The sequence below is a fragment of the Quercus suber genome, unplaced genomic scaffold (assembly GCF_002906115.3).
Source record: "Quercus suber isolate HL8 unplaced genomic scaffold, Cork oak 2.0 scaffold_675, whole genome shotgun sequence".
NCBI lineage: Eukaryota > Viridiplantae > Streptophyta > Magnoliopsida > Fagales > Fagaceae > Quercus > Quercus suber.
Window position 1 is genome coordinate 260753 of NW_027070116.1, and position 72089 is coordinate 332841.

General features: G+C 35.1%; 2 long non-coding RNA genes and 1 pseudogene across 2 annotated transcripts in view; 1 reads left to right on the forward strand and 2 right to left on the reverse strand.

The window, feature by feature from the left end:
* The first annotated feature begins 6451 nt into the window (after window positions 1-6451).
* LOC112030074 (protein BONZAI 3-like) lies at window positions 6452-35492 on the forward strand (annotated as a pseudogene).
* A 2645-nt stretch (window positions 35493-38137) lies between these two features.
* LOC136064370 (uncharacterized) lies at window positions 38138-42011 on the reverse strand. The gene is made up of 3 exons (XR_010625996.1): window positions 41261-42011; window positions 39131-39219; window positions 38138-39028 (listed from the first exon to the last, which is right to left on the reverse strand). It is a non-coding gene; the product is annotated as an uncharacterized LOC136064370 (long non-coding RNA).
* A 29881-nt stretch (window positions 42012-71892) lies between these two features.
* Window positions 71893-72089, reverse strand: part of LOC112032238 (uncharacterized) — a 2501-nt gene continuing 2304 nt past the window's right edge. The window contains exon 3 of the long non-coding RNA XR_002885070.2: window positions 71893-72089. This exon is cut by the window's right edge and continues 521 nt beyond it. This is a non-coding gene — a long non-coding RNA (uncharacterized LOC112032238).

Below are 72089 nucleotides of genomic sequence, written 5' to 3' on the forward strand. Positions count from 1 at the left end.
TTAAGAGCATGACAAATCTTTGGGAGAGAACTACACTGCATTCTTTTTGAAGAACTCGGTCTTCGATTTCATCATGAGAATTATTTTATAAATGAATTATATACATGTTACATGATTGTTAACGAGAATAATTTGATTCACGAATTAGATACGTGTTACCTGATTATTAAAGGATACATGTATCCTTTCCCCATTTCCTCTTTCTCTCTACCGTTGTTTTCATGGTTTCCTTCTTGAGTCTTGATTGATAAGCATTTTTACCCCCTTTTCCCATTGTTCTACCAAAATTGCACTTCATGAGGTTCTATTGTTTTCAATTTTTGGAAAATTCATTGTTTTAAATTTCTTTTAATTCTCCATTTCAACTAGGAAGAATGCTAGCACCAATCAACTATTCCCAGAAAAGCAACACACTCTCCCCCTCTCTCTTTGGTGCGAACATGGAACATGGAGATATTATCTTTTTCTTTTTTTGTTTATTTTATATTTATAAAAATATTAAGTTTGACCATAAACAGTAATATTAATTCTATATTCTTTTTACAGTTATTGATAATAGAATGTTGAGCAAGATTTAGAAATTACTAAAAAATAAAAAAAGAAGGAAAGCAAGATGTTTGTTTTTAGACCCCTTAAAACATAACTGAATTAACCTAGTTAATTAGCCAATTTATTACTTAGTCCAAATTTCAGATCTAGGTTAACACAATTATATAATCATATCAATGTAAAGTGCGGAATATAAAGAACACAAAGATATGATGACCTAGGAAAACCAAACCGGTAAAACACCTAGGGAGGATTTAACCTAGCTATCCTCAAAGTAAACTTGAATCCACTATAGAAAGAATCGAAGTTTTACAATAGAATTTAGACCACTAACATTCTATTGCTACCCACCAATAGAAACTTACTGACACAACCACGTGCAAGCTCCGAGACCACGGACTCCTTCTTTCTTGGATTCTCCAGCAAGTAAAAGCACACCCGCTTGCATATCTTTAAGCTCTTATGGCAGCAACTGAATGATCATCAAGTTCTTGAAGAAATCTCCTCCTTGATAATCCTAAGCTTGTGTGAAGGAAAGCTCCTCACAGATCTCACAAGAGATTCACACAAACAACAATATGAGCAACCTCTAAAATGTGGCTAAGGTTTGCCTTATATACCTAGGGCAAAAACATAAAACCCTAAATGTTTTAGGAGTTAAGGCTAAGTTGGAATTATGCAACAAAAACGCATTCTGCCCGAGATTCGATTGATCAAGCCTAAGCTTCGATCAATCAAGCCAGGCCGAAATGCACAATAACTTCTGTATCAGCTCGATTCCAACTTTACATACAAGAACCAACTTTGAGCAAGTCTAAACAAGACTAAACAACCTGTTTTGATCATGGTTTGCCAACAATACATATTAGAGTTCTAAATACATGAAATCCTAAGTCTTTAAAACCTAACAAACTCCCCATTTGGCAATCTGTGACAAAACACAAACTAAAAGCTCAAAGTTTACAAAATAAAGCCCTTTTCAAAACAAATCCATTCCTAACTACTATTCATCAGTTGCAAGTGTAGACAGCAATTCAATTGAATTAACCTGTATTTCCTGAAATACTTAACAAATGCATAAACGTATATGTGACAGAAAAACAGTAAATCAACAAATATGCAAACTAACTCTCCCTTTAAGTTAGATACATCAAAAACAATGTTAACTCCCCCTAAATAGAACATTCTTGTATTTTCCACACATATTCCCACATTTCATCCAAATCTCCCCCTTTTTGTCATGTATTGACAAAGATAACTCAAACAAAGAGTAACAACGCAACAAAGAATAAGAGGAAATAGAGAATTAAGAGAACACAAAACAATTTAAGTCTATAGAAAATAGAGACAACTCCTTCTATGAACATCAAAGTTTAAAAACAAGCTTCTCCCCCTATACAAATAGGAAAAACAAAATAAGTTTTGGGAAAAACAGTTTTGAGGAAACTTTAGGAGGCGGGGAAAAAAAACACACAAACCAAACTTAAAAACTAAGTTGATAAGGTGAGGATACACAAAATAATAATAATAATAATAAAAATCTCTCTTCCAATAAATGCAAACTTGACATTATGTGACCCATAAATAGTTGCATGAGTTGAGAAAATATTAGCACATTGATTTTTGAAAAACAGAGCAATTTTATGCAAAAACTCCTCAAAGCACAATATTTCATGAATAAAATGCATGAGTATGAGTTTAAAAGTTTTTCAAAAACATATGAATTCACCACAGATCTTTCAAAAACAAGTTTTTCAATCAATTTGTCCTTAAATCTCAAAGTTTAGACACATTTTGCATTAAAATCAAGGAATTCTTCAACCTTGGTTGGCCAAACCAAAATCACACACAATAACATGTACAAAGTTTAGCAAAAAGTAACTTGTATAGTGTGTGCAATTAGCAAAAGCTTAAGATACATATGAGGTGATATGTGAATAGAAATCAAATACAAAGTCTACAAAATCCATCACATAAATTCGAAAGAGACTATCACCTAAAGAGTTACATCATATAACTCTCACATCTCCTAGAATAAAAGATTGCAATCATGTAAGTTTCTTGATTTGCCTCATATTGTACACACCAATTTTAATTGAGCAGAAACTTATTAAAAAATAGCCGGGATAATATACACACCAATTTTATTTGATTGATTTAATTATAGTCCAATAATGTACACACCAATTTTAATTGAGCAGAAACTTATTAAAAAATAGCTGGGATAATATACACACCAATTTTATTTGTTTGATTTAATTATAGTCCAATAATGTACACACCAATTTTAACATTTAAACCGAGGCTACACCTTATGTTCTTTTTGTGCATGTGCTACACTTTCACGAGCACAAAATCTTACGATATGCACTAAGGTGTTCATGATTGGCTAGTAAACAATGGTGAGATGGTTATTTATGCATTTCTCAAAAAGATCAAGTCCGAAAATCAAAGACATGTAACTTCAAGATCAAGACAAAGTGATCAAAAACTATAAACATCTTTCCTACATAACATGCACTACAAAGCTCAAACTAATAAAGTGCAATAAAGAAGCTCATCAAAGTTAAACAAGGTACATAAACATGTTTTGTAAAGATAATATGGCCAACCTTGATTTCAAATCCAAGATCTATAATACAAAACACAAAAATCTTTTTGGTTTAAAAAAAATTTATGACCAAGAACAAAAAGCACACATTATGTTAAATGAACAATGCAAATGCAATGCATGACAATGCTTAACTAAGCTATAGAGGGTACACAAATAAGAAATATCAATTTTTTAATTAACCCTTGAGTATATGTACAAATTAGTACATATTCACACAAAATCAGAAATAGCTTAGCATACTATTCAAGTTTCTCCATAATGTCAAGCATATTCTAAAACAAGAGAGATATCATAATTCATGTAATACTCAAGAAAAATAAAACTAGACACAAAATAAAATATTTTTGTCTTTTTGAAAATTTTCAATGTTTTTGGATTTTTTTTTTAATAAAAAACAACCTAAAAAACAAAACAACCAAAAAAAAAAAATGTCCACAAACAATAGAAAGAATTAAATCAGGGACAAGTTAGCAACACTCACCTTAGAGAATCTTTTCTCACCCATATAGCACGAGTCTTCGACTTTGTAGGTGAAAATCCATGAGAAGCAGAGTGTATTTGAGGGATTACACCAATCTTCTGAAAAATACTAAAATCCTGCAATTTCCTTTCACAAACCAACAAGCTTAAATTTTTCAAAAGTATATGAAACAATTTATTTGGACTTATGGTAGGAGAAATATCATCACATATCCTAGATTGAAATACAGAATGCTTAAATTTCAATTTATGACAATTAGGACGAATGTGACCGGAGACACCACAAAAGTGACAAACAGGAACAAATTTAGGAATATCAGTATTCCTAACAACAATTCTAGTCTCAGATTTTGGTTTTTGCCTCAACAAAGAACAATTTGGTCTAATATGACCAACAACACCACAAAGGTGACAAGTGGGCACAAAAACAGATTTATTATGCTCTCTAACAGTAGGTTTAGACATAGGTTTAGAAACTTCAGTGTCTACATCAGAACTTTTACCTTTGTCTAACTTAGCAAAATAAGCATTTTCTTTATTATTCCTCTTGAAAGGAGGGATATAAACTTTCTCAATTTTAGGCTTAAGAGAAACACAAACACTTCTTTTATCAACAGCAGGCTTGGTACTAGTCAAATTTTTAATTTTAGCTTTAGATTCAACTAACTCTTGTTCCAAGCTTTTTATCTTCTCATCTTGAGAGGAAATTTGATTTCTCAAAAATTCATTCGTTTTATTAGATTCATCTAATTTAACAACCAATTCCTCTTTTTCAAGATTAGCCAATTTTAACTCTTCCTTGAATTTCTTAGAAAATTTCATAGATTTCAATAATTCCTTACGAAGAGTTTTACAAGCATTAATAAGATCAACAGACACAAGAGCATCTTCTTTAGTCAAATTATCATAAACATGAGTAGAAAAATACTTCAAATTATCCATGACAATAGGGGTCAAAGATTAGCTCTTAGATCAAAAGATCTAGAACAAGAGAGCAACCTACTCTGATACCACTTGTTTGTTTTTAGACCCCTTAAAACACAACTGAATTAACCTAATTAATTAGCCAAGTTATTACTTAATCCAAATTTCAGATCTAGGTTAACACAATCATATAATCACATCAATGTAAAGTGTGGAATATAAAGAACACAAAGATATGATGACCTAGGAAAACCAAACCGGTAAAAAACCTGGGGAGGATTTAACCTAACTATTCTCAAGGTAAACTTGAATCCACTATAGAAAGAATTGAAGTTTTACAATAGAATTTAGACCACTAACATTCTATTACTACCCACTAGTAGAAACTTACTGACACGATCACATGCAAGCTCCAAGATCACAGACTCCTTCTTTCTTGGATTCTTCAACAAGTATAAGCTCACTCACTTGTGTATCTTTAAGCTCTTATGGGAGCAACTGAATGATCATCAAGTTCTTGAAGAAATCTCCTCCTTGATAATCCTAAGCTTGTGTGAAGGAAAGCTTATTACAGATCTCACAAGAGATTCACACAAACAGCAATATGAGCAAACTCTAAAATATGGCTAGGGTTTGCCTTATATACCTAGGGCAAAAACATAAAACCCTAAACGTTTTAGGAGTTAGGGCTGAGTTGGAATTATGCAGCAAAAATGCATTTCGATCGAGATTCGATTGATCGAGCCTAAGCTTTGATCAATCGAGCCAGGCCAAAATGCACAATAGCTTCTGCATCGGCTCGATTCCAACTTTACATAGAAGAGCCAACTTTGAGCAAGTCTAAACAAGACTAAATAACCTGTTTTGATTAAGGTTTGCCAACAATACATATTAGAGTTCTAAATACATGAAATCCTAAGTCTTTAGAACCTAACACAAGATTCACAAAAAGTGTAAATATATAATTCATTTTAAAAAGGGTACTTTAGGAAAATTTTCTAATATGATGCCATTCCACATTTCTATTCCTATGTTATCACCAAACTGATGAATATATAATCATTACATTTCATCTACTTTTATTCCTTGTTATGGTTATTCCTATTACAATGTAATCACTGTTATAGTATACCAAACTTGCGTTCTTGTCAAGCTTGGATTTTATGTACTGCACTATGGCTAGGGCATGCAGGCCAAGGAAATGTTATTAACATGGTGTCCATTATGTACTAAACTTTGGCATATCATCTATGAGCAGTTTCTTAGAATTTGAGAATAGATAGTGTAGTTAGGTTTCCACTGTGTTCTGTTGCTTCACAGCAACAGATTTTTTCATACATGTTAATTTTTTTGAAGATGTTGGTGTTTGCATGTTCTTTATATGGTTGAGTTACTGTGTTTATACCTTAGGTCCACATCAATGAGCCCACCTAAACTCTTTTTAAAGTTGCACTACAAAATGCTCCCCCAAGGGGAACATTAGCAAGATTCCCATTTTGTGGTGCCAATTCAAAGATGGAGCATTAGAAAAAAGAATTGATTCCAAAATTTTGTTTGTTGTGTGTGTAATATTGAATATCTATATTCATTTGCTTGTATTGAAGTACCTTTATTCTATCTCCAACTAATGGACATCATAGAGTGTGTTGGTTCACCCCTTTAGCATATATATGAGTGACATTTTATAAAGCTCCTAAGCAATCATGCATCTTGATATAATTTAACTCAAAGATAGGATCATTAGTATTATGTATTTTGACATTGGAATTGTTATTCAATTTACGTCAATGGCTTTTCTATTTTGTCCTTTCTTTCATATTATTCTATACATTAGCCCTTTGTGGTTTCTCATTATGTATTTATGCATTTTTGTGTTTTAATTCTATGCTGCAGTTATCTCTATTAGCATCTAACTTGCTTGATCGTGATATCACTTCAAAGGTATTCATCTCTATAGATAACTGTAAGGTTGAAATTTATCAACCATCTTATTGGCTTTATTCCGTGCCAATTTGCTAGTAATTTAGCACTTAGTAACCCTGTATTTAGGTGGAATTTATGTAAGGGTAGTGTGTGAAGAGAGTGCGAAGAATTGCTCATCTTTGTGCAAAGAAGCAGAGACTCGCGGCTTGCAAGCTGCCAAATGCTGTGCACGTGAGAAGCATACGGGAAGGTGAAGGGTCACGCCAGCTATTGCACTATAGGACAAAAGTCCCAGGCTGGCTAAGCCGTTACCTCGCGACTTGGACAAGCCGCCAACTTACCCTGTTTGGCAAAAACTGATTCTTCGTATTCCAAACATACACCACTATATATAGACTCTTATACCCACGAAATGTAGAAAGCTTCCAGAGAGAATTTTGTGAGAGAAACCCTAGAGAAAAACAAGATTGCCTCATCCCCAATCTTCACTAAGAGACTCTTCAAATTCCTCTACTTTCTTCCTCTCCATTGATACATTCTTGAGAGGTTTTTGACCAAATTCTTTTCTCATCACACCCACGTCTGTGAGAAGATACATTTGGTGCTAAGGGAAGTAGTTTGGAAGGGACCAATGAGTATTGGTTGATGCTATGGTTTGTAGCAAAATCTGGTAAGCAAAAGAAGAAATAGGTTCGACGCAACCTCGTTGGAGCAAGAAGCTTCGAGGGCTTAGGTACATTGGGTAGATTAGGCTTGGAGGGTCTTCTGCTATTCATGTATCCCAACTATATTCTTTAGTGGATTATTTACCACTTAGAGGGCGGCGGAGAGGTTTTACACCGAGGGCTTTGGTTTCCATTTCGATAACACATCGAGTGTTGTCCTTGTGTTTGCATCTGTCTTCCTTTATCTTTGCCATTTATTTTGTGTTATGGATGTGATTTTATTTAGCTTAGATTGTTTATCAATTCTGTGGTTGGCTTATGTTCATGTTTCGCACATTAATTGTTTAATAATAAGCTTGAATTGATATTTTGTTTTTTTGGGTCTAAACGGTCAAGGGTGTTTTACACACATATTGAACTTTCAATTGATATCAGAGTGGGTGCACTCTTTGTGGTTTGATTACCTGAGTATGATCCTAGACCCCTTGGTTATGGATGCAGCTGTGAAAAATACCATGCTGAATTGTGTTTAGATGTTTGTGATAATGATTCTATGAGTATGTTTGAAGGGTGCTCTAACAATGAACTCTTAGAGTTAATAAAATCTAGGAAACATGCTAGGATGTTTGTTCACATGCTGAAATACTTTGAAAGTAAGAACCACATCTTACACAATAGTTTATGTGAATTTAACTACTTGATTGAGAAGCACAAAAGAAGAAATAGAACTTTGTGTGAAAAGGTTGATAATCTGAAAAAGAAAATTCAACCCGGCAGAAGCATGGAAAATAAAGATGAATTTTTGTTTGATGGTCAAGAATGCTTGTCTCATGCATGTCTGTTTGTGCACACTTCATTGAAGGTATTTAACTCATGCTTATGGTATCTTGACAGTGGATGTTCTCGTCATATGACAGGAGATAAATCATTGTTTAAGACTCTTAAAGAGAAAGCCTGTGATTATATGACTTTTGGTGATGGAAGCCATGCTTAAGTTCTCGGCAAAGGGACGATTGAATACCGGGATTACCTCTACTGAAAGAGGTGCTGTACATCAAAGGATTGAAGGTGAATCTCTTAAGTATCATTCAAATATGTGATGAGGATTTTCTTGTCCAATTCTCAAAGAAGGGGTGCATAATTATAGATGAAAAAGGGATTCAAGTCCTGGAAGGAAATAGGACTACTAATAATTGCTATGGAGTAGTTCCTACGGCACCTATTTCATGTAAAAGTGCTCGTGTTGATATGCTGAGACTTTGGCATCACAGATTTGGGCATGCAAATTTCAAACAAGTATCTAAAGTCTCTAAACTTGAGGTAGTTGAGGGACTTCCAAAGTTTGGAAAGGTGGAGAATACTATATGTGGAGCATGCCAAATGGGAAAACAAACAAAGGCGAGCCATCACAAGGTGAATGTGATTGCTACCTCACGGTGTTTAGAGCTTCTTCACGTTGATCTAATAGGGCCTACAAGAACTAAAAGTATAGGAGGAAAGAGATACATTATGGTGGTAGTTGATGATTTCTCAAGGTATTCTTGGGTGGAATTCCTTAGAGAGAAGTCCGAAGCATGTGATAAAATGCACAGGCTATGCAAGAGACTACATAATGAAAAAGGATTTCCCATAGTTAAAATCAGAAGTGATCATGGGAAGAAATTTGAGAATGCTAAATTTGAAGCTTTTTCTGAAGAGCCTGGTATCAAGAAGGAATTTTCAGCTCCAAAGACTCCACAACAGAATGGGGTAGTTGAAAGAAAGAATGGGGTGATCCAAGAGATAGCAAGAGTCATGCTACTCAATAAAAACATCCCACAAAAATTCTGGGCTGAAGCTGTGAACACATCTTGTCACATTTGTAATAGAATCTATTTCCGAGCAGGGACAAAGAAGACGTCATATGAAATATAGAGAGAAAAGAAACCCAAGGTGAAGTATTTCAAAATATTTGGGAGCACTAGTTACATCCTAAATGACAGGAAAAATTCAGAAAAATTTGATGCTAAAAGTGATGAAAGAATATTCCTAGATTACTCTACAAATAGCCGAGCTTATAGAGTGTACAACAAGCAAACTAAGACGGTGATGGAATCAATCAATGTGGTCATAGACGACACCATATCAGAAAAGGAAATTGAGGATGACCGAAAAGGGTTCAAACTCAAGAAGAATGAGGATGATGATGATATGTCCCTGTAAGGTTGAAAATTATCAACCATCGTGTTGGCTTTATTCCGTGCCAATTTGCTTGTAAATTAAGCACTTAGTAACCCTATATTTAGGTGGGATTATTGTAAGGGTAGTGTGTGAGAAGTTGTGAAGAAAAGCTCAAGTATATGCAAAAAAGCAGAGCTTCGCAGCCAGGACTCGCGGGTGGCTCGCAGCTGCAAGTCGCCAACTTCAGGCACGTGAGATGCACGCAGGGAAGCTGAAGGTTCGCGCCAGCTGTCGCACTACAGGACAAAAGTCCCAGGCTGGCCAGGCCGTTACGTTGCGACTTGATTTCGCGACTTGGACAAGCCGCGGGACCAAGTTGCCAATTTACCCTGTTTGGCAAAAATGTGTCTCTTCGTATTCTCATACCACCTCACTATATATAGACCCTTATACCCACTAAATGTGTAGAGCTTTGAGAGAGAATTTTGTGAGAGAAAACCCTAGAGAAAAACAAGATTGTCTCATCCCCAATCTTCATCTAAGAGACTCTACAAATTCCTCTACTCTCTTCCTCTCCATTGTCATACCCTTGAGAGGTCATTTATCAAATCCTTATCTCACCACACCCACGTATGTGAGAAGGTTCATTTGGTGCTAAGGGAAGCAGTTTGGAAGGAACCAATATACATTGGTTGATGCTATGGTTTAGTAGCGGAATCCGGGAAGCTAAAGAAGAAATAGGTTCGGCGTAATCTCGTTGGAGCAAGAAGTTTGGAGGGCTTAGGTACTTGGGTAGATTAGGCTTGGAGGGTCTTCTGCTGTTCATGTATCTCAACTATATTTTTTAGTGGATTTTATCACCGCTTGGAGGGCGGTGAAGAGGTTTTACGCCGAAGACTTCGGTTTCCTCTTCGATAACACATCGTGTGTTGTCTGTGTGTTTGCATCTTCCTTCCCTTTATCTTTGCCTTATATTTACTGTTGTGGATGTGTTTATATTTGGCTTAGATTGTCTATTAATTCTGTTATTGGCTTATTATCTTGTTCTGCACATTAATTGTTTGATATAAAGCTTGAATTGGTATTTTTATATCTTGGGGTCTAAACGTTCAAGGGTGTTTCATACCCATATTGAACTTTCAGTCCCTAAGTGATGATGCTGAGAAAGAAACACCCGGAAGGGAGTCTACACCCCCTATATCAAGAAGAGAGACTAGATCAACATAAGAAGTCTCAAGTCCACTCACACCTCCAGAAGTTCAACCCCCAATTTCTCGTGATGAGGAACTCTTAACTTCCAAGAAACTTTCATCAAGAGTAACTTTCAATCACCCATCAAGTTCAATCACCCATCAAGTAATATTATTGGTGATATAAACGAGGGACTTCGTTTGAGAAAAGGACCAAGGTACAGTGCTAACCATGTGACATAATACTGTTATCTTGCTCAATTTGAACCCAAGAAGGTAGAAGAAGCTTTGAAAGATGAGAATTGGATAGATTCTATGCACCAGGAGCTACATCAATTTGTTAGAAATGATGTATGGGAATTGGTTCCAAGGCTTGAAGATACACATATGAACGGCACCAAATGGATTTTTAAAAACAAAATAGATAAAGATGGTGAAGTTGTCCGAAATAAGTCTAGATTGGTGACTCAGGGGTATACTCAGGTGGAAGGCATAGATTTCGATGAATCATTTGCTCTGGTAGCAAGACTAGAGTCCATTCGCATTCTTTTATCCATAGCATGCATCATGGATTTCAAGTTGTACCAAATGGATGTGAAGAGTGCATTCTTGAATGGTTTTCTAAATGAAGAAGTCTTTGTTGAGCAACCAAAGGGGGTTGAAGATCCTCAACTTCTAGGTCATGTGCTAAGATTGAAGAAAGCCTTGTATGGGTTAAAGCAAGCACCAAGAGCTTGGTATGATTGTCTCACCACTTACTTATTGGATCGTGGGTTCAAAAGAGGTCAAGCAAATCGAACATTGTTCGTTAAAAGGGATGAGAAATCCTTCATTGTCGCTTAAGTGTATGTGGATGACATTGTTTTTGGATCCACAATTGATCAACTAGCTCATGAGTTTTTGGAAGAAATGAAAAGGGAATTTGAAATGAGCATGGTGGGAGAGTTGAACTACTTCTTAGGGCTTCAAGTGAAACAACGGAAAGATGGAATATTCATCTCTCAAGAGAAGTATGCCAAAAATTTTGTCGAAAGATTTGGCCTGAAATTTATCAACCATCTTGTTGGCTTTAGTCCGTGCCAATTTACTTGTAATTTAGCACTTAGTAACCCTGTATTTAGGTGGGATTCATGTAAGGGTAGTGTGTGAAAAGAGTGTAAAGAATTGCTCATCTTTATGCAAAGAAGTAGAGACTCACGGCTAGGACTTGCGGCTTGCAAGCTGCCAAATGCTGTGCACGTGAGAAGCATGCGGGACGGTGAAGGGTCACGCCAGCTGTCGCACTATAGGACAAAAGTCCCAGGCTGGCCAAGCTGTTACCTCGCGACTTGGACAAGCCGCGAGGCCAAGCCGCCAATTTACCCTGTTTGGCAAAAACTAACTTTTCGTATTCCAAACACACACCACTATATATAGACCCTTATACCCACGAAATGTAGAGAGCTTCCAGAGAGAATTTTGTGAGAGAAACCCTAGAGAAAAACAAAATTGCCTCATCCCCAATCTTTACTAAGAGACTATTCAAATTCCTCTACTCTTTTCCTCTCCATTGATATATCCTTGAGAGGTTCTTAACCAAATCCTTTTCTCATCACACCCACATCAGTGAAAAGGTACATTTGTTGCTAAGGGAAGTAGTTTGGAAAGGACTAATGACTATTGGTTGATACTATGGTTTGTAGCGAAATCCGGTAAGCTAAAGAAGAAATAGGTTCGGCGCAACCTCGTTGGAGCAAGAAGCTTGGAGGGCTTAGGTACATTGGGTAGATTAGGCTTGGAGTGTCTTCTGATGTTCATGTATCCCAACTACATTCTTTAATGGATTATTTACCGCTTAGAGGTCGGCGGAGAGGTTTTATGCTGAGAGTTTCGATTTCCTCTTCGATAACACATCCAGTGTTGTCCTTGTGTTTGCATCTTTCTTCCTTTATCTTTGCCATTTATTTTGTGTTATGGATGTGATTTTGTTTGGCTTAGATTGTTTATCAATTCTGTGGTTGGCTTATGTTCATGTTCTGCACATTAATTGTTTGATAATAAGCTTGAATTGATATTTTGTTTTTTTGAGTCTAAACGTTCAAGGGTATTTTATACACATATTGAACTTTCAATAACATCATTTGATAATAAGATAATTATAGGGTTATGCAATAATTTCCCAATGTGCTAAATATTTTGGTAATTTACTAGGGTCTATTTGTTTTTACTTTGTAATGCAAGCATATTATTATCATCAGTTTATATATAACCTTTTAAAACTTTACTCATTTTTGGATTCAATTGTACTTTAAAACAACCTTTTTTTTTTTAATTTGTCAACGAAATAAGCTCATCCAAATACTGTGCACCCTCATTTTATTTTAGTGTGAAGTTTGAGTCGGTTTGTCTTCATTTGCCCTTTATATTTCCTATACTCGACTAGGTTTGGGAAGTAATGATTTGAATCACACTTTGTTGAGATTTTTCATAGCGAAAGTTTTTTAGAATAATAAATTTTGCAATTAGGAATGATGTATCTTATCAAATATTATGTAATAAGTCTTCATTTGCTACACACACCAAACCACTCTTCACTTCCTCTTTTGTTTCTTACTTCACTTGCATTTTTGTACCCTTGTAAGTGATGGAAGTCCTTATATAGAATAAAATACCAACCTAAATGTTCAAATAGTGTTGAAAACACTATGAACGTTTTGACCCCCAATTACAAAATATCAATTCAAGCTTATTATCAAACAATTAATGTGCGGAACATGAACATAAGCCAAACACAGAATTGATAAACAATCTAAGCCAATTATAATCACATCCATAACAAAAAATAAAAGGCAAAGATAAAGGAAGAGAGATGCAAACACAAGGACAACACACGACGTGTTATTGAAGAGGAAATCGAAGCCCTCGGCGTAAAACCTCTCCGCCGCCCTCCAAGCGGTAAATAATCCACTAGAAAATGTAGTTGGGATACATGAATAGTAATAGACCCTCCAAACCTAATCTATCCAGGCACCTAAGCCCTCCAAGCTTCTTGCTCCAACGAGGTTGAACCAAACCTTTTTCTTTTCTAGCTTACCGGATTTCGCTATAAACCATAGCATCAACCAATAGTCATTGGTCCCTTCCAAACTACTTCCCTTAGCACCAAAAGAACCTTCTCACAGACGTGGGTATGGTGAGAAAAGGATTTGGTCAAGAACCTCTCAAGGATGTATCAATGGAGAGGAAAAGAGTAAAGGAATTTGAAGAGTCTCTTGGGTGAAGATTGTGAATGAGGCAATGTTGTTTTCTCTAGGGTTTCTCTCTCAAAATTCTCTCTAGAAGCTCTCTACATTTTGTGGAAATGTGGGGTATTATACTAGGGTGAGTATGGAATGTGAAACGTCAGTTTTTCCCAAACAGGGCATTCTGGCAAATTGACCTCGCGACTGGGTTAAGTCACGAGTTCAAGCTGCGAGCTAATGGCCTGACCAGCTTGGGACTTTTGTCCTATAATGCAATAACTGGCGCGACTCTTCAGCTTCTGGAATACTTAGCACGTGTGCAACTTTTGGCGACTTGTAAGCCGTGAGCCACCCGCGAGATCCAGTCACGAGTCTCTGTTTCTTTGCATAAACTTGAGCATTTCTTTACACTCACTCGCTCACTACCTTTACAAGTTTCCCACCTAAATATAGGGTTACTAAATGCTAAAATACAAGAAAATTTGGCACGAAATAAAGCCAACAAGATGGTTGATTAAATTCAACCTTACAAGCTCCCCCTTTGGCTATTCCGTTACAAAACCTTAAAACAAACTCTAGACTTAATGCGTGAGTTAGGAACAGTTGGAAAACTTACTCACACCTAACTTTAGAATCTGTGAAGCTCTTGAACCATAAACCAAAACATCTCCCGAAACACAATAACACAATAAGATCATTGTATGTAGAAAACTTGTAATGCATATGGAACAAGAACAATGCGATCAAGCAAAAATGGAATAAAGTAATAAACCATGGCTTAACTAGCCAAGCAATCACCATAAGAAAGTGATCACATTGTTCATTCTCACTTGGAATGAACAACAGGACATTCAAGCTGATAAGCACAAAACAAATCACTTGAATGACCAACACTCAATCAATGCACAATACATGAAGTATAAGCATCTAGGAATAAAATTCTACAAGGGCACAAAAGTGAAAGCACTTAAGGAAAATGCATAACATTTAGCTTGAAGTACAAAACAACAAAGCATACTGGCTACATAAGCATGGTACAAACCATAAAAGCCTACAAGTATGTATAGAAACAAACCTTAAAAGCTTACAAAAGCAACATGGGTACAAATCATAAACAAAAACCTTAAAAACCTACAAAGGTAGCAGGTACAAACTATAAACTCCTGAAAAACATCATATATATAAACTGAATAACTTCAGAAATAAATAACTATACTAGAGAACCAAAACTATCCAAAAGTTATGAGTTTTAGTCAAACAACAACAAAAACCACAAAACAATGTATCAAAACTATAAACATAACAACATATGATAGCGAAAGCTCCCCCTAAAACTAGCATTCCCCCTCAAGAGCTGCCCCAAAAATACTCCCCCTTTTTTACCGGAATGGCCAAAGGGTCACTGCTCCTTGTTGGTGTAGATGCTGTTAAACTTAGTTGAAAGTACATCAAGCTGATCTTACATTGCTGTCATCCTTTCAGTATACTGATTTGAACCTTTCTGAGTGTATCAAGCCTCTCTAGGATGATCTGAAATGCATCAAGAGGTACAGCTGATGAAGTAGAAGCCTTGCTCCTCTTGGCTCTGCTTCTGGGTGTGGAAACCTGTCCTGCAGCCTCTGCTTCAATTTCCATAGGATCACCTTCTCCTTGGTCACCCTCCTCTTCATCTCCTGGAATACAGACTTGTATCCTTGTGAGGGTAAACTTGTTCATGGCTGATAAAGGAGCCATGAGACTAATATCTTGAGGGATCTCAACACCCTTTGCTCTGAAAATCCTCATGAGAATACTAGCAAATATCAACTTAGGTCTTGAGGTGGTTCTAGTCTTATCCACAATTGTGTCATATATATGAGAACTTATGTCAATGAATGTTTTCTCCTTGAGCTCCATGAGAAAGATAGCTCTGGCATTAGTAAGGGTAGTCATCTTTCTTATAGGATATAAATTGAACATCATGATTGTGATCAGACACCTCATGTCAATAGGGAAGGCAATAGTGTTGAGGCATCTTCCTTCTTTAACTCCACCAATCCTGGTTTGGACAGTGTCTATAGAGAGCATTTTGTCCTTGTAATTAGTGAATTCATAATCTTCTAAACCCTCAAGCCCTAGAACCTCATCAATGTCTTGAGCATCTAAGGTGAACTCATGACCTCTGTCCCAGCAGTTTAACTCATCCTCCCTTATGCTTGCATTTGCATAAAATTCCCTTATTAAAGGTTCACATTCAAGAGGTAGATCACCCAGTAACTTCTCCCAACCTCTACCCTCAAAATAGCTTGGAATAAAGGTGTCTTTCAAATCCCTTAAATCAACAAATCTTTGTTGGATGATGGTTCCTTTTAAGAAAGAGTCCCTATATCTCTCAAAGTGTTGAACCGACCTAAATAGGTTAGGATCCATTTTCAGCCTTTTATCAGATTCCTTAACAGAGGTCTTTTTCTTTGAAGGAGATGGGGCCATCTGTAAACAAGCAGAAAAGGCCACAACAAGAGCAAAACATAATATGTGGAAATGCACACATATTAGTAACAAGTTTAATCTGTATAGATGCAGACAGGAGCAAGCATTAAATAACTAGAAAAGGACAATGTAAATCACATACAGACAGATAAGAGCATACGTCAATGAGACATGACATAATGAGTATGAAATGTGCAAGAAAAAACCCAAGGCAGCAGCACACATAAGATATGGTGAATTAAAATCAAAACAATGCTTGCCACACACTACAAAAACTCATACATTTTGATAAACCCAAAACCACATTCAGAGTGAAACACAGAAAACCCCAAACCCAAGAGCTCAAAGAGTAAAAACCCTATCAAATAACCATGCTCAGAACAAAGACTAGCAACCTGATGCAAGAACAAGATACTAAATAAACTCAACAATAGAGAAATCAAACCCAAACAATCATACCCAACATTTTAGGCAAACCCATGTTTGAACACAAAATTTTGTAAAACACAGTTGCAACACGCAAATCACGAAAATAAAGATCAAATCAGTAAGAATGAAGTGAGGGAAGGAAAACCCATACCTTTTTCTTGATGTTTGAAGTAGACATGATGCAAAAATGGAAGCTTTTTCAAAAGAGACACGGAATGTTTGAGAGAGAATTTGGGGAAGACAATAAACAGTCACTGATATTTGAGGAAAAACTAAAAAATATTTGAAAAACTGTCCTTAAAACGCAAAACACGCGTTTTTCACGACTGGATCAAGTCGCCAGGTAAGCCGCGAAACACATAAAAGATAAGAAACTTGAAAAAATTTTCTAAGTGTTTTTCACGACTGGAAAGTCTACCCACGAGACAATCGCTAAGGGAGCCGCGAAAATCTCTGTGTACCCCTCGCGACTGGACCTTCCATCCACGAACAAATCACCACACTAAGCCGCAAATATCACAAAAACCCAAATTTTGAAAAAATTTTCTAAGTATTTTTCGCGACTGAAGCCTTGACTCACCAATGAACCGTGAAAAATCTCGGAGTGAGCTTGCGACTGGACCAACCCGCGATTGAGTTGCCAAAACAGGGCAACTCTGTTTTTGAAATTTTTGACATTTTTGTAAAACAAAATACTTTCCAAAAACAAGCTAAAACACTCAAAAATCTTTTTGTGTTTCATCAACAAAGATTAAGCTTGTGAAAACACATTTAAACAAATGCAATCACACAAATGAATATGACATTCATTGAACATAGATTTGTGTGTTGTGTGTGAATATCAAAGATGAGATAGTCCTTAGTCCACTGTGAAGCTTCAATGATCAATTCAATCAAGGCATATACAACTAGCACTAAATAATGTGATCCATCTCAATAATAGAAATGTGCATATATGACCTCCCACATAAACTTGAGTACATTTCTTTGAAACTTTTCATTTGGCTCCATATACATCATAACATTTGATCATTTTGAATCAATACATCTCATTGTGAGATAGATGCCTGAAATTTTTAATATTCCAAATTGATGAGTTAGCCTTTGGCCTTTTTGGGCATCAAACAATTTCTTTTGGTCGCTTTTCCTTTTTCCTAGTCAAATACTAGTACGTGCGACAGGCTTTTGCAGCTTAATATCTCTTTTCATTTGGCGATTTACATTTGGTGAGCTCTTTAATTAAAAGCAATAAAAATAAAAGTGGGAAGATATATAGACACAAGTTTATGCATGTCTCAAGATCAACAAAACCATTCACTAATTATTCATGACAAGGTTGAAGATCTATTTACAACAGTCACAAAGATTTCAAAATTTTTCCCACAAATATATGAGTGCATATGAGACAAGCTAAGCTCGTAGATGCACAAAACTATTAGTACAAAGGTACAAGGCAAAACATGTTTTAAAACAAAGCTCAACAAAGTTGATCAAACTTTTTAGATTTTCTACTTTTTATGTGTTTTTGGATTTTTGACATAAAAGTAATAAAAGATTGATAAAAAATAATGTAAAAACATTTTAAAACGAAACAAATAAACAAGCAACAATTCAAAATAAACAGAAGCAAAAAGCATATAACCAAACATATTCACAAAGCATAGGAAGAATTGATGCATGGACATGTTATGATTCTTATGCATGAGTACCCTTCGTCACCCATACGTCACGTGCGTTTGGGGTGATATTCTTGACGAATTGGGTACGAAAGTTAGGACTGTCAAACCTTTTTGTGAAGCTTTCCAAGCAATTTATGAAGGCACCAATCATCTTTATCATGTCCATCATTCCAAGATCACGGTTTTGACTTCTTGGTTGCTCACCACCCCAAGACTTCTTGTCATTTCTTCTTCCTCGTGATCGAGGAGCGCTTGCATTGTTTAACACTCTCAGCTTATGACAGTTGGATTGCAGTCCGCATAGTGACAAATGTGATTTGTTCTAGGACCTCATTGTAATCTTGGAAATGATCTTCCTTTAGCTTCATTTCTGGCTTCTGATGGATTATGGACTGCATTGAACATTGGTTGATCAAACATATTCTTCTTCTTTTCGGTCTTAACCTTATCAGGAATAGACTCTTCCACAATAGGCTCTTTGGCCTTCATAAACTTCACTTCTTTGGTAACATTAGCTGATAAGCTACTCCCTTTGGTATATCCCACTCCAAACTTGTTTGAGACTGATTTTTGATGTGCAAGCATTTCATTGAGTTTCTTGGAGGAGACACGATCAACCTTAGCATTGGCCCGAAGCACTTCATGCTCAAGAAATCAAATCTTTGAATAAGCTTCCAGCAGCTTTCCATTCATTTTCTCCACTTCACATTTGGCCTCCTTGTATTGCATTAGAAGAGTTCTATAATCTTCCTCGGCCTTCTTTGAACGGTTTTAGACCCCTTAACACACAACCAGATTGAGTAGCATAGTTAATTAGCCAAGTTGTTACTTAGTCAAATTAAGCAATTCTAGGTTAAAACAATCAAACAATCATATCAAGAATATAAAGCAGCGGAATAATAAATAACACAAGATATGATCACCTAGGAAAACCAAACCGGTAAAAACCTGGGGAGGATTTTACCCACCTATCCTCAAGGCAAACTGAATTCACTATAAAAGAATCGAAGTTCATACAAAAGGACTTACAAGCTCCCCGCTCGACTTCCTAATGCTACCTACCAATAGAACTTACTGACACGACCCCGTGCAAGCTCCAAATCCACGGACTCCTTCTTTCTTGAATTCTTCAATCAGCTACAAGCACCCACGTTTGATATTCTTTAAACTTCAATGGTAGCAACAGAATTAATCATTAAGATGTTGAAGTAATCTCTATCTTGAAAACCCTAAGCTTTGTGTAAAGGAAAACTCCTCTAGATCTCACAAGAGATTTACACAAAATAGCAATCTATGAGTAACAATACAACTGGAGCCACTCTAAAAACGTGGCTAGGGTTTTGCCTTATATACCTAGAGCAAAAACATAAAACCCTAAATGTTTAATGAGTTAGGGCTGAGTTGGAAAAACTGCAGAAAATGCAATCTGGTTGACTTTCGATCGATCGAGTCTATTCTTCGATCGATCGAGCTTGACCGAAATGCCCTAATGCATCTACAGTCTCTCGATTCCAACTTTACAATAATTTATCAACTTTGAACAAGTTTAAACAAGACTAAACATATTGTTTTGATCATGGTTTGCCAATATTACAAATTAGAGTTCTAAATACATAAATTCCTAAACCTTTAGAACCTAACAAACTCCCCCTTTGGCAATCCGTGACAAAACAAAAATTAAAAACTCAAAGTTTACAAGTAAAAAGCCATTTACAAAAGTAATGCTCATAAACTCAAATTCAATCCTAACTACTATCCATCAGTTGCAAGAGTAGACAACAGTTCAGTTGAATCAACCTGTATATTCCTGAAATACTCAACAAACGCATAAACGCATGTGTGACAGAAAAGAGTAAAACAACAGGTATAACATTCTTGTAAGATTCACACAACACAGAATAAAGACATATATTAATGATCAACTCATAAATATAAATCAATAAGCAATGAATCACAAAGCAACAAAAATCAATGAATATATCATGTATATCAATCAAAGTTACTCCCCTTAACATGAATAGCCCCAAAAATGATATATAAAGTGAATCACCTAGATACAATCTAAAAATTCCACAAGCTCCTCAAAAACAAAAAGTCTCCCCCTAACTACAAAAACCCCTCTACAAGCCAAAAACCCCAAAACACTTTACTCCCCCTTTTTGTGACGGAATGCCAAAGGGCAATCACAAGTCAGCATCAAAAGAAGGTGGTGAGGGTGAATAAAGATGCGCAAGGTCGGCTCGTAGAGCACGAATCTCATCAAGCAAGTCCACTAAAAACTGACCATGAGCTGCCTGAACGGTCATGACAGTCTCCAAGGTACGACGAACATCAAAGTTGGTCGAAGGAGGTGGAGGAATATCAACAGCAGCAGCATCACCATCAGGATCAGGAACATCCTCACCAGCAGGACCTATAGAAGAAGAAGGAGGAGGTGCGCTACTAGAAGGCTCAGACCTAGGGTGTTTAGAACCAGCTCTAAGATGAGCGGCCCTCTGTCTAAGAAAAGACGCACCTATGGGAGCAATCACATGAATGGGCTCAGAGGAAGGGAAGCCACTAAGATCAAGATAAAGCAAAATCCTATGTATAAAAATAGGATGAACAAGAGCATGAGAAGTAGATGAACTCCTATAAACATTGTTCAAAGAACGAAGAAATAGATGAGGAAAACTAATAGGAGCATCAGTAACCAGAGTGTACAAAAATACACACCGCTCGAGAGGAATGGTGTGAACATGAGATATGGGCCAGATAGAATGACAGGCTATCCTAAAGAACAGATAGTGCAACCCGGAAAGCTCAGCAGAGGTGATCCTAGGATCAGAACCCCACTGGATAGAAGTCCCAGTGATGAAAAACAAGACATCACTCAACTCGAGAGACTCATCATAAGGATAGACAGGATTCTGGACCAAAGGTACCCTTAGAGCATCAGCCATTACCCGGGGAGTAATGGTGTACTCTACGCCTCATATCCAACTCTTTACCAAAGTGTTGGAATCATAGATGCAGATAGAGATGTTCGAAAAGAACTCTCTAATCAAGGCAGAAGGTGGAGGAGGATCAGAAATATCTACCAAGGGTAACCAGCCCTGATGCTTAAAGTTTGCCCCAATGGCAAGATCAAGTTCATCTAAGAGAACAGAATGCTCAGCCCAAATCTTTCTCCTAAGGTTTAGCTTCTCAAAAATCTCTTGGTTTTTCTCACTCGGAAACTTCTCACGGTCAAAAGAAAGAGGGGATGGAGAAGAGGAGGGAATAGTCCTACGGGCTCTAGTCTTCCTAGGCATGATGCTAAGGAAAGGACAGAGACACAAAGAGAAAACTAAAAGAAAAGAATAAAACAAAACCAAGGGCAGACTGCAAGTTAGCACAATAAAAATATAAAAAAAATCTATATGATGCATGAACAATAACAATGTTGTGATGCATGAACTAATGCAGTAAACACAGTTCTAATTAGGTTCAATTTCACAAAATTGGCTCGAACATAGAGTTTCTAACAAAAACCCTACAAATATTTGAAAAACCACTTGAAAATTTTGAAACAAAATGATGAATTGATCATCACACATTGTTGAAAACAGATTAGAATAACCAATTTCATTAAAACATCAAGCCAATTTCATTAATTAAACCCAATTGAACAGAAATCCCCAATTCGGATCAATTACAAGCCCTACAATTTTCAATTTCTCACAAAACCCAAAATTGATCAAATTAAACTATCAAGATCATGTTTATAGCATGTCCCCATAAAAACCCACTGATCAATTACACAAAATTAGGCGTGAATCAACAAAAATCCCAAAAAGAAAAAAGTCTGAAAATTTAAAGAAAAATGCATGAAAAGATGTAAATAAACTCAAAAGAAAGGGTAAGATAGTCATACCGGCTTGAGGAAAGAGAAACCTTGCAAAAAATCCGGAGGAAAACGACAAAAATTTGGACTTTTAGCCTTGCCGAGTCGAAGAGAGAGAAAGAAAAGTTTGAAATTTTTTTTGAAAAAGTGTTTGAATTAGTCAAGAACAGTGTTTTAAAAAACCTGATTCGCGACTTTCGATTGATCGAAAAATACATTCGATCGATCGAATCAAACAGTCATTTTTCAAACAAATTAAAGCACTTTTTCGAACGATCAAAATTCAGAATGGATCGATTGAACTAGGCAGAGGCTCACAAAAGTTTTGAGAAAAACCACAGTTTTGAAAATCACAAACCATATTTTGAAAACAACTCCTCAAAGCATTAAACTAATTGAAACAAAATGCATAAGTATGAGATAGAATGCTTTTTCAAAAAACCAAAAGTTTTAATCCCAGTTTCTTCAAAGAAAATTTCAGCCATTCTTCTTTTTAAATTCTCAAGCAAAAAAAAAATATTTTGCATAATTCTCAAGGTATATCCAAACTTGGTTGGTCAGACCAAAAACACACACAATAACATGTACAAAGTTTAGCAAAGAGTAACTTGTATAGTTTGTGCAACTAGCAAAAACTTGAGATACATGTGAGGTGATATGTGAATAGCAATTAATCACAAAGTCTACACAATCCATCACATAGAATTTAAAAGAGACTATCACCTAAAGAGTTACATCCTATAACTCCCACATCTCCTAGAACAAAAGCTTGCAATCATGTAAGTTTCTTGAATTTTTGCCTCATTATTATGTGAGATTGGCATCAAGCCTAATAATACACACCAATTTTATTTATGTGAGATGGCATCAAGCCTAATAGTACACACCAATTTTAAGCATTAAGCAATTAAGCCGAGGCAACACCTTATGTTCTTTTTGTGCATGTGCTACACTTTCTCGAGCACAGAATCTTATGATATGCACTAAGGTGTTCATGATTGGCTAGTGAACAGTGGTGAGATGGTTATTTATGCCTTTCTCAAAAGGATCAAGTTCGACAGTCAAATAACATGTGACTTCAAGATCAAGACAAAGTGATCAACAACCATAAACATCTTTCCCACACAACATGCACTACAAAGCTTTAACTAGTCAAATGCAATAAATAAGCTCATCAAAGCTAAACAAGGTACATAAGACATGTTATGTGTAACTAAATTGACCAACCTTGTTTTCAAAAACCAAGAAACATAGTGTGTAACATATTTTGCTTTTCTCTTTTTTTTTTTTAAATTTTTTTTTAAATTTTTATTAAAAGAGAAAACCAATAAATCCTAGAATGAAATGCATGAATGTAATGCAATGCAAGTCCTAGAACAAAGAAAAATACAAAAAACCAAATAACAATGGTCACAAAGGAATGAGCAATGAAGCACAAGAACCATGTCAGAAAGACTCAATTAGGTCGAGTCTTTTGCATCCAAAACCTTTAGATGCACCATGAGCATTGGAGTTCTTATTCACATTTGCATGATGTCCAACTCCAGGATTGGAATAAAGGTTCAAAACCTTTACCAATTCACCAATGAGTGCCATAGGATCTTGTGCTTGAGGCACAGGCACCTTTGGTTTATTGGCTCTCTTAGTAGCTTGAAGCTTGTAACAGTTAGGACGAATGTGTCCAGATTTTCCACAATAATGACAAACCCAAGCAGGTTTACGATGCATCTTGTCCTTAGAAAGGGTAGAATCCTTAGGTTTAGTTTCTCTTAGATCAACCCTAATCTTCCTAGGAGGTGAAGCTTCTACAGGTTTGACTACCTCACTCACAGGTGGTTTGACAGTTTCACTCATAACCTCACTCGCAGAAGGTTCAGAAGAAGATGAAGGTATAAAGTTCGTGGAATGTGGTGCAGAATCAAAGATGCTTTCAACATATCCTAACCCAGATTTATCAGAAGGATACTTTTGAACATTCAACATATGATCAAGTTTAGAACTAGCAGATCTAGCAACAGATAAATCATGTTCCAAAGTTTTAACTTTATCAAGTAAAAGTATGTTCTCAGATTTCACATGGTTCAAAAGATCATTAGCATCAAATAGTTTAACAAGCAAAATTTCCTTTTCAAGCTCAAGAGAATCAATTTTCTTCAGGCCAAGTTCAACATTCATAGCTTCCTTTGCAGCAACTTTGCAAAGTTTATTATAGGCCTCTTAAAGATCTGCATCCTCAGAGAGTTCCCCATCAGAAGGGTTCTCCTCAACAGATATGTTTTCATTGACTACAGCAGTAGCAGTGAAAGCAATAAAGTTTCCATCCTCGTCACATTCAGACTCATCATCAGAAACCTTATTATCACTAAGGGTTACAACTATAGTTTTACCCTTATTTCTCAAGAATGTAGGACATTCAGATTTAACATGACCATACCCTTGACAACCAAAGCACTGAGCACCCAAAGAATTGTTTGAAGATTGACCTACTTTTTCTTTAGGTTTTTCAAAGTTATTAACCTTAGTGGGATCATTCTTCATAAAGTTTTTAGGTTCAACAGTGTTTGTACCTCTTGCTCTTCTATTTGTATTTCTTAGAAAGTTTCTAAAATTCTTGGCAAGGTAAGCTATTTCTGTAGCAGAGAGCTCATCATCAAATCCACCAACCTCAACATCATCAACAAACTTAAGAGCCATTGATTTAGATTTGTTTGTTTTGGGTAAGTCAGACTCATAGGACTAAAGAGATCCTACAAGCTCATCAACAGGGATGGAGTCCACATCCTTGCTCTCAGTAATGGCAGTCACTTTGGGTCTAAAGTTTTCAATTAAAGATCTGATTATCTTCCTAACAATTTTAGGTTGATCATAGATTTCACCCAAATTAAAAGCAGAATTAACAATATCATTCAGTTTGGCATAAAATTCATCAAAGGATTCATCATTAGACATCCTAATGCTCTCAAACCTAGAAGTTAATTGCTACAGTTTGTTTATCTTAACTGCCTTTGTGCCTTCATGCATAGTTTGGAGGATTTTCCAAGCAGTATGAGCAACCTCAATATTAGAGATCCTCTTAAATTCCTCCATAGAAACAGCATTGAAGATGGCATTCATAGCTTTGCTATTGAATCCAGCTGCTTCTTTTTCAGAAGTTTGCCACTCACTCACAGGAGTAGTGGGCTTCTCCCATCCGTATTCAACGGAATTCCAAACCCTCTCATCAATAAATTTCAAGAATGCTTTCATCCTTACTTTCCAATAAGCATAGTTATTCCCATCAAAGTGAGGAGGCACAAAAAGAGAGTGTCCATGCTCCATGACACCAGGGGTCAAGGATCAACTTAGAGATTAAAAAATCTCAAACAAAAGAGCTCCCAGCTCTGATACCACTTGAACGGTTTTAGACCCCTTAACACACAACCAGATTGAGTAGCCTAGTTAATTAGCCAAGTTGTTACTTAGTCAAATTAAGCAATTCTAGGTTAAAACAATCAAACAATCATATCAAGAATATAAAGCAGCGGAATAATAAATAACACAAGATATGGTCATCCAGGAAAACCAAACCGGTAAAAAATCTGAGGAGGATTTTACCCACCTATCCTCAAGGCAAAACTGAATTCACTATGAAAGAATCGAAGTTCATACAAAAGGACTTACAAGCTCCCCGCTCGACTTCCTAATACTACCTACCAATAGAACTTACTAACACGACCCCGTGCAAGCTCCGAATTCACGGACTCCTTCTTTCTTGAATTCTTCAATCAGCTACAAGCACCCACGCTTGATATTCTTTAAACTTCAATGGTAGTAACATATTTGATCATCAAGATGTTGAAGTAATCTCTATCTTGAAAACCCTAAGCTTTGTGTAAAGGAAAACTCCTCTAGATTTCACAAGAGATTTACACAAAATAGCAATCTATAAGCAACAATACAACTGGAGCCACTCTAAAAACGTGGCTAGGGTTTTGCCTTATATACCTAGGGCAAAAACATAAAACCCTAAACGTTTAATGAGTTAGGGCTAAGTTGGAAAAACTACAGAAAATGCAATCTGGTCGACTTTCAATCGATCGAGTCTATTTTTCGATCGATCGAGCCAGACCGAAATGCCCCAATGCATCTACAGTCTCTCGATTCCAATTTTACAATAATTTATCAATTTTGAACAAGCTTAAATATATTGTTTTGATCATGGTTTGCCAATATTACAAATTAGAGTTCTAAATACATAAATTTCTAAACCTTTAGAACCTAACACTCTTCATCTTCTTAATGGCTACATTAGCCACTTTAGCATATTCACTGGTCTTCTCAAGGAGTGAGTTGTAAGTCTCTTGCAGTCCCACTGCTTCTCCAGCTTCCTCATCTTCAAACTCCTCAACTATTCCAATAGACTCCAAATCAGAGTGCCCACCAAGCTCCTTCACAAGTGTACTCAAATCATCTGAAGACTCCACATGTGCAATGGTCATGAATGCGGAGTAGTTTTCTTCTCCATCACAACTTTCCTCCGAATCAGAATTCGATGAATCTGAGTCATTTAGAGTAGTGGCATAAACCTTGCCCTTTGACTTCAAATAGTTGGGACATTCTTTTTTGAAGTGCCCATGTCCATTACACTCGAAACATGTGATTCCTTGAGAAAATTGGGAATCTCTACCATCTTTCCTTCTAAATTCTTTCTTCTCCTTCTTGGAACTTTGAAATTTTCTTTTGTCTCCAAATTTCCCACCGTTCTTGAGTTTCAAAAATTTCTAGAAGTTCTTTACAAGATACGCCACATATTTATCTACTGCACCCTCTTCCGAAGAGTCATGAGATACCACTCTCATCAATCGTTTTAAGAGCAAGAGATTTGCTCTTCTTCTGCGTACGTAGAGACAATTCATATGTCTGCAAAGAACCAACCAGCTCTTGAACTTTAATGTCGTCAAGATCTTTGCTCTCTTCAATAGCTGTTACTTTGCTCTCCCATGCTTCCTTAGCAACAGTGATATGTGAAATCCTGTGAAATTCTTCTAGAGAGACACCACAGAAAATAGTATTGAAGGCTTTACTATTAGCATTAGCCGCCGCAAGTGCTGCCTTATCCTAGGTGGATTTGGTAGCCTCCGGCTTAGTCCAACCCACTTTAACTGCATCCCACACAGCATCATCAATAGAATATAGAAATGCCCTTATTCGGACTTTCCAAAATGCATAATTATTACCATTAAAAAATGGTGGCACGTTTAGAGATTGAGACCTATCCATCTCAATGTTGGGTCAAGGATCACACTAGGGTGTTTAAACTACAACAAGCATACCCGCTCTGATACCAATTGAATGTTCAAATAGTGTTGAAAACACTATGAACGTTTTGATCCCCAATTACAAAATATCAATTCAAGCTTATTATCAAACAATTAATGTGCGGAATATGAACATAAGCCAAACACAAAATTAATAAACAATCTAAGCCAATTATAATCACATCTACAATAGAAAATGAAAGGAAAAGATAAAGGAAGAGAGATGCAAACACAAGGACAATAGCGATGTGTTATCGAAGAGGAAACCGAAGCTCTCGGCATAAAACCTCTCCGCTGCCCTCCAAGCGGTAAATAATCCACTAGAAAATGTAGTTGGGATACATGAACAACAATAGACCCTCTAAGCCTAATCTACCCAGGTACTTAAGCCCTCCAAGCTTCTTGCTTCAACAAGGTTGCGCCGAACCTTTTTCTTTTCTAGCTTACCAGATTCCGCTATAAACCATAGCATCAACCAATAGTCATTGGTCCCTTCCAAACTGCTTCCCTTAGCACTAAAAGAACCTTCTCACAGACGTGGGTATGGTGAGAAAAGGATTTGGTCAAGAGAGTAGAGGAATTTGAAGAGTCTCTTAGGTGAAGATTATCGATGAGGAAATCTTGTTTTTTCTAGGGTTTTTCTCTCAAAATTCTCTCTGGAAACTCTTTACATTTCGTGGAAATGAGGGGTATTTATACTAGGGTGAGTATGGAAAGTGAAATGTCAGTTTTTCCCAAAAAAGGCATTCTGGCAACTTGACCTCGTGACTGTGTTGAGTCGCGAGTTCAAGCTGCGAGCTAACGACCTAGCCAGCTTGGGACTTTTGTCCTATAGTGCAATAGTTGGCACGACTCTTTAGCTTCTGGCATGCTTGACACGTGTGCAACTTTTGGCGACTTGCAAGCCGCGAGCCACCCGCGAGATCTAGTCGCGAGTCTCTGTTTCTTTGCACAAACTTGAGTATTTCTTCACACTCACTCACTCACTACCCTTACAAGTTTCGCACCTAAATACAGGGTTACTAAATGCTAAAATACAAGCAAATTTGGCACGGAATAAAGCCAACATGATGGTTGATTAAATTCAACCTTACACAACCAATACTAGTATTCAAAACTAAGGAAACATGAAATAGAAGCCTATCAACTATAAGTAAAATAAAGACACATTACATACACCTTTCAAGCCAACTTGTTTCATCTTTTGACAATCAAAGACAACAACTCACCTACTAAAGTAAGAAATTGTTTTTTTTCTTATTTGTAGTTTACCATTCAACCTAAGCTAGTAAGGATATGCCATACTAAATAACACATGCAAAATGCTTTAAAAAAATGACTATTGCTAGACTAGGATTTTTTTTTTTTTTTTTTTGTAGTGGGTACAGTTCCTATTACTAAATAACACATGGAAACTTACTATAATTTGTGGGTTCAAGTCTGGAATTTGGCCTCTCCAAAAAAAAAAAAAAAAATTGGCTGCCTACCAATCACCTCTCTCAAATGACATTTTCTTATAGGGATGGACCAATACTTAAGGAGGTTTGCTATTTCTAATAAATGTTCTCATATATCTAAAGGTCTTAAGTTTGACAATCCTTGGTAGTTTGTTTATGTGGTTGTATGACATGCATGCATGCCATGGTCTTACTATGGTTTTTGCTAATATATGCTTTTTTTCATTCAAAGTGATCCCATGGTTGTGGCATGTATGGAAAGAAAATAGATGGTAAACTAGAAGAGTTAGGTCGCATTGAGGTTGTACTAAATAGTTTGAATCCTACATGGATAGAAAAAGTTACAGTTGCATTCTAGTTCGAGATCGTGCAGCCATTGGTGTAAGCTTTACAAATTGCTTTGAGTGCTTATCTTTGTTTAGATATGTCTTGATTTACTCTAAGTGATGTTTTAATTTGATTGGTTGGCTCATGTTTGCCTTCTTCTTTTTCTTTTTTCTTTTTTTTTTTTGGCCCCAAGTTTCATGTGTATGATGTGGATACAAAATATCATAATATACCTATGAAGGTATATATATCAATTTCTGCACTTTAAGTATCCATTACTTTAATTCATGTTTTTTAGGTTGTGTTTGTTCAATTATTTTGTTTTTCTTAATATATTACATACATAAAAATGTACATGCTAAGTTTTCTTGTAGCATCTTTGCCAATCTTCAAGTTCTGAATAATGCAATTTGCAAAATAAAACTTTTAACCACATTTTTAGTTTTAATGTAAGAAATGTGTATTCACAAGATCACACTATAATTTTGTGGGTATGCTAAACACTAAATTTGTCAATCTATGTTCAAAAACATTGAAGTGTAAACAAAAGTTATTAGTGAACAGTTATAAACGAATATTTGATACCAAATATGTTATGCATCTTAGACAATCTCAAAGAAAGTCAATTTGACAATAGGCATAGATGCGACTGTGCATGGTATAATTGTATGGGAAAGCACCTGCTCAAAATTATTATGAAATGTTTTTTTTTTTTTTTTTTGGGTGTTGCATTTACCACTTTCAAAATAATTAAATTGGATTTGTTGCTAGTGCTGATTTGTCCCTGATACAGTAAAGAGGTTATATAAAAAATAAGAAATGAAAGTAATTCATCAAAAAAAAAAAAAATGCAAGTAGGGGACAATTTAGTTGAAACTCAATTTGAAGCCCTCCAAGTAATATTTGTGATGTTTCTATTTTTTTTTTTAATAGTTGTTAACTCCATGGTTGTAATTATGGTAATTTGTACCAAGCATGGAATGCATATTTTATCGTGCTAGACATTCTATGTACTTGGAGCAATTACACAAAAAAGCCAAATTTGGTTGGTTAACCATATCCATTATGAATTGATAGATACTTTTAAAGATGGTTACAGTTTAACCATATACAGATATGAGAAAATAAGGCAACAACTTAAAAAGGATTATATAAATTTATATTTCTTATCACCTCATCCAGAATAATCTAACAGATTTAGATGATGATAAAGTTTTTTGTTTAAAATTTTCTTTCTGTTGCCTTGTAGATGCTAAAATTGAAGGATCAAGAATTTCTTGGAGAGGCCACTTATGTTCTATCAGAGGTATATCCCATTGTCTTCAGTTGGGCTCGTTGAAATTATATAATGTATATCCCTCAAGCTGGTGAAATTTGAGTATAAAATTGTTTTAATTTTCAGTATATTCTTAAAAATTTCAAAGGCATAAAGAAAATTGGGAGAGCTACTTCACTATGTTAATGTTATTTTAAGATTTTGAGCATCGTATTTTGGACCACCACTAATGCAGCTAAAAAGTACATTTCAAATGTAATTAGTGGCTTAATTCTTTCAAAGTTATTTGTTTTCCATATACTAAAACTTTGGTATTTGTTTTTCCTCCTATTCTTTCTTTCTATTCTCATGGCAGATAGTGACTAAACAAACTCGGAGTTTAACTCTAAATCTTCATATCAAAAATGGGCATATGGGCTTGAGGAACTTTGGGGCACTCACTATCCATGCAGAGGAAATAGTTGCTTCGAGGAGTTGTGTTGAGACGATAGTCCATTGTTCCCACTTGGATAACAAGGACCTACTCTCTAAAAGTGTATGTATTTGCAAAGCAAATACCTTAATGTTTAATGTTACTTAAGCATACATATTCTTAATTGTGTTTAATTTATAAATTTCTTCATTTATTTTAGGATCCTTTTTTAAGAATATCTAGAATCGTTGAGACTGGAGGCTATTTTCCAATATTCAAGAGTGAGGTGGTGAATAACAATTTGAATCCAATTTGGAAACCCCTATGCCTGAGTGTACAACAGTTTGGAAGTAAGGTAAGCTAGTTGATAATTACTGAAGATTCACATGGCATATGCAAATTGATTTGCTACAAGATAACCCATTAATTATTGAGTGCTTTGATTTTAATAGCAGTGGCAATCATGTGCTTATTGGGTAAGTTAAATTTATCTATGTCCATATTTGTTTTGTATTATTTTCACTTTTCACCTTTTGTTTGTTTTCAGTTTTCACGATTTAGTCTCTGTTACTAAAAGATGATATTGATCTGGAAAAACTTCATAAAGAAAGAAGTGGTGCAAATCTCACCTTACCATCTTCTTGTCGTGGTCATGATAAGGTACTTATTCATACTTGTAATTATTATTATTATTATTATTTTTAAATAAAATATTTTTAGTCTTTGTGTTTAAATTTGGATTTCCTTTCTAATTGATCAATATAGGTTTTGAACGGACAGCTGTTTGTGGATCAATTTTGTGAAAAGCAATAGTATAGCTTTCTGGGTTACATTTCTAGCGGATCTGAGCTTAATTTTATGGTTGCTGTTGACTTTACAGGTAAATTATTTCACATTCTAGAGGAGTTATATAGTTTTATTTTATATGTGTGGATTTTTTTGGTTCTCTTTTTCCTTGGTTTTAATTTTTTGGCTGATGACTTTTTTATACTTTGAATATTCAATATATTTTTTAGCCTCAAATGGAAACCCTCAGAATCCAGATTCCTTACACTACATTGATCCTTCTGGTCGATTGAATTCTTATCAATGGGTAAGGTTGTGCATCCTTTGGTGCTCCCAAGAGGGTGGTTGCTTTTCTCTGGCACTTGTTTGTTTGTATTTTTCTAAACATTAGGTGCAAGAGATCCTTGGACTGAATGGCATCTCTTCCCTCATATTGTTTTAATCCTGTATGGGTTCTTAAGGCGCAAAACAACTTGGGAAATTGCTTTTAGAATAAGAAAACTTAGCTTTTACATTGAATTGGTTAATGCAAATGTTTGTAAATTGTTGTCTTTTATATCTGTCATGACCTAATATGATCAAGCTAATTGTTTTACATATCAAACTTCGCCTGATGGTGCCTTTACTCCCAACTAAAGCAGAACATAAGCATTTAGGTGATTGCTTAGTGTTAATGGCTTCCTTTATGGTGCCTCATATCTATGGTTCAAAGCTCACCCTTATCCTCCCCCTCTCACTATCTACCTTTCCAAAAAATAAAAAAAGCCTTAATGCAGAACATGTAAGAGCTATATAATAGAGAAAAAACCATATGTGGAACATGTTTTAGAAAGTGACATTTGTATAAAGTAAGTTTTTTATTTCTGAAATTTTTGTTAGGGGGTCTTCTGTTAGCATATACTTCAAAGAAATCATCATTGATTGTTGAAGTAATTGTCTGCTTAATATATTAAACTTGCAGGCTATATTGGAGGTTGGGGAGGTCATTCAGTTTTATGATTCTGATAGGTGCTTTCCTGCTTGGGGCTTTGGAGGAAGAACATGTAATGGGACCTCATCGCATTATTTTAACTTGAATGGAAGTGCAGGTGCCTTTGAGGTGAGAGGGACTGACTTTATAATGCTTTGATTTGCTTAATCTTTGAAGAATCTGGCTATCATATTGTCTAAAAATATTTATCTTCGTTGTACTGCACACACACGTCTCTCTCTCTCCTTTTACTACTTTTAATAGATTGTTTGCTTAGGATTTCCCATTTTCTACATCACCATCATTTTCAACCAATCTCTCTTTTTTTTTTTTTTTTTAAAGTTCAAAAACCCCACTTACAACTAACAACACATTCAAAAACTCCAAATACTGAGTTTTGTCCTCAAAAGATTTGAGAAAGTTCAGAGGCCCTCGTTGCAAATTAAATGGATTGAGTTATCACCTAATACACTTTGGAACATCATATATTTTGCATCATAACCAGAAGATTAGATATCTTAGAAAATGATTGATGGTACCATAAGATTCATCTCTCATGTGTTGTAAGTTAACAACTGTCGAGTATAAGTTGATAAGATTCTAAATGCTGCATTAAATTCTTCAAGTAGCGGCAAGTTTTTTTTTTTTTTTTTGGGATGAATTATTTAATTTCTTTATTTATCAATAGGTTGAAGGCATCATGGCTGCTTATTCAAGTGCTCTACATAATGTTTCTCTGGCAAGACCCACTTTATTTAGCCAAGTGATCAACAAAGCTACACAAATTGCTGGCCAATCCTTCTCATACAACAGCAACAAGTACTTTGTTTTGCTCATTATTACGGTAAAGAGAATGTCTACTTTTTTTTCAAAGGAAATGATAGTAGACTTTATTTATTGAAATTCACGTAGTACAATGGGAAAGAGAAAAAAGGGGCATGTTCTTACCAAATAGAGGCCAGCTCTTTCTCTTTTGCAACACTAGCAAGAGCTAGAGCAGCACAATTACATTCTAGAGGAACACTAACAAAAAAGATATGGTAGGAAAGCTTTAATAAATAATGAAAATATCCTTTAAAATCCAAGCAATTCTAGAGGACAGCTTAGGCTAAGAACTTTATGGAGGGTAGTAAGGTTGAAGAACAGCCTCAATAGTGGAAATTTGAGCTTTTGTATTACACGCCTTCACAAATCTCTTTTTTGCAGTCACTGGATCATCTTTGTCAATACCAATTTGAATTTGGAACGTTATCAACAACATACATCTCACAATTTTCATCTTCTATATTAGTTACTTTTGATGAGGCAATCCAATTCCCATCAGCTAGTTCCAAATTTTGTAAAGTTATGGACCAACCCCAATCCATTACAAAAGTCTAATCATTATCTCTACCTGTAACACAACTCTCTTGTAAAGTTGACTTATCCAAAAATTCCCCTCTTATCTTTATCGATACACTTCTTTGAGTCAATTACAAGGTTTGAATTTGAATTAGGTGGTCTTACTTTCAAATTAGATGAGCTGTTATCCCCATGAGCGTAGGGATCAACCTCTGAAGCCATTGTACCCTTGTCATCCTGAAAAACCTGGTGGACCATTACCTATGCTGCTAGGACCACAGCTTCGTGTGTTTCCAGTGGGTTTAGCTTAGTCATTGGGAAAACCAATTCCAAATCGTCCCTAGAAACAATGGCATCTTTGTCTACCTCTCGATTGTTTGGCATTGTGGTTTCACATCAGGAATGAAGATTATGTCATGTAGAGCCTTGGATTTTTTGTCTCAGTGCCACTGCTTGCAACTAATGTCTGGTTTGAATAATAAAAACACGAATTTAAAACTAAGCATTGTGGAATTTCACATCACTGGGACATATCAGGATGTAGAAGATGTCATAGTTTCTGGAACCGTTTCAGAAGGATGAGATGTTTATTAAAAGACTAGGGGCCTTTAGCTATAATCTCTTCCATATCATTCTCCTTCTCAAAAATGGCCACAAACGTCTGACAGTAGCTTTAAAAGCTTCCTTATTGTAATCCTTATTGATCTGAAGTGTTGTTAGCACATCAAATTGAGCTTGCTGTCTTGATCCTATCTTTGTCTATATTGTTGTTAACAGTCTAATACACTTTGCAGCCACCTTTTCCCAGTACCCATTGGACATGTTATAGGTAGAAAATGGGGTCATGGTTTCAATCTAGTGTGAATGCGTACTCAGCAAGCTGATTTCTATGTATCTTACCTTTTGATGTTCTTTATCATCTATTTGAGCCTCTTATCCGTTTTATCAATTGGAATTTGATGATTTCCGTATTTGTTCTATTATCTGTTTAATCAATTGGAATTGATGATTTCCTTATACTTATTTTTTCATTTTGTTGTACTTCTTTTTTTTTTTTTTTTTAAATGAGCTTCTTCACTTTGTTTCATCTAATAAATTAGTTATGGTCTGTACAAGTGGGCAGATTTCTGTGGTTCAGGCTCTATTGGAAGAGCTACTTGGACAGTTTTTGACATACATGCGGGTAGAGATATCAAGCCATGCCTTCTCCACATAGCCCTAACGTCTGCTTGAGAACATTTTCCAAGTCCACAAGATGTACAAATATGATGATTTTGCTCACAACAACTGAAAGTTTTAAAAGGTCTGAACCACTAATAGGTCGACTTACCTGAAAAGAGCTTGTTATTAACAATTTTTTTTTAGGTCTAAAGACTGAATCATTAACAGGTTGACTTGCCTGTAAAGATCTCTTTATTTCATCCTAATAGAAAAAGTACTATTGTTTTTTTCTTTGAACTTTATATTGTCTAGGGATAATTATACCTTTATTCAACTTTTTATTTTTAAGTAAAATAAACCATTGAAAAAAGTTATAATAAATAATTTAGTCTTGTAAAGGTGAAAGTATCCCTTGGGCTGTAGCTCGTTTTATAGAGTAGGTCTCACACAAGGACGTGGGGTCTATACTCGTGAAATTCACATATCTATGACTGTTAGATGCCTATTTTATTCGGAGATATTTTTGGTCTTGCAAGGGGCCTAAATGGGGATTTGGGTTCAATCATCCTTAAGGAAGGTGTCAATGTCATGGTGTGGGCCTTCATGCTTGTGAGAGGCCCACTATTAAGAGTTAAGTTTTAGTGTGAGAGAGCCTATATAGGGTTTTGGGGTTGGCTATTCTTATAACAGGTTATTTCATTATGGAGGTACAAACATAAAACATTAAATTGATGTATAGTTGGGTTGTTGGCAGAAGGGAAACTATGTTGTAGATAAACAAGGAAAAGAGAAAGCAGTGTGTGTGCCGTGGGGAGGGGGGGGAGGGTGGGTGGGGTAATGTGAAGACCAATCGTTTTAAGTAAGAAGATAGGGTAAAACTTGGGATGGTGTTAGCAACCTAAGCCCACCTAATATGATGGGTTGGCCTCTATTTGTACTATTTAGCCATATTTTAATATGGGTCTCATTGAGTTGGTTCCCTCTTAAGCATGTTTAATTAAAATTTGAAATTAAATACTTATAACATGGTTTAAAGAGTTGTTATTTACAGGGTGAATGTCCTAATTTTATTTCTGAATCTTAGGTCCTATATATAAAGTTATCAACCTCATGATCTCCTAGTTTGATACCACTGGTAGTTTATCATAGTTTCAAAGTAAGATGTATTTGTTTTTCGCTCCTTACATATGAGTTAGAGATCGTACTATATGTTTTTCACTCCTTAAAGATGAGCAAGGATGAGTACAAAATGCATTAATTTGTCTACGAAACTACAAGATTCACTAATAAAACTTCATATGATTTCTTGGACTATATAATAGCTTTGTCCTAGTTCCAAAGCCCCATGAGAAAGCTACTATGAGTCTATATATGAGTCTCAACCTTACCCATAACACACCAATATATTCCGGCAAACTTTTTGGTCCAATCCAATAAAGTCTATATCACACCCCAAAAAGAAGACCACATCACACGTTCAACGGTAAAACTTACATTGAGCAACTTCAATATAAATTATTTATATGTTCTAGAATTGAATCATTAATAAATTAAAAGATCAATCTTCCTTTGAGTCATCCTCCAAGTCATCAACACCATTTTCCTACAATAAAAGACCAGTTCAAAGTAATGGCCCAAATGAAAATAAAATCCAAAAACATGAGATGAAAGAAAATTCTCAAAACAACACAACACTACATCATAATCAAATAAACAATAACATTCTTAATTTCTTATCTACCAACTATACATGCAATTGAAACCTAATTCAGAAGATCCACAAGCATAAAAACAAATATCACTGCTTTTCAAACCAAATTCCTTAGAAGCAAAAATAAGAAATTAAGAAGATTAAATTTGAGTTTTTATATCAGTGATTCAGTTATGTAAGCAAATGATATAATGCTTATGTAAAAAAATTATTATCATTTTGTGATTACGTATAGGAGAGATGAGCAATTTCATCACCACAGAAGAAATATAAGTTCATACAAAAAATGGAAATTTATATAAGTGAGCTTCTTTTTTCTTTTTCTTTTTTGGAGGGAATTATATAAGTCAACTAATTGGAAAATTTGAAAGGAAAAAAAAAAGCCAAAGTGGCGTGTGTATTTGTCATTTATTTATTTATTTTTGAAGCCAAACTTAAGACTAAGTTAAACTCACTGTTCAAATTTAATATATAAAGCAATCCAATATCAAACAAACTCTGATTAAATTAGGTTTGATGTTCTCTTCACAAATTTTAATTAAATTAGCTATATTTATTATTTTATAAAAATTCTGTAATTTAACTTTTTATTTAATACTTAATAATTAAATACTTAAAAATTCTCTAATACTTAATAGTTAAATATATATCATATATTTTTTTTTTATAAAAATATTTACTGTTCAGTGCGTTGTACCTATAAGCGACCATTAGTGACAAACCATATTAACAATTGCAAGTGTTACGCATATATTTAACAACCTTATGTTTGCTTGGAAATTAGGATAATGACCATTGGGTCCACATTGCATACCAATTTCATTGTGTCTACTCCAACAAAAATGCTTTTAAAAATTACATAAAATAAAAGCGTTAGAACATATATTCCTTCTCAGTGAATAATTGTTGCACGCATGTATCATAGTTTTCCTCCCAATTTCTTTTTATGGCGCTATTCACATCTTCCTCTGCTAATAGTTTTCTTCTGTATGACCCCGGAATTTTTTCGGCCAATCGAACTTGTTTTAGCTTCGGCATGCTTAGGACTCTGTAAGGACTCAATTTGAATTGAGTGTTGGGTTTTCAGCCCAACAAGCCCAAACAATAAATTTATAGAGAGTGGGCTGACAGGCTTAGGTGCTGGTCGTTGATCACCATGCCCAAACTTCTCTTTAAAAAATGGCTAAGTATTTTCTTACGAATGAGGGAATGCTCCTCGGCCACACTTTGTGATCATCCCCAAAAGAAATTCCTTGAGCCTCCAAGTCAATCTTATTCCAAATATCATCTATAATCAAAAGAATCTTCTCTTTCTTCAACCGCTCACATAGCAAATGTGCTTTTTGAAAATCAGCGTCCTCATCCTGAAACCTCAACTCTAATTCCTTTGCAATGTCTTCTTGAATCTGTTTCAAGTTTGGAGTTTGGGATACAACTACTGTAACGACCCTTTCAAATAACTTGTCTTCTATGGCTTGTTTAGCAATTTTTCCAACAAGCATGGTCTTGCCCAAGCCGCCCATCCCACAAACTCCAATGGCACGGATATTATCATCTGTTAGAGCCTTCATCACTCCATCGAAAATTAACTTTCTTGATTCAAAGTCTTCATAACCTTTAGTAGAAATTGTAGTACCTCCTGGTATAGGGACACGATAGCCAACTGTCTTGAAGGTGCCCTTATCCTTGATATCCTTGATGGCCAATTCCAGCTTGTGTGCTCTCCTGCCAAGCTGATAACGAGTCTTCAAATTAAAACAGTGCCCATTGCAACACTTCAACTTTGCTTGGGCTTCCTCTTCGAAGAATTTTTGTGCCTTTACAGTGATCTCCTCAACACTTGTCAGCCACCCTCGACCTTATCTTCAATTTCTTTTACGTTCCTTTGAGCAGCTATGACCCTTTGTTGTACACTATTTCTAGCATCTTTGAGATCATCAACTTCGCTCCTGAGATTGTCAACATTTTTTTATAGCAAATCAGATAACCCATCTGACGTCCGACTGCTCCAATTGTGTAATCCGCAATTCTTTCATAGATCACTTGAAAGGACGCCGTAACAATCTCCATTTTTGGATTCTGATTAGTATGCTTTCTTTGGTTTCTGGGTTGGTCTGTTGTCCTGAGAGTGGAGGCAAAGAAAGGCCCAATAAAAAACGATGAGAACAATGAAAGTGAAATCAAATTGAAAGACAAAAGAAGCCAATGCAATGGCATTACTTACCTCTCTGTCTTGAAATATTAATATGAAGATAATTGGTCTTCTATTGTCTGCATGTGGGCCGTGAGTGCGATACAAAGGAAAGCTGAAAGCTGACAATTTCCACAAGGGAAAAAAAAAAAAAAAAAAAAACGCTAAACCAAGTTAATCTAAAATAAAATGATGATGTATAATTATTTTATTTAGAGAAAATTTTTTGTCTTATAACTTATAAGAGCACTTGCATTAGTGCTTGTATAAAAAAAAGAAACCACATTTTAGCTAACCTAGTGCAAAATTCACCCATATCATGTCATATAAAATTGTGTAAAAATACATAATTACTACACTAAATTATGGTACTAATGCGACATGTTGTAATAAGGAGGGAGGCAAATAGCAATGAATTATTAATCGTAAATGGTAGGAATCTACTTTGATCAATTTATCTTTTTTACTAACATTTATATGGAAATAAAAATATATGGTGGCATTATTTTCACTCTTTTTTTTTGTGTAAAAAAAAATAGTAAACGTTATTCATCCCAGTGACAGAACCAGGAATTAGTAATGCTTTTGCTTGTGAAGACAAACCATACATGTGTAGGACATGGACCAAATTGTAATCTCAAATTTGTCAAAAAAAAAATTCTTGTCTAAACTTCAAGTCTTTAAGTTTAAACGTCTGGCATTATAGCTAGGACCTGAGACCGTGGAACAAAGTACCAAAGAAGATAAAAATAAAACATAAAACAACAAACCAGATAAAAAAATATAAATTATTATTAGTTCTCATTTTGGTCTATTATTAATATTATTTTTTACCTACTTGATATTTTAGTTTTGTTGTGAAATTGTTGTAAAAATATCGTGCTTTTAACATTTTTTTTATATATAAAAATCATATTCGAAAATTTGGGGGGGGGGTTCCAGCATTTTCTTAGAAAAATTTAAATTGGTAGGGATAATTATCATATTAATATATACTAATTAATTTTTTTTTTTAAATATGGGGGGCCAAGGCCAGCCCCTTCGGTCTTAATGTGGCCCGCCACTGATTCATCAAATATCATGTTGTTCAATGAGAAAGAGAAAAGAAGAGTATTCTTCTAACCAAACCATGGTCTCCTCATTCTTTTTTTATGCATTAGCAAGAGTTAGAGCAATAAGATTATATCTTAAAGGAACAGTAACAAAGAATATACTAACAAATTGTTCACAAATCAGCTTAATATCCTCCAAGATACAGACCACTACCAAAGAACACATCCTTTTTGAGTTCAAGAGATCTACCAATTCAATAAAATAACATTCCACAATGATATTTGAGAAGCTATTTTGTTATTTTGTAGTAGTTATTATCATATATCCTTTATCGGATCCATCATTTAAAGAAATTGGTCCACGAATAAGAAAAAAATAAAATCGAATTTAGTATGATTTTTTTTTTTGGGGGATAAATATAATATCAATTCTAATAGGTATTTAATTAGGCTTTTGAAATGTAAGTGCTCATGCCGTTTGGTGTCCTAACTCCCTTTTTTTATATTATTGGCATGGTTACCAATTACCAATAGCATACATGATAAACTAGTTTCTTTTAAATAAGGGAAAAGAAGAAGTTAAGTTTCTGTTTTGATGACAAAAATTGCACAGTTTTATAAATTTATTGTTGAGTGGAACTACCTAGTTTCTCTCATTGGAGAACCTGAGATTTTTTTTATAGATTTCGAGAACCTGAGATTTTAAACCTTCCTTCATTCCCTCAAAAAATAAAAAGAAAAAGGGAAAAATAGTACGGAAGTTCATTTTTGTCCTTGAAAGGATATGGGAGATTTGCAAGATTTTTAAAATCATTAATTTCTTTCTATTGTAATAAAGTCTGTGTGTCTCAAGACAAACACAAACACACACACAAATCTATTATGGAAATTACTATTAGAATTGATACTTTCTTTCCTTAACTACTCGTACGCTTTTTTTTTTCTTTTTTTTTGAGGTCAGCTATTACATCCTTAATTAAGCACCAATAGGAAAGGTTATTACTTATTAAAACCACAATTACTGAGATAAAAAGAAAAAAATTACAGCCACAATAAAGCAAGAACCATGTGGAAGGAAAAAAGAAAAAAAAAAAAAGAAATAAGAAGGTACCTTGTTTTCAAGAGCAGCTTCTTTTCCACTCGGACAGTCTTTCTGCTGCGTATCAGTAAACTAAATAGTTGACGATACCTTCTTCTTTTTCCTTTGTTACAAGTCTTGATAAGTAGGGCAAATTAATATTAAAATTATATAACAAAAAGATAAATCAGAGAAACAAACAACAACAAAAAATCAAATTGAGGAATGAATGGATGGCATAAGCGAAGAAGAACAAGCAAGGACAAAATAAAGGTAACAAAAATAAAAGGAAGTACCACTCTCCTTCACACTACAATTTTAGCAGTTTTCTCTTCTACTCCTCTGACCTAGCAGATCAAGGATAGTCGCTATAGTGAATGAGAGCAGCGGTGACAAGCTAAAAACACATCACTCTTTCTTTTTCCTTTTTCTTTTTTTGAGAAGTGGGGCAAAATAAAACTAAGACGACAATCAAGAGCCAGAAAAATCTCACTCTTTACAGTATTTGTTTTTTTTTTTTTTAAATTATTAAACCGGAGGAAAAAAAAACAAAACTAATAAGAGAATGACTACAACGAAAATTAATGGTGTATAATAGAAAGTATCAAACTTTTTTTTTTTTTTTTGAGAAGTGGAGCAAAATAAAACCAAAATGAGAGGACAAAGAGAGACGACACAGAAGCTGCTGCGAAAATTAATTCAGAGGACAAATGAAATGAAGGAAAGTAGAGTAGGAAAGGTCTTTCAAAAGGACGGAAGAGAGTTTCTTTTCTTGCTCATTAACTTTTTGTTTTTTTAATAATATAATATAATTTCAATTTATTACACCTGCTTTATTATAATGATTCTTTATTATCATTTCAAAATATTAATTAGTTTTTGAAATAAAGTTAGAGGTACAAATTATTTTATAAAAATTTTTATAAATTATTGATGTTGCAAGTAATTATTAGTAAATGAAAATGTAATATTAATGGTAGGTTTAAATGAAAATTAATAAGAAATTAGTGACATTAATATTTTGTAAAAATATTATAAAATAATTTATAGTTGTAGTATTACTTTAGTTTTTGATAAGGCAAGATTGAATATCAAATATTTTATTCGACCATAAGAAATTTTATCAATTAACCTAACTCGAACTTAATTTTTCAAAAACTTTAGATTTTTTTTTTTTTCGATAAATCTAAAACTTTAGATCTTAGACACCCTTTACCTTGTTAGATTTTTTTTTTTTTTTTTTTTAATTCTCTCAATTTCACTTAAACTTAATCATAGAATCCTGTTCTTGGTCAGTGTTCTGATGTCATCACCCACCAAACCTAATAAATCTATGGTTAAGTGTTTTGTATTTGACAATTCAATCTTTAACTGAGTTATCTTCCATTAAGATATAATGCTTCATGGACAGACTTTATATGTAAAAGGAAAAGAATATTGAAGAACAGGATAGAACTCACAATTCGGCCGGATCAAGTCTAAACTGAGCATTCTCATCCATCTCCCTAAAATAGGGTGTGAGACCAATTTAGGAAAATAAAATATATAAATAAATAAATAAAAGTGAGAGAAATAATAAAATAAACAACTTGATGTACTATGGTTCAATAAATAATAAAATCATGAAAATGATTTTCTCTCCCAAGTAGAAGTTTGTTCTCTTTGGACTGAAAGGTTCCAATCTTTTCTAGAGAGTTCTCTCTCTCTCTCTCTCTTCTCTCTAGATTGTGGTGTTCCAACCCTCTTTCTCTCAGCACACATTTTTGGTTTTCGATAGTGTACGCACGAGCTCATCTCAGCTGGCTTGTGAGCTCAGGTTCCATCGTCAATCCTCCAACCCCTGTGTGGGTCTTTACCATTTTCACCATTGTCAGTCTTCCAACCCCTTTGTGGGTCTTTACCCTTTTTCATCAAGGATTTTCTCAGTATCTGAAGTGGGTTTGATTGTGCTGTGTAGATCTTAGCCCTTTGCCATGGATCCAATTGTGCTGGAATGGGTATACTTTTGTAGCTGGTTGGTTTTCCGGTGGTTAATCTTAGCCATTTGCAATCTCTGTGAAGATCTTGTGTTGAAGGTGTAGGTGATTGAAGCCGCCAGAGGCATTTTTGTGGGAGGAATTTCCAGCAAGTGGGGGTACTCCTAGAGTTGGTGTGATTCGGCCAAGGTGGTGTCCAAGCAATCAGTGAGTATTTTATATAATTTGTGTTTATTTATGTGGTTATCAGAAGTTTGATTTTGGGACTTTCCCTTTGTTCTAGGTTTGCTTGATGCTCTGTTTGTACCCCTGTATCCTTTCAATCTTTTTTGGATATGTTTTAATAAGGGTTTTGGGATGGAATTGTCGAGGGCTTGGGAACCCTTGGTCAGTTCGAGCGTTGCGCAGTCTGGTGCAACAATGGGATCCCAATTTTGTTTTCTTATTAGAAACAAAATTGAAAAAGAATAGTAGGGATAAAAAGAAGAGGAGTATTGGTTTTTAATAATGGGTTAGTTGTTCCCAGCCATGGAAGAAGTGGAGGTTTAGCTCTTCTGTGGAGGAAGGATATTAATGTTTATGTTCAAAGTTATTCAAACAGGCATATTGATGCCATTGTTACTAAAAGTTCAGGGTTTAAATGGTGGATTACCGGGTTCTATGGAAATCCTGAAGTTCATAGAAGGAAGGAGTCATGGGATTTATTAAGAGTTCTTAATAGAAAATTTTAGCTTCCCTGGCTGTGTTTTGGGGATTTTAATGAAATTGTTTCCGCTGTAGAGAAAATGGGGGGAGCTCGAAGATCTCAGAAGCAGATGGATGAGTTTAGGGAAGCAATTAATTGTTGTAGATTCATGGACCTTGAGTTCTGTGGTTCGAAGTTCACTTGGAGTAATATGCAAGAGGGAAGGCATAGAATGTATCTTCGGTTGGATCATGCTCTAGTTACGTAGGAATGGATTGATAATTTTAGGGACACGAGAGTGCACCATCTTGTGGAAACTACTAGTGACCATTGTGCACTCTTGATCACTGATTCTTTTGCTTCGCAAAGCCCCCAGAAGAGAAGATTTCAGTTTGAAGCTATGTGGACAAGAAGAGAAGATTGTAGAGATGTTATTAAGGAGGCTTGGACTAGAAGTGTGAGAGCTAATAACCCTAGTGATATAGTGGCTGGTCTTAAAAGATGTGCAGATGAACTTTCAAGATGGAACAGAACAGTTTTTGGCCATGTTCCAAGACAGATTCAAAAGAAGAGGAATTTTTTAAATGATCTGGTATTAAGGGATCAAAATGGAAGGAATGGAAGGGAGATAAACAAGATCAGAAAGGAGATTAATGAGTTGCTGGACTGTGAGGACGTTTTACAGCAACAAAGATCAAAAGTTCAGTGGATGGGTCTTGGAGATCGCAATACAAAATACTTACATTCTAAGGCTTCCGGGAGGAAAAAGAAAAACACAATCACCAGACTGTTGGATGATATGGGGATCTAGAGAGAGTCTACTTTGGGCGTGGCAGAAGTTGCTATGTCTTATTTTGAGAAGCTTTATACAACATCTCATCCGGATAGAATTCAAGAGGTTATTGATGCTATGGAATCAAAGGTGTCTGTTCAGATAAATCAAGATCTTATTAAGCAATTCACTAAGGAAGAAGTTGAAGTAGCCCTAAAACAGATGCACCTGACCAAATCCCCCGGCCTAAATGGTATGTATGTTGTCTTTTATCAAAAATTCTGGGATATTGTGGGTAACGATGTTGTGAATATGGTTCTTAATATCTTAAATTCTGATATGTCCATGGCAGATATTAATAAAACTTATATTACTCTTGTTCCAAAAAATAACAATACTTCTAGAATGATGGAGTTTAGACCTATTAGCCTAAGTAATATTATTTATAAACTTATTGCTAAGGTCCTAGCTAATCGTCTAAAATTGATCCTCTCCCATATAATATCAAAAAATCAAAGTGTTTTTACTGCTAGAAGGCTTATAACAGATAATGTTCTTATTGCTTTTAAGATGATGCATTACTTAGAACATAAGAAAGAGGGTAAGGATTGTTATATGGCAATTAAATTAGACATGAGTAAGGTTTATGATAGGGTGGAATGGGGCTTCATAAAGCAAGTTATGAGAAAATTGGGTTTTCATGAAAGGTGGATTGGCTTGATAATGAGATGCATAACAACTATCTCCTATTTTGTGCTTATAAATGGGGTAGCTCATGGTAATATTGTGCCATCAAGGGGACTCTGTTAAGGGGATCCTCTGTCATCTTATCTGTTTCTTCTATGTGCAAATGGTTTTTCTTCACTTATTAATAAGGCTGTAAGAAGTCACACTATGAGTGGACTTTCAATTTGTAGGGGCTGCCCTATGATATCACACCTCTTTTTTGCGGATGACATTCTGCTTTCCTGCAAAGTTAGTAGCCAAGAATGCCAACATCTCAGTGATATTCTTCGTCTATATGAGGCTGCTATGGGTCAAAAAATCAATACAGACAAATCATTGGTGTTCTTTAGTGCCAATACACCTGAAGAAAAGAAAATTGAGACTTTTGATTTTCTGTATAGAACTAAGTATTATCCCCATGGTGATGTTCTTAAAGCTAGTTTAGGGTCTAGCCCATCCTTTACTTGGAGAAGCATAATGCAGAGGCTTGAAGTTGTAAAGAAAGGAACACGTTGGAGAGTTGGCAACAAGAAATTGATTCATATTTTGGGAAGATAAGTGGTTGCCCAATCCTACAACGTACAAGGTTATTTCTCCTCCTCCTTAAAATTTTGATAATTTCCCCATGGTCTCAACTCTTATTGATTTTGATTCTAGAAGATGGAAAGTGGACCTAGTGAAGTCTCTATTCTTGCCTTTTGAAGCAAGGACTATTCTTAATATTCCAATTAGCTATAATCTTCCGAATGATAAAATTATTTGGGTTGGTAATAATAGGGGTGTTTTTACTATTAAAAGTGCGTATTATGTTGCACTTAGCTTAGTGGAATCACCCAAGGTGGGAGAATGTTCTTATAATGACCCGAGAGAACTATTGTGGAGGAAGTTATGGCACTTACATATTCCATCAAAGATTAAAATCTTTGCTTGGAGGGCATGTGTGGATGCTCTTCCAACAATGGTGAATTTGCAAAAAAGAGGTATTGAGGTTAGTGATTTGTATCCTTGTTGTGGCTTAGAATGTGAGACTCCTTTTCACTCAATTATTAAATGTGAAGTAGCTAGAAGAGTTTGGGATGATTAGGAGGGTAGTCATGTGGAAAACTGATAGGGACTTATGGACATCTCCGATGTAGCTTTGGATATTTTGAAGAATGGCACTAATTGTGATTTGGAGGTGTTTTCTGGGGTTGCTTGGTCTGTTTGGTATAATAGGAATCAAGTTGTCTTTGAATCAAAATGCCAATTACCGGCTCAGATTTGGAGGTTTGCTAGGAGTTTTCTACAAGATTATAAAGGTGCTTTGTGTGCTTTGAACACGAATCCAGGGAAGGAAAGTAGTAGGTGGACTCCTTCATTGCCTGGAGTTTTCAAAATCAATGTTGATGGGGTGACGTCGGAGGATAGGTGAAACTCTAGTGTTGGGGCTGTTATTCGTGACTCTTCTGGTGCAGTTCTTATGGCTTGTAGTAAATTCCTACAAGGTCAATTTTCAGTTAAGGAGGTGGAAGCTCTTGCCATGGAAGCTGGGATTCTACTTGCACGAGATATGAAGCTTACTCAGATTATTGTTGAATCTGACGCCATCTCCATTGTTAATAGTGTTAATGAGAATTTTATGGAAGGGAGCATTGGCCATCTATTTCAAGGCATCCTTGCCTTGCTAAGCTCTTTTACCCATTGGAAGGTCAATCATGTGAATCGGGATTATAACAGAGTTGCTCATGAGTTGGCTCATTTGGCTAGGCAAAATGAAGACTCGTAGGTGTGGAGAGGAGTTCTCCCTAGGGTAGTGCAGGATATTGTTCAAGCTGTTTGTACTGATTAGTGCCTATTGGTTCTTCTCTGTGAGCTCTGTTGTTTTCCTTTTCTCTGCTTGTCTGTTTGTAATGGAAAGTTTTGTATAAAAAAAATAAATAAATAATAAAATCATTCCCTCAAACAATTATTTTGTTCTTTCTTGTGTTTTAGTAACCAAAATAAAGAAAATCTGATGTTTTGAAAAGTGAGAGAAATAATAAACAATAACATTTTAATGTATCTGGGTATAGGACAGATAATCAAATATGAATGTTTTGAAAAGTGGTTAATTAAAATAGAAAATGTAAATTTTTTTTTTTTTCCTAAAATTGAGATGAAATTTTAGGAAGGCCAAGGTGAATCTTCTAACGGTAGAACACAACATTTAGTGGGACATTTTTTCTAGACTAAAAATAAAATTAGGATGACAATATATAAAAGCGTATGCAATTACATTTTTTTTTTTTTAGTTTTCTATGAATATAATTCTCATGCAAAATTATGGGAAAATTATATTTTATCATTCTAAACTATACTCTTAATTACATTTTACACCATAAACTTTTCGAATGCATATTTTGCATCATAAACTATGATTCTTGTTACACTTTGCACCATGACATTAAATTTACTGTTAACTTGGTGGATAAGTACGACATTACATGATTCTTAAAAAAAAAAGTATGACATTTCATGAAAATACCTAATTGACCCTTTTCCCATTGCTTAAAAATAAAAAATAAATTACACTTTACCACCCTAAACTATACTTCTAATTACACTTTGCATCCTAAACCTTGAATTTCCATCAAAGGTAATAGCAAACTTAACGTCAAGGTGCAAAGTGTAACAATGGTCATAGTTTAGGATACAAAACATGTATTCGAAAAGTTTAGGATACAAAGTGTAGCGAGTTATAGTTTAGGATGGTAAAGTATCATTTCTCCTAAAATCATTGTAAAAATATATTTTGAACCAAATCCTGATATAGACAGAAAATATGTAATTGCCCGTTGGGTGAGTACAAAAAAAAAATAATTATCAATTCTTGAGATAAATACAAAATTTGTCCAAAAGAATTGTGTACCTATGAACTGGGTCAAATAAATTATATTAACATTCTACGAAAATAAAGAAAGACGTAAACAATAATGAAAATTTGAGATTTCAATTGAAATGGAGAAAAATATAGGTTTTTTCTTTTCTTTTTTATTTGGTAAAATACATATGATAATTTTTTTTTTTTTTTTGAGAGGTGATAAAAATGTCTATTGAATCCACAATCCTATTTAAATGGCATTTGAGCCAAAGATAATTCGCCTACAAAGAATTGCGCAGGTGTCCACATATCACTCCCACCCTAATTTAAAAAACAAAAGCAATCTATGGTTTTTATCATTGGCAGTGAACATCTCCAAGGTTATTTTCACCTAATACTATATTGACAAATTAATACATTCAAGTTAATTTTACACGTATATATATCTCGCCAAAAAGTATGCATAAAGGTCGAGTATATGAAGAGTTCTAGGCCCCATTTGGTAGAGTTATTAAACAATTCATTTTCAGTTTTTAAACAACATTACACACATTTCTACGCATTTTTTCACCCACATGTATTTTAAAAAACTACAAACATCATTATTCAAACTCTTCTACTAAATGCCCCTAAACACTTGAGTAAACAAAAAAGGGTCATGCTAACGAGTGTTCTACACTTGTTAACAATCAATTTTAAGAAAATTTTAACATCACTTTTATGGGAAATGAAAAAAGCTATCAAAACATTAATTTTTTTTTTCATAAAAACTTTCTTTAACTGAATTCTTAACCAATACTCTAAAGACATTCATTAGCATTTCCCAAGGCAAAAAAAACAAGCATGAAAATTTTTGTCCCATTACTTTATTTATTCATAGTATTGGTGATCAATCAATGTTACGTAATTCGTTGGCTTTACAATTATTGTTGTTTAGCTTTTTGAAAATTCTGCATCCACACAATTGATTTGGAACGAATCTTTTGAATTCTAAATAGGAAAAGGGTCCAGTTAACGTGTGCCCTAAGGGCACACGTTAAGTTTTTTATTTTTGGAAACATTTTCTCAGGAATTGAAAAAGTTATTATTATTTTTTCAATTTTTGAGAAATATTTTTCCAAAAATAGAAATTAATGTGTGCCCTAAGGGCACACATTAGTAAAATCCTAAAAAATGTAACTTAAAATGAATGACTGAGCTTATAGAAAAAGATCAAGAATTAAGAATCAAGACTAAGCGTGTTGTCCTTATCCTGTATTAAGTAGATTAAAAAATATAACTTAAAATGATCCAAGCATGTTTGGTATGTAAACTTAAAAGTATGTATTTTGTTATTTGAAAATATGCATAGAAATACATGTGAATGAAAAAATATATGAAAATATGTCATTGTTTAAAAGTTGAAAATTATTGTTTGACATAATGTACCAAACGCTCTCTCAGCATATTGTCCTTATCCTATCAGTCAAGTGGATTAAAAAATATAACTTAAAATGAATGTCTAAACTTATATAAAAAGATCAATAATCAAGATGAAGAAAAAGAAAGGAAATGATATAGATAGAGAGGCAGAGAGATAGAAAGATGAGAGATTTTTTTTTTCTTTTGATATAGAAATTTATAATCTCTATTTTAGTATATTTCAAGATAATTATGTTGTATTATTAATAAATTTTTCTAATATTAATTTTGATTTCAGTATATTTTAAGGATGAGCAAATGAATTTGTCCCTTAAAATTTAATTTTGTTAGCTGAAATTTGGCTACTTTTTTTTCCTATTTAATCTTTTACATTTTAGGATACAATGGAGCTTTTTTAATGCATTTTACTGACCAATAAAATGACTAAAATATTTTTTTAATTAAAATATATAGCTAAATATTACGCGCGCACACACAGATATATATATATATATATTTCCAAGTGGGGGTCTTCTTTTATTAGGAGATCTTAAATAATTGCATCAATTACATCTATTGTTCAGCCGGCCCTAGAAGATGGATTTGTGACATATGAGTGACTTGCATAGTTTTTGTTTTTCTGTGAGTTGCATAGTTGGATTTTTTATTTGTAATAGTTAGGAATTTCAAAGGGTAATTCCTACTACAATGCCACTTTCCTGAGTGGAGAGATTGTCCCACCACCTTAAGATTGAACTCCAACTTAGTAAGAGGATTGCAAGAATTTTCCTTACAAGTCCACAAGGAAGCCAATTGTCAAACCAAAATAAAAATTTGTCTCAGTGACTACTTTTCTGGAAAGTAAAGTAAGCATGCCTTTGGCAATCAGAGTTCCAATGAGGTAAGACCTGTGACTTTTTATTAATCCATTCACACTCTGGACTACGGACTACAAAGGAGGGTGGTTTCACTGATTTATACTATATACATAGGTATTGTTAAGAAAACAAATTTATTGAGAGTGTGGTGCCTTGCCATGGATAGGAGTTAAAACTTTGACACAAGCTGCAACTATGCTCTCCATTTGAGGAGAAGTATCTTGTGAGATTGTCTTATGGAATGTTTCTCTCATATTTGATGTATTCCACACATCTATTTGACCCACATCTTATGAGAGGAAACATTAATACATTACATGAAACAATCTTATAATATAATTTTTTTTGCATTCAAGACTCATTAGGGTATGCGTTTTGTTTAATCCCTAGTTTTTTCAATTGAGCTCATGCTACTTCCTAATCTTCAGAATGAACTAGGTCCATTATCAAAATCTCCAAAAGCTAGCATAGATCTTTTTATTATTATTATTAATTACTTAAAATGACTTGCTAGGACTTACTTAGAGTCCTCTAAACTTTTTAGGATGACTCTAAATTAAAATTTATAAAATCCTATCCATCTATGATCTATTTTGAAGTAAGTGGATTAAATTTTACCAGGTACTATCATTTTTTAATATATGAATAAATTATTAACGATGTAATAAAATTCAATCATCTCTCTCTCTCTCTCTTTCTCAAACTTTCTCTATGTATATAAGAGAGAGAGAGAGAGAGAGAGAGAGAGAGAGAGAGAGAGAGAGAGAGAGAGAGAGAGAGAGAGAGAGAGAGAGAGAAATTAGGGTTGTAAATGAGCCAAGTTTTATTAAGTAGTGAGTATTTAAGATTGGTTCATGCTCAAACTAAGCATATAAATGTTGTTTGAGCTCAAATTTGTGAAAATGTCTAAAATATTGAGTTTAGCTTAGCATGACTTAACTCATTNGGCCGAGGAGGCTTTTTGTTCTTCCCCCTCCCTCTCCTTTTTGGCGTTACTAGCTCTTCTTTTATAGTTTTCATCTTCCTATCTTTTGCTTCCATCTGTTGATTGTCTATTCGCCTTTTTCTCTGGTCGTCCATCCCATCAGAGGCTTTATCGATACTCAAGTGGCTCACTCTGATCAACGTTATCCTGCCAAGGGGTTACCTCTCCATTAATGCGGCCAGGGGGGTTAGTTGAGGGCATTAAATGCGAGAGTGACAGCTTACCTTGGGGTTAGCCACTCCCTGGAATCACTCTTGTCAGGCCGAGGACAAGGTATCCTCGGCGTGGATTCAAGAGAATAGGCTTCCCCCCTTTTCCCCAGGAATAGCTTGCGCTCCTCGGCATGGGCCTTGGGCCTACTATATGATGGGCCGAGGCTATCAGGCCCACGGACCCCACAATAGCCCCTCAAAACTCTGCTGCACGTTCCCTCGAACGGGAGGAGGGTTTTGATACACGCGGATCCACTGGACGAATGGCCTCACTTTGGTTTATACTGATGCTGGCGGCTTCTTGACTGCCCGATGCGCGTTTTTAGCGTTTCGAGAATTAATGGGTGCCCACATTAAATTTTTGACGGCACCACGTTCCCCACTTTAACGGCATGATCTCCTGCTTTTATGAGAAAGCGGTTTCATTTGGGAAAATTAAGGGAGAGTATAAATACTTGTTTGACTTGCCCGGTTTCATCATTTTCGCGATTATCATTATTGACGCACATAGTTTGAACTTGGTTCGACTGGCACATTAGTTGAAGAATATCGTCATACCTCTGTAAGTTTTCTTTTTCTAGTGACCCCAAATTTCCTTGATTTCACTCTTCTTTTTCTTTTTTAGAACTTTTAGTTATCTTTGGGGAATGGGTAAGTTTAAGGAGTTAGTTGAGTCCGAGGAAATGATGAACAAATTCATTGTTGACTATGGGATACCCGGTAATGTGAACTTGAAATACTGCGAAGAAGGAGAGTGGTACCTTAAGAGGAGAGAGGGTGAGGTCGTAATTCCAATAGTTGCTTTTGTAGAAGGAGGGATGAGAATCCCTATGAGGTCGGTGACCCTCAATTACCTCAGGCATTTCCGCCTGTCCCCACTCAGTGTGCTGTGAATGTGTTTAGGATACTAGGGTGTGTAGATACCTTGAATGAGAAACTGGGGCTGAGACTGACTCACCATGATGTGAATTGGTGTTATAATCTTCATCACCTGAGGGGTAAGACGTATTACATGAAGACAAGGGACGATAGGGTTCGTCTCATCCAGTGTCTTCCTGACTCCAATAAGGGGTTGAACCAAGATTTCCTCATAGTGTCGGGAGAATGGCACGACGGCCTTCATTGCCCAACCGTAGAGGGGAAGCCAGGTAGGGCGTTCGAAGTACAAGATAATTTAGGTTTCAGTGCCTTTGCGTTTTATACCTATATACTCAACTCGGTTGACTAATCATAATAATTTATTTTTCACAGATCCACACGCCTTTGCACGTCACTTTCACCTGGTCAACAAAGCGGATTTGGAGACCGTTCTCAGGTCGGAATTTTTCTTGAACGAATCTGACAACCAAGTCAGAGCTGCTCATAAAATCCTCGGGTGTGACCCAGCTCAAACGTCATTCCATGTTCCGCAGCACGTAATTAGAGCTCGTGATCCTCGGCTTACACAGATTACCGTGGTGGAGAGCGGTTTCTCTTTTACTGGGGGTCTTACATACCTGAAGGTATTCCGCTATCGGGTCCCTCTTCATCCCAGCAAGTAACGGTGGCCGAGAAAGGACCGCCTAAGAAAGCAAGGGAGGTGGTCGAATTGAGCTCCTCCGAGGACGAGTATAGTGTATTTGACTTAGCTGATCAGCCCGAGGATCCTCCCGGTGACCTAGGGGATCCTCACTTATCCGAAGCCGATCTTCAGTCTTTAAGTGTTGGTACCCAAGCCAAGATGGGTTTAAAGAGGCAGCCCCGGACCAATCTTTTTGACCTACTCGAAGGTGGTTCCAAGAAAGATATGCCAAGGGAGTCACAATCCCAGCCCCCAGCACCTCAGTCCCAGGTTCCAATCGTGCAAACCAGGTCATCACCCACCCTATAATAGCTGCCCCTTCTACTGAGTCCCCTGATCCGAAAAGGAAAAGACTTTCTAAGGGTAAGGATCCAATGGATGGGAGCAAATCTCGTTCTTCGCCCGAGGAGGGTAAGACTCGTAGACCCCCAAAGCAGTTGAAACTTGGTGATCAAAAGAAAGGCAAGAAGGTCATCCAGCAGCCCCAGGCCCAAGCGTGGCTGCCTGCTGCCATGCTCCATGACCAGCCCCTAATGGATAACGCGTCAATACGAGAGTCTCAAGGAGACGAGGGGGCTCTCGTAGCCGAGGCCCTAGAGAAATCTCTTCTTCTTCCATTGACATGGCTGAGTTGGAGAAAATGAGTGGGGTAGAGGTTGTCTTCGACCTTAAGAAATATCTAGGTATGGTAGGTCCTTTGGCAACCATTCTTTTTACTAGAACTTTTTGTTGCTTAGTACTTTGCTTTCTCTTTATAAAGCTGCTTGTTTTTGCTGGCAGGCTATCCAGGCCCTTTTTAGGTTGGGCGAAGAGGTTGGCGACCATAGTCACGCCTTGGCACAAGAGCGCGATAAATTCCTAGAAGAAACTTTAGATTTTTTTTTTTTTCGATAAATCTAAAACTTTAGATCTTAGACACCCTTTACCTTGTTAGATTTTTTTTTTTTTTTTTTTTTAATTCTCTCAATTTCACTTAAACTTAATCATAGAATCCTGTTCTTGGTCAGTGTTCTGATGTCATCACCCACCAAACCTAATAAATCTATGGTTAAGTGTTTTGTATTTGACAATTCAATCTTTAACTGAGTTATCTTCCATTAAGATATAATGCTTCATGGACAGACTTTATATGTAAAAGGAAAAGAATATTGAAGAACAGGATAGAACTCACAATTCGGCCGGATCAAGTCTAAACTGAGCATTCTCATCCATCTCCCTAAAATAGGGTGTGAGACCAATTTAGGAAAATAAAATATATAAATAAATAAATAAAAGTGAGAGAAATAATAAAATAAACAACTTGATGTACTATGGTTCAATAAATAATAAAATCATGAAAATGATTTTCTCTCCCAAGTAGAAGTTTGTTCTCTTTGGACTGAAAGGTTCCAATCTTTTCTAGAGAGTTCTCTCTCTCTCTCTCTCTTCTCTCTAGATTGTGGTGTTCCAACCCTCTTTCTCTCAGCACACATTTTTGGTTTTCGATAGTGTACGCACGAGCTCATCTCAGCTGGCTTGTGAGCTCAGGTTCCATCGTCAATCCTCCAACCCCTGTGTGGGTCTTTACCATTTTCACCATTGTCAGTCTTCCAACCCCTTTGTGGGTCTTTACCCTTTTTCATCAAGGATTTTCTCAGTATCTGAAGTGGGTTTGATTGTGCTGTGTAGATCTTAGCCCTTTGCCATGGATCCAATTGTGCTGGAATGGGTATACTTTTGTAGCTGGTTGGTTTTCCGGTGGTTAATCTTAGCCATTTGCAATCTCTGTGAAGATCTTGTGTTGAAGGTGTAGGTGATTGAAGCCGCCAGAGGCATTTTTGTGGGAGGAATTTCCAGCAAGTGGGGGTACTCCTAGAGTTGGTGTGATTCGGCCAAGGTGGTGTCCAAGCAATCAGTGAGTATTTTATATAATTTGTGTTTATTTATGTGGTTATCAGAAGTTTGATTTTGGGACTTTCCCTTTGTTCTAGGTTTGCTTGATGCTCTGTTTGTACCCCTGTATCCTTTCAATCTTTTTTGGATATGTTTTAATAAGGGTTTTGGGATGGAATTGTCGAGGGCTTGGGAACCCTTGGTCAGTTCGAGCGTTGCGCAGTCTGGTGCAACAATGGGATCCCAATTTTGTTTTCTTATTAGAAACAAAATTGAAAAAGAATAGTAGGGATAAAAAGAAGAGGAGTATTGGTTTTTAATAATGGGTTAGTTGTTCCCAGCCATGGAAGAAGTGGAGGTTTAGCTCTTCTGTGGAGGAAGGATATTAATGTTTATGTTCAAAGTTATTCAGACAGGCATATTGATGCCATTGTTACTAAAAGTTCAGGGTTTAAATGGTGGATTACCGGGTTCTATGGAAATCCTGAAGTTCATAGAAGGAAGGAGTCATGGGATTTATTAAGAGTTCTTAATAGAAAATTTTAGCTTCCCTGGCTGTGTTTTGGGGATTTTAATGAAATTGTTTCCGCTGTAGAGAAAATGGGGGGAGCTCGAAGATCTCAGAAGCAGATGGATGAGTTTAGGGAAGCAATTAATTGTTGTAGATTCATGGACCTTGAGTTCTGTGGTTCGAAGTTCACTTGGAGTAATATGCAAGAGGGAAGGCATAGAATGTATCTTCGGTTGGATCATGCTCTAGTTACGTAGGAATGGATTGATAATTTTAGGGACACGAGAGTGCACCATCTTGTGGAAACTACTAGTGACCATTGTGCACTCTTGATCACTGATTCTTTTGCTTCGCAAAGCCCCCAGAAGAGAAGATTTCAGTTTGAAGCTATGTGGACAAGAAGAGAAGATTGTAGAGATGTTATTAAGGAGGCTTGGACTAGAAGTGTGAGAGCTAATAACCCTAGTGATATAGTGGCTGGTCTTAAAAGATGTGCAGATGAACTTTCAAGATGGAACAGAACAGTTTTTGGCCATGTTCCAAGACAGATTCAAAAGAAGAGGAATTTTTTAAATGATCTGGTATTAAGGGATCAAAATGGAAGGAATGGAAGGGAGATAAACAAGATCAGAAAGGAGATTAATGAGTTGCTGGACTGTGAGGACGTTTTACAGCAACAAAGATCAAAAGTTCAGTGGATGGGTCTTGGAGATCGCAATACAAAATACTTACATTCTAAGGCTTCCGGGAGGAAAAAGAAAAACACAATCACCAGACTGTTGGATGATATGGGGATCTAGAGAGAGTCTACTTTGGGCGTGGCAGAAGTTGCTATGTCTTATTTTGAGAAGCTTTATACAACATCTCATCCGGATAGAATTCAAGAGGTTATTGATGCTATGGAATCAAAGGTGTCTGTTCAGATAAATCAAGATCTTATTAAGCAATTCACTAAGGAAGAAGTTGAAGTAGCCCTAAAACAGATGCACCTGACCAAATCCCCCGGCCTAAATGGTATGTATGTTGTCTTTTATCAAAAATTCTGGGATATTGTGGGTAACGATGTTGTGAATATGGTTCTTAATATCTTAAATTCTGATATGTCCATGGCAGATATTAATAAAACTTATATTACTCTTGTTCCAAAAAATAACAATACTTCTAGAATGATGGAGTTTAGACCTATTAGCCTAAGTAATATTATTTATAAACTTATTGCTAAGGTCCTAGCTAATCGTCTAAAATTGATCCTCTCCCATATAATATCAAAAAATCAAAGTGTTTTTACTGCTAGAAGGCTTATAACAGATAATGTTCTTATTGCTTTTAAGATGATGCATTACTTAGAACATAAGAAAGAGGGTAAGGATTGTTATATGGCAATTAAATTAGACATGAGTAAGGTTTATGATAGGGTGGAATGGGGCTTCATAAAGCAAGTTATGAGAAAATTGGGTTTTCATGAAAGGTGGATTGGCTTGATAATGAGATGCATAACAACTATCTCCTATTTTGTGCTTATAAATGGGGTAGCTCATGGTAATATTGTGCCATCAAGGGGACTCTGTTAAGGGGATCCTCTGTCATCTTATCTGTTTCTTCTATGTGCAAATGGTTTTTCTTCACTTATTAATAAGGCTGTAAGAAGTCACACTATGAGTGGACTTTCAATTTGTAGGGGCTGCCCTATGATATCACACCTCTTTTTTGCGGATGACATTCTGCTTTCCTGCAAAGTTAGTAGCCAAGAATGCCAACATCTCAGTGATATTCTTCGTCTATATGAGGCTGCTATGGGTCAAAAAATCAATACAGACAAATCATTGGTGTTCTTTAGTGCCAATACACCTGAAGAAAAGAAAATTGAGACTTTTGATTTTCTGTATAGAACTAAGTATTATCCCCATGGTGATGTTCTTAAAGCTAGTTTAGGGTCTAGCCCATCCTTTACTTGGAGAAGCATAATGCAGAGGCTTGAAGTTGTAAAGAAAGGAACACGTTGGAGAGTTGGCAACAAGAAATTGATTCATATTTTGGGAAGATAAGTGGTTGCCCAATCCTACAACGTACAAGGTTATTTCTCCTCCTCCTTAAAATTTTGATAATTTCCCCATGGTCTCAACTCTTATTGATTTTGATTCTAGAAGATGGAAAGTGGACCTAGTGAAGTCTCTATTCTTGCCTTTTGAAGCAAGGACTATTCTTAATATTCCAATTAGCTATAATCTTCCGAATGATAAAATTATTTGGGTTGGTAATAATAGGGGTGTTTTTACTATTAAAAGTGCGTATTATGTTGCACTTAGCTTAGTGGAATCACCCAAGGTGGGAGAATGTTCTTATAATGACCCGAGAGAACTATTGTGGAGGAAGTTATGGCACTTACATATTCCATCAAAGATTAAAATCTTTGCTTGGAGGGCATGTGTGGATGCTCTTCCAACAATGGTGAATTTGCAAAAAAGAGGTATTGAGGTTAGTGATTTGTATCCTTGTTGTGGCTTAGAATGTGAGACTCCTTTTCACTCAATTATTAAATGTGAAGTAGCTAGAAGAGTTTGGGATGATTAGGAGGGTAGTCATGTGGAAAACTGATAGGGACTTATGGACATCTCCGATGTAGCTTTGGATATTTTGAAGAATGGCACTAATTGTGATTTGGAGGTGTTTTCTGGGGTTGCTTGGTCTGTTTGGTATAATAGGAATCAAGTTGTCTTTGAATCAAAATGCCAATTACCGGCTCAGATTTGGAGGTTTGCTAGGAGTTTTCTACAAGATTATAAAGGTGCTTTTGTGTGCTTTGAACACGAATCCAGGGAAGGAAAGTAGTAGGTGGACTCCTTCATTGCCTGGAGTTTTCAAAATCAATGTTGATGGGGTGACGTCGGAGGATAGGTGAAACTCTAGTGTTGGGGCTGTTATTCGTGACTCTTCTGGTGCAGTTCTTATGGCTTGTAGTAAATTCCTACAAGGTCAATTTTCAGTTAAGGAGGTGGAAGCTCTTGCCATGGAAGCTGGGATTCTACTTGCACGAGATATGAAGCTTACTCAGATTATTGTTGAATCTGACGCCATCTCCATTGTTAATAGTGTTAATGAGAATTTTATGGAAGGGAGCATTGGCCATCTATTTCAAGGCATCCTTGCCTTGCTAAGCTCTTTTACCCATTGGAAGGTCAATCATGTGAATCGGGATTATAACAGAGTTGCTCATGAGTTGGCTCATTTGGCTAGGCAAAATGAAGACTCGTAGGTGTGGAGAGGAGTTCTCCCTAGGGTAGTGCAGGATATTGTTCAAGCTGTTTGTACTGATTAGTGCCTATTGGTTCTTCTCTGTGAGCTCTGTTGTTTTCCTTTTCTCTGCTTGTCTGTTTGTAATGGAAAGTTTTGTATAAAAAAAATAAATAAATAATAAAATCATTCCCTCAAACAATTATTTTGTTCTTTCTTGTGTTTTAGTAACCAAAATAAAGAAAATCTGATGTTTTGAAAAGTGAGAGAAATAATAAACAATAACATTTTAATGTATCTGGGTATAGGACAGATAATCAAATATGAATGTTTTGAAAAGTGGTTAATTAAAATAGAAAATGTAAATTTTTTTTTTTTTCCTAAAATTGAGATGAAATTTTAGGAAGGCCAAGGTGAATCTTCTAACGGTAGAACACAACATTTAGTGGGACATTTTTTCTAGACTAAAAATAAAATTAGGATGACAATATATAAAAGCGTATGCAATTACATTTTTTTTTTTTTAGTTTTCTATGAATATAATTCTCATGCAAAATTATGGGAAAATTATATTTTATCATTCTAAACTATACTCTTAATTACATTTTACACCATAAACTTTTCGAATGCATATTTTGCATCATAAACTATGATTCTTGTTACACTTTGCACCATGACATTAAATTTACTGTTAACTTGGTGGATAAGTACGACATTACATGATTCTTAAAAAAAAAAGTATGACATTTCATGAAAATACCTAATTGACCCTTTTCCCATTGCTTAAAAATAAAAAATAAATTACACTTTACCACCCTAAACTATACTTCTAATTACACTTTGCATCCTAAACCTTGAATTTCCATCAAAGGTAATAGCAAACTTAACGTCAAGGTGCAAAGTGTAACAATGGTCATAGTTTAGGATACAAAACATGTATTCGAAAAGTTTAGGATACAAAGTGTAGCGAGTTATAGTTTAGGATGGTAAAGTATCATTTCTCCTAAAATCATTGTAAAAATATATTTTGAACCAAATCCTGATATAGACAGAAAATATGTAATTGCCCGTTGGGTGAGTACAAAAAAAAAATAATTATCAATTCTTGAGATAAATACAAAATTTGTCCAAAAGAATTGTGTACCTATGAACTGGGTCAAATAAATTATATTAACATTCTACGAAAATAAAGAAAGACGTAAACAATAATGAAAATTTGAGATTTCAATTGAAATGGAGAAAAATATAGGTTTTTTCTTTTCTTTTTTATTTGGTAAAATACATATGATAATTTTTTTTTTTTTTTTTAGAGGTGATAAAAATGTCTATTGAATCCACAATCCTATTTAAATGGCATTTGAGCCAAAGATAATTCGCCTACAAAGAATTGCGCAGGTGTCCACATATCACTCCCACCCTAATTTAAAAAACAAAAGCAATCTATGGTTTTTATCATTGGCAGTGAACATCTCCAAGGTTATTTTCACCTAATACTATATTGACAAATTAATACATTCAAGTTAATTTTACACGTATATATATCTCGCCAAAAAGTATGCATAAAGGTCGAGTATATGAAGAGTTCTAGGCCCCATTTGGTAGAGTTATTAAACAATTCATTTTCAGTTTTTAAACAACATTACACACATTTCTACGCATTTTTTCACCCACATGTATTTTAAAAAACTACAAACATCATTATTCAAACTCTTCTACTAAATGCCCCTAAACACTTGAGTAAACAAAAAAGGGTCATGCTAACGAGTGTTCTACACTTGTTAACAATCAATTTTAAGAAAATTTTAACATCACTTTTATGGGAAATGAAAAAAGCTATCAAAACATTAATTTTTTTTTTCATAAAAACTTTCTTTAACTGAATTCTTAACCAATACTCTAAAGACATTCATTAGCATTTCCCAAGGCAAAAAAAACAAGCATGAAAATTTTTGTCCCATTACTTTATTTATTCATAGTATTGGTGATCAATCAATGTTACGTAATTCGTTGGCTTTACAATTATTGTTGTTTAGCTTTTTGAAAATTCTGCATCCACACAATTGATTTGGAACGAATCTTTTGAATTCTAAATAGGAAAAGGGTCCAGTTAACGTGTGCCCTAAGGGCACACGTTAAGTTTTTTATTTTTGGAAACATTTTCTCAGGAATTGAAAAAGTTATTATTATTTTTTCAATTTTTGAGAAATATTTTTCCAAAAATAGAAATTAATGTGTGCCCTAAGGGCACACATTAGTAAAATCCTAAAAAATGTAACTTAAAATGAATGACTGAGCTTATAGAAAAAGATCAAGAATTAAGAATCAAGACTAAGCGTGTTGTCCTTATCCTGTATTAAGTAGATTAAAAAATATAACTTAAAATGATCCAAGCATGTTTGGTATGTAAACTTAAAAGTATGTATTTTGTTATTTGAAAATATGCATAGAAATACATGTGAATGAAAAAATATATGAAAATATGTCATTGTTTAAAAGTTGAAAATTATTGTTTGACATAATGTACCAAACGCTCTCTCAGCATATTGTCCTTATCCTATCAGTCAAGTGGATTAAAAAATATAACTTAAAATGAATGTCTAAACTTATATAAAAAGATCAATAATCAAGATGAAGAAAAAGAAAGGAAATGATATAGATAGAGAGGCAGAGAGATAGAAAGATGAGAGATTTTTTTTTTCTTTTGATATAGAAATTTATAATCTCTATTTTAGTATATTTCAAGATAATTATGTTGTATTATTAATAAATTTTTCTAATATTAATTTTGATTTCAGTATATTTTAAGGATGAGCAAATGAATTTGTCCCTTAAAATTTAATTTTGTTAGCTGAAATTTGGCTACTTTTTTTTCCTATTTAATCTTTTACATTTTAGGATACAATGGAGCTTTTTTAATGCATTTTACTGACCAATAAAATGACTAAAATATTTTTTTAATTAAAATATATAGCTAAATATTACGCGCGCACACACAGATATATATATATATATATTTCCAAGTGGGGGTCTTCTTTTATTAGGAGATCTTAAATAATTGCATCAATTACATCTATTGTTCAGCCGGCCCTAGAAGATGGATTTGTGACATATGAGTGACTTGCATAGTTTTTGTTTTTCTGTGAGTTGCATAGTTGGATTTTTTATTTGTAATAGTTAGGAATTTCAAAGGGTAATTCCTACTACAATGCCACTTTCCTGAGTGGAGAGATTGTCCCACCACCTTAAGATTGAACTCCAACTTAGTAAGAGGATTGCAAGAATTTTCCTTACAAGTCCACAAGGAAGCCAATTGTCAAACCAAAATAAAAATTTGTCTCAGTGACTACTTTTCTGGAAAGTAAAGTAAGCATGCCTTTGGCAATCAGAGTTCCAATGAGGTAAGACCTGTGACTTTTTATTAATCCATTCACACTCTGGACTACGGACTACAAAGGAGGGTGGTTTCACTGATTTATACTATATACATAGGTATTGTTAAGAAAACAAATTTATTGAGAGTGTGGTGCCTTGCCATGGATAGGAGTTAAAACTTTGACACAAGCTGCAACTATGCTCTCCATTTGAGGAGAAGTATCTTGTGAGATTGTCTTATGGAATGTTTCTCTCATATTTGATGTATTCCACACATCTATTTGACCCACATCTTATGAGAGGAAACATTAATACATTACATGAAACAATCTTATAATATAATTTTTTTTGCATTCAAGACTCATTAGGGTATGCGTTTTGTTTAATCCCTAGTTTTTTCAATTGAGCTCATGCTACTTCCTAATCTTCAGAATGAACTAGGTCCATTATCAAAATCTCCAAAAGCTAGCATAGATCTTTTTATTATTATTATTAATTACTTAAAATGACTTGCTAGGACTTACTTAGAGTCCTCTAAACTTTTTAGGATGACTCTAAATTAAAATTTATAAAATCCTATCCATCTATGATCTATTTTGAAGTAAGTGGATTAAATTTTACCAGGTACTATCATTTTTTAATATATGAATAAATTATTAACGATGTAATAAAATTCAATCATCTCTCTCTCTCTCTCTTTCTCAAACTTTCTCTATGTATATAAGAGAGAGAGAGAGAGAGAGAGAGAGAGAGAGAGAGAGAGAGAGAGAGAAATTAGGGTTGTAAATGAGCCAAGTTTTATTAAGTAGTGAGTATTTAAGATTGGTTCATGCTCAAACTAAGCATATAAATGTTGTTTGAGCTCAAATTTGTGAAAATGTCTAAAATATTGAGTTTAGCTTAGCATGACTTAACTCATTAGTTTACCCAAGTTTGAGCTGAACATCAAGCTTAATATTAAGTTTTTGAGCCTAATATTCAACACGAGTGCATAATCAAGCTTATATCAAGCATATTTGGTTTGGATGAGTGATCTAAACTCCTAATTACTTAAAAGTCTGTCGAGGGAGAAAAGGTTTCCCTTCCGACAAATAAGATTTGTGTTGGGTTGGAGGGTCTAAATTGAAACTCGACAATGGGCTTGATGCATGACCCAAAGGCTATTGGTGAAGATCCAAAGAATTCACTGTATTTTATGCCTTGGGCCTAGATTATACTAGCAAGAGTGGCCCATAAACAATCCCCACAACGGACACCTTAGCATGGTTAAAAAACAGACTATAAGAAATAACCCAGCAGTAAAGTGTTTCTCAGACAATAGCCTAGCAGTAAAGTGTTTCTATAGTAAACTGGCTTAGCAATAAAATGTCCCGGCAGTAAAATGAGATAAAAAAGAATAAACCTTTAACTGTTAGCTATTTTATAAATTAAGGGAAATATCTACATTTTCAGACTTATCATCCGTTAGCTCTGGAGAAGAGTCTTCTAATACAACAATATGAGGGAAAAATTATATAGTAACAATTACATCATAATCATCAATAGTAAATGAATAAGTAAATATCATAGGTTCCATTATAACTAAGGTTGTCCACGAGTTGGGCCGGATTGGGTTTGTGCCCAACCCAGACTTGACCTGACTGCATCAGGTGGACACAATTTAGACCCGTAACCGACCCAGCCAGAGTTTCGGGTCTGCCGGTTCGAGTCGTATCGGTTTCGGGTCCATTTCGGTCGGTTTCGAGTTCGCTGGAGTGGAGAGAAATTTGGCTAGATTTTGGCCGAAATATTTTCGGATCTTGTCAAATCTAGTCAGATCTAACAAGATATGGCCGATATTTTCCTATATCTATAAAGATCAAGCCGAGATCTTGATGGATCTCGCCGAAATATACCTATATCGTCAGACGAAGAGTTTAGAGTCTTTGGACTTATCGGTTTTTGGTTGAAACTCATGATTTTCGATGAGGGAAGAAGAGCTCATCGTGCGGGTCGGGTTCGTCGGTTTCTCAGATAGCTAACCCGCAACTCGAACCGATGGGCTTGGGTTCTTGAGCCGACGACCCACGTCTGACCAAAACCTAGCTTTGATCAGGTGGTTTCGGGTGAAGATGATCGGGTTTCGAGTGGTTTGTCGGGTCCAGGGGGGTCATAGACAGCCTTAATTATAACAAATAATGAGGAAAACTTAGTGTGAGATGAAGGGAGAGAGAGAGAGATCCCAGCTAGCATATCAATATCATTATGGTGTCAAGACATGCTCATGAATATAGTGAGTAATGAGTAAAGAGAGTCATTTGTGAGTAGTGTGAGTATGAGTAATGAGTAAGAGTGTATAGTAAAGCTGTTGGGGCTTTCTGTTGGGGGTAGATCAGTGTTTATGAGCAAAGCTATGAGGAGTGTTTATGAGCTAGCAGTTAGGGAACTTAGTTTCTAAGCTTGAAACTAAGAACTCAGTGACTTTTACAAAACTTAGAGGAGGCTTGAATAGAGGGGTTAAGGAAGGGTCCTTTCTTGGTGTATCTCCTAGTGTCCCCCCCCCCCCCTCCGGCCGCCTCCTCCCATTTGAAGCACACTTGGGGTATCTCCTAGTGTCCCCCCCCCCCCCTCCGGCCGCCTCCTCCCATTTGAAGCACTAATGGAGAGTTCCATTTATATTTGGTTTTTTTAGGGAGTAATTAGCAAATAATCTCTACTAAATCTTTCTCAATCTTTATAAAATCCTTAGAGAATCGTTCCTAGGATTTTAGTTAAGAGTGGTAAGCTTAACTTTTAGAAGGTTCTTGCTATTTTGGGAAATAACAGCTAGGATTCTGACTTAGCATTGAATGTTGATTGGCCTTGGCTGATGGGATTAAAGCATGCTTTAGGCTAATGATCTTGGTTATGCTATTGTTAGAATCAGAGCTCCCTAGGGCAGATTGTATCACCCCAAGCTAGGTGTCAATCTTGGAGCCCTTGCCGGGAACTCTGCTGGGATCCCTTTGATGCCCTTTAAACCACATTTTCCTAATTTTCCCCATTTAAGGTTCATGTGCTTGGTCCATAAACGAGAGTATACACGTTTTTAGTATGAAAATGAATTGATTTCAAGTTGTTTCAAAAGCTTTAATGGCCTGGTCATGGCTGCTCCTGGTTCTTGATCGGATAGGTTGGAGAAGAAGTGGTAGTTGGCCGAAGCTTCCCAGCTTTCTATTACATCACCTTCAGTTTTATGTCACATGAGAAATGATGGAATTTCAGATTGTGAAGGAAGGGCTTTACCCCTAATGGACATGTGTCCTCTTCTTATTTGATTGGATAAGTTAGGACTTGATGGGAAAGGGCTCTAGCTGTTTAATCGTGCTGAAATTTGGTTGGCCAGCTTACGTGATCTTTAACTACTGGAATTTGTGTGTGAGCTGGGCTGGCCCAGCTGGGCTTTGTAATTAAGCTTCTTTGGGCTTGGTTATCCCTACAAAATGAATAGTTTTACCATGGATGATATACATGGGCTTTTATAAATCTTGTAAAAAAGGTATTTCTTAAGGGATGAATAATTATATTTCCCATGAGTGAGGGATTTAGTATATGCAAAACAAGTGTCAAAATAACATTTGAGTTTTGTAAGTATGTGCCAAAATAGCATTTGGGTTTATGTAAAATAGGTGCCAAATTAGTATTTGGGCTTTGCAGGATTTTGTAAAAATATTGTCGTGTAGTAACAGACTTTTAGAAGTACCATATTGTAACGGGTTTTAGAGATGCCGTATTGTAACGGACTGATGTTGTATCGTAACGGGCTTTAGTAATGGGCTTTAGAGATGTCATATCGTAACAGACTTTAGAGAGGGTTTTGTTGGGCCTTTTGGATTTTTCCCACAAGGTAAATGCTTTTAGGCTTTTTATAGAGATGGTATAATTTTGTGGCTTAATATGGTAGCAATATGGTGAGTATTTTTATGAAAACCCAAGTTGGATAATATGTGTGCTATAATGGGTAATATTTGTGAGAAGGCCCAAGGCAATTTATGGGCTTGTGCATGGAATATTTGTGAAGGCCAATAACATGGAGAATATTTGGGTAATATATATGGGGAATATTTATGTGGGCTCAAAATAATTTATGGGCATATGTGAGTATTTTTTGTGAGTGGACTAATGAAATTAAGAGTTTGTGTTAAGTTATGATTTTTCTCATAACATTAGTGTTGGCTTATTCCATGACAAAAAGTGTTGTAATTGCTTTAATTTTGTTCTTTGTATTTTGTGGGATTTTATTGTATTGGGTGTAATATGAAGTTGGTGAAGACTCAAGCTTACATGAAGATCAGTGCATTTCGTGACTAGCTTGTAAGAAGTTTGTGAGAAGGGAACAAAAGGGCATATGAGAAGCACATGACTGGAAGCTGAAGAGTCGTGCTAGGCTGTCAATTTTGCGAATATTGTATGGGTAAGGCCTTCCTACGAGATACCCGCGAGACTCTCTGTCTGGAAGATTTTTAAGTGTGACTTTCTTACCCTTCGCACATACTATATATACCCTCATTACCTACAAATTGTAAGGAGACCATTCAGAGAGAAAAACCCTAGATAGATTTTCTACAACACACATACACACGCCCATCTTTTAGAGAGAGAGCTACACATCTTTAGTGAGAAATCATTCTAGCATCTTTTCATTCCCTTTCCCATTGTCATATCTTGAGAGGAGATTTGTACCTAAACACAACCCACACCTATTCAGAGTGTAGAGAGTGTTTTGAGCTTGGGAAGCTTTGGAGATTTGCCAAAAGAAGCCGGTAAGGCTTGGCAGATGCAATTGAGCGTATTACGGGATCCAAAAAGCTAGACAAGACACGGTTCCAAAAAGCCGTGTTGGAGTAGGAGTTTGGAAGGTTTAAGTACATTGGGTAGATTAGGGTTGGAGAGTCTCTTGCTATTCGTGTATCCCAATTTATTGTCTAGTAGATTGATTTACCGCTTGAAAGGTGGCAGAGAGGTTTTTCACCGAGTTCTTCGATTTTTTCTTCGATAACACATCGCCGTATTATCTTGTGTTTGCATCTCTCTTCCCTTACTCTTGCACTTTACTTTTATTGTTTGTTATTCTTATTTATGCACTAAAGTAGTGTCGGCTGATTGCGCTTCATTTACTCTTATTTCCGCATTTAGATAATTTAGAGTAAAAGCAATCTAGTCGTAATTTTTAATTAGAAGTATAGACAACTCTTGTGTTTTCACACAAATCTGAGCTTTCATTTTGTATCGAGTCCTAATGTTCACAAGCATTTTTATCATGATTTTCTTTTCTTTTTCTTGGACTTAGCTCATTTATTAAATAAGCTTGAAACTAAGGCTCAAGTTTAGATTGTTTATATATAAACAAGCAAATATGAATAAGTTTTTTTATCAAGACAAACTCTATTGTTTTTATGAATGACTTGTTTCATTTATTATGGGAAATGCTTAGGGCACTCGTTAGGAATCCAGTTAAAGAGAGTTTTTATGAAAAAAGAAAAAAAATTAATATTTTGATAGCTTTTTTCATTTTCCATAAAAGTAATGTCAAAACTTTTCTAAAATGGATTTTTAACTAGTGCTCTAAGAGCACTCGTCAGCATGACCCTTCATTTATAGTATTATGTAAAATTCTAATTATAGAAATAATTATAAAAAATAAAAGAGAAAATTATATAGAATTAATTATAAAAAATAAAAGAGAAAATTATATTTAAAACCTATAATGTTAATATCAGCCAATTTAATTAGAATGATGTTGTCTTCGGTGTTTAATATGGGTGGGGGTATATTAAACCCAAAAAAAAGTGTTACAGACTCGAAATGACTTGAAAAGACTGCTAACCTAACCCCATCCTAATACCAAACTTAAGATTAGCTTACAGACACGAAAATCAATCAACTTGTCCATTAATTATAAATCAGTCCTAATCTTCTGTTTAGAAATCTAATAATAAAGATTAGCTCCTAATACCAAACTTAAGATTAGCTTACAGACATGAAAATCAATCAACTTGTCCATTAATTATAAATCAGTCCTAATCTTCTGTTTAGGAATCCAATAATAAAGATTAGCTGTCAGAACTCAGATAAAATAAAACAACAAACTTGCCTTAGGCCCGTATCAAAAAAAAAAAAAAAACTTGTCTTAGTCTCTGTTTGGAAAGTAAGTTCTAACACATTTTCATACCTTTTAAACAATCTTACATATATTTCAACATATTTTTTTATCTACACGTATATCAAAAACACCCAAACAACATTTCTCAAACTAACCAACCAAATAGGCCCTAAATAATTGTTACCTTCTGCGTACAAGGCTACTGGCAACCAAAAACTTAAGATTAGGCTGATTAGCTGTCATACACAAAACTAATCAACTTGTCCCCTTAATTATAAATTATAAACGAAAATTAGAATTGGGTTCAAGGCAAAGCTGCAGGAAACAACCAAATACAATTCGGACAAGCACACTGCATCCACAACATTTGGACATATTTGCAACTAGTATATTTTTTCAACTTTAAAAAAAAAAAAAAAAAATTGATTAATTTATATTTGTAGATCTATGATTCATTGCATGTGACGAGTGAAAACAAACATAATTATGTTGCTTACAACCTCGTTAAATATGTAATTTATGTCACAAGTTTTCTAGCGTGATGGAAGATCTTCAATTACACATCTCTGCTATAATTCAAGTTGTTATAATTCAGGTTGATTTGACTGCTGTTACCTAATAAGACTTACAGCATATATATATATATATATTTAAAAAGAAGAGAGAGATGCTACAATATACTACAAGCTAAGGAGACAGACAAAGTACAAGCAGTCTTCAAAGGATTGATCATTGATGTGCTTTCCGTTATGTCCAGTGGATTTTATTTTTTTTAATTCAACCAAATAAGTAAACCCTCGATGCCACATCAGCTCTCCGTAAATAAATTTGTAAAAAATTTCACGTTTTTAGAAAATTTTCTTAAATATTAGACCAAGTAAAATAATTATAGAGAATAACAAAAGGAGTAAGGGAAAGTTTGTATTTTTTTTTTTTGGAATAACTCCAACTTGAAATATCTTAAATTCTATTTTTCCATTTTGAAATGGATGAATTAAATTTTACAATATCATTAATATATTAAAAAAACCTTTAACTATTATTTTTTGAATATTTATTTAAGTTATTGTGGGGGCTAGATAGCCAGAAGGTATTGTTGAAATTGTATATATTGGGCCTATGGCCCAGCCCAAAAATATTTACTTGTCCGAGGATGGTCAAATAACATTATTATGGGAATGGTAAAAGAGGAAGAGATAAAGATTGTACATGATAGTCCAAAAGATGTCTGAGAATAAAGGTCATATCAAAAATGTAAATCCGAGATCAGTAGGAATGTTCTACCGTCCTGAACATCCTACCAGGTTGCATCACGCTTAAAAGTCAGAGATTGGATAGGAGAGGAGTAGAGGAAGGCAACAAATATCTATAAAAGCTGCTACCTCTGTATTAAATGCACTACACCTAACTCCCTGGCCGCATTAATGTAGAGATAATACATGAACAGTATATTTCAGCCTTACAGCTACTAAATGGAAATGGGTGGAAGGTGCTAATGGGACAAGTATTAAGACCGACCATCTTGCATGCACGTGAAGGGTGGAGATGAGAAAGAAGGAGAATATATAAGGAGATGGTGGTGACAAGAAGGGGGGGTCGAAAATTCATAAGGGAAAACATTGTAACATCTAAAAACCAAGCTTGTAGTTGAATTTGAGAGAAATATATAAGAAAAGCCCATCTCGAACCTAGCCGAGGTCAATTTGTCTTCAATATAAACCTTTTTCTATCCATTCTCTTAACATTTGGATCCATTGTAGTGTTTATTTGATCAACTAAGGCCTAGTATTCAACTCATTCTCTACAAATTCATTATTTTGGGTTTTTTGGACCTAAAACCCTTCACACAGTGGGCAAGGAACCCAAATTTGGTCCTTACAGTTATTAATGATGTAATAAAATTCAATCCATTCATTACAACTTGATAGCTTAGATTTTAGGAATTCAAGGTGAAATTGCTCCACTTTTGTACTTTGTATTATATAGTAAAATTAATATTATAGAATTAATGATATATAATAATAAGAAAAAATGAGTTGTGAATCGTTTTAGAAAATATTTTATAAAAAATTTTTAAAAAAAATCATCAAACTTTTTGGAAAGCTTTTTCAAATTTCCACAATTTTTTTTAATAAAAAAATAGACTATTAATGTATGCTCTAATTGGACCCATATAAAAGGGAAAAAAAAATTACATTTTAAAGAAGTAAAACAAATTTAATCTTTGACCATTTAAGTGAAATTATGTTGTTTTTGGGATTTAATATGAGTGAAGGATTTATTTTATTAACTTTCAAACCTCAAGATTTATTTATTACTTTTGAAATTATAAAATTTAATTTATTACAAAAACTTAAATTATAAGGTTTGTGTATCCTTTTGTCCCAACTCCCAGGTTCGTTGGGTTGGGCTCGTTTAGTGTGATTCTCAGCTTTCATCCTACACTCACGAATGAGGCCCATAGTCTAACAATGGTTGTGTTAACTGTTAACTGCTAACCAAAACTAACCACTTCATTGTAACGAGGAACAACATATTACAGTTCTAAATTTCTAATGATTAGTAACGCAAATAAAGCTTCTCATTCACAATAGTCCCTCGGAACTCTCTGGCCAGCCATTTACAAATCAGAAATTGCATTTCAGTAGCCATACTTTGATTTCCAAAAGGAAACGAATCTTTCAATGGGGCTTTTCGAAACTAGGCTCTCCATTGGTACTTGCTTTGAAGGTTGCAGCTAGCACACGCCTTTGCTTAATTCATTTAGCTTCCTATGCCACTGCCAACTTATTTACTCTCGTCACTTGAAATTGTAATTCCTGAAAAAAGTGCTACAGTAAGTTTCAGGGTTTTTATTAATGAATTCAGGGAAAAATGGTTGCAATAGCATCTAAATCCCCACAAATTAGTTTTCATAAATATTATAAGACCAAATACCATATCAATGAATCGGAACATAAAAACAGTAAAGAACTAATGGTTTAAGGCAGGAACAACCCAGTTGGTAGAAGCATTGAGAAAAATATATCACATCAGAAAAATGGTATTCATTTCTAAAATGAATCTTTGCTTCTAAGCTACCTTCAAAATCAAGCTGATTTCATGTATCATTCTCTTCTTTTATTTTGTAAAATCCAAATGCCAACTAGATTTTGTTCCAAGGAATTTCTTTTGTAAATACTGTTCTTCAGAGATCAAACAGAAGTTGTGATTAGCATGAAGAGGATTGCATGTCTGAACCATAGCTGCAACAATTTGAAGCAACCTCCGCTCACGGAAGCCATGTGTAGTGAATCTGTTGCAGCAATGGAGCCTCATGAGCTTATATCCTATATGATAATTTATTCCCCATTGAAGGAAATATACACGAAATTCTCAAATATGTAAAAACAATTACATAAGACAATATTTACGTGGTTCATGAAAAAATTCTAACTCTGTGATCTTTGTAATGAAGCAAGATTGTGAACCAAGAAGATCAGTGAGAATCAGAGAGAAAATGAGAAAGCAAGAGGAAGAGAGAGAGATTGAAAGGAAAATCTTTATTAATGAAAAATCTGAATTGAATGCTTAATTACATCTGTGTGATTGTTCTCTCTATATATAGTACAAATCTTCACTATAACAGAATAGATTAAGATCCAACTGTCATTCACTATATAGTACAAATCTTCACTAGCCCCGTGATTTTAGGAACAAACCCAGTAATGCATAACTGCC